The following is a 72089-nucleotide window of genomic DNA, read 5'->3' as shown; positions in this document are numbered from 1 at the left end:
TATATTGTGTTAGGGTTAGAGACCACGAGATGGCGGCACATTTGAGCCGTCTCTCTTCACTGCGTACCGCTTAATTAGTGATAGCCTTGGGCCATCTGTCTCTGATTGGGTACCAGTGGAGATTGAACTGCCCACTCAGTCTCCAAAAGTTAGATAGGGCTAAATGGCCTCGCCTACTCCCGTATATACGGGAATAAAAAGGCGTTAGCTGATTTTTTTTTTTAAAACAAAATCCCCCAAAAAATAAAATAATAATAATAATAATAATAATAATAATAATAATAATAATAATAATATTTTTTTAAACATTTTATTATGTCTCAGTATAAATTACATACAATAATAATATTTACAATAAGGATTATACAGAATTTTTGAATTTAGAATATACATAATTATAATAATAATAATATTTTTTTTTTACATTGCATACATTTGTTACAATTATTATATGCATTACATTCATTTGTTTACATATGATATATACATTACGTACATTGGTTTACATATAATACATACATTGGTTTTCTTGTGATATGTACATTACATGCATTTGGTTACATATGATACATCTTGGATGAGAACTGATTTTTTTTCCTTTCATCCTCGAAGCTTAAATGTAAGCTTATCTGAGGATGACACCAGTTGGTTATTATGTATTGTTTTTTTTTTTTTTGCTGTGTTAGGATGCTACGGAATCTATGATTGAGAAATTCGCGCGCGCGCACTCACACGCACGCACGCTCACACACACACTCCCCCCCACACACAATAAATTTGGAATGTACTGATGCGTCGCTGAACTGGAAGCCTGAGCGAATATATTGTGTTTCATTAAGTTTGTATGGTATTTTGGGTGCGTGTTCCTTGTTCGTAGTATGTCCTTAGAGCTCTTTTCAGGCTATTGTAGTTTGTGAGGTTTCTGTATTCAAAAGGTAATTTGTTTATCATGTCTGGGATGTAGAAGTTTCGCGTGGCCTTTCCGTAGTGATTATTGTATTTATATGTGATATAATTAGTAGTCTGAGGTCTTGTTATATGGTATGTATTTCTAACTGTCCTGTAGTTGGCATCGAAATAATGTTTTAGCAAGGCTGCATAGTGACATAAATGTTTTGCTGTCAGTATTTTGTGTTCTGACATTGCAGTATATATAAAGTCGATATTGTCTCTTTGTTCCCAAAAGATCAGTTTTGTCATTTTGTACTGTAGCGACATTAATCTATTTAATTTGTAGGGTGCACAGAAAGCATACGTTGTTATAGCGTATCTTAGTATATTATGGCATAGTGCTTTGTATATTAGTGTTTTTAGGCGTATGGGAACTATGTCTTTTAATCTGTAGAGTTTTCCACTTATTGTTCGGAGTTTGTTGTGTAGATGTTTTATATGGCTATTCCAGTTCATATCTGCATCGAGGTAAATTCCATGGTATCGTATTGTTTCAACCTGAGTGATTGTAGTGGTTTTGCTGTTATGTGTGTTTTTTGTGTTCGAAAGTGGATGTTGGATGGTTATATATTTGTTATCAACTGGTCGAGTCAGTGGATTTCTGAATATCATTAATTTTGTCTTTTCTGAGTTTAGGTGTATGGAGTTTTTCGTGAGCCAGTCTATGATCAGATTTATGTCATGTTGCATATTTGTTTGGGCTATGCTTCCGTTATTATGGATGGATATTATTGCTGTATCGTCTGCGTATTGGAATATCTTACCTTTGAGTGGTAACTGATTAATATCGTGTAAATGTTGAATAGAGTTGGGGAGAGTACAGCTCCCTGTGGCACTCCACATGTTACTGGTAGCTCTCTGCTTCGGTTTGATCCGATACGTGTGATATGCTTTCTATTTTGGAGGTAGTTTGTAAACCACCTGTGAAGAGGCCCATCTCTTCCAACACGCCTCAGCTTTTCTAACAAGGTTTGATGTGTGAGTGTATCGAATTCTTTTATATTTTCTAAACCTTTTTCTAATAATAAATTAACGGAACTCAAATTATAATACTCACCGGTGTTTTGTTGTCTGTTCAGTTCATCGTCCGATTCTGCCTCCAGCGTAATCAGTTGCGTCGTGGGTGGTGGCGTTTCTTTGCTCTCTCTACAGTTTAGGCACTTCCATTCTTCTCGTTTGGCATTGGATTTGCGTTGCCAGGTTGTTTCAGAAAGTCCGGAACATGTAAAGTGAAGATTCCTATGGGATTTCCTGCAGGTTATGTAACATCCGTCGGACGGCAATTCCTTCTGACACTTGTTGCACTTCATGACTCTCCTTTCTTCCTCTGGACAGCTGCAAAGATGGCGACGTAGTTTGTTCTGTACTCCTTGGCAACCGCGGTGTACTCTTCAATTTTTTTTAGCACACTCAGATTTTGGATTCCACTTGGCCGATTTCGATGAATTATATGTCACTATCTTCAGCGTGACAAGTAGAGTTTCTTTATGGCACTTTTAAATTAAAAACAGGAGTTAGAACCACATTAAAACTATGAAAACGGGACGAGCGATACGACCATGCAACCGTTCGTATGCCTACACAGCGCCCTCCAAATAATAATAATAATAATAATAATAATAATAATAATAATAATAATAATAATAATAATAATAATAATAATAATATTTTTTTTGTTCTTTCAAATGTTTACATATGTACAATGATCATCTATTCAGTATATTATTTTACAAGGTTCAGCACTTTGTGCTACATATAATGAGATTTAAATAGTAATGATGATAACAGTTTTTTTTATATAACAATCATAATAATAATTTACAATTATATTGTTCAAAGTTACATAATTTGTATAATATTACATGTTGTGGTTTACTATTTTTTTTTTTCGTTTGAAAAGGTGTGATTATACAACAGTATTTACAGATATGCAATCTTAATATTATGTGTACTTATTTTCACAAACATACGGTGTAAACTCATGATTTACTTTTAAAAAATATATATTTTTTTACATTGCATACATTTGTTACAGTTATTATATACATTACATACATTTGTTACAATTATTATATACAATACATTCATTTGTTTACATATGATACATTAATTACATTTGTTTACATGTGATATTTACAATACGTACATTGGTTTACATATAATACATACATTGGTTTACATATAATATATATACATTGGTTTTCTTGTGATACGTACATTACATGCATTTGGTTAAAAAATCAAACTCTTTTCAGGCTATTGTAGTTTGTAAGGTGTCTGTATTCAAAATTAATAATAATAATAATAATAATAATAATAATAATAATAATAATAATAATAATAAAACTTTTTTTTAAAAAAAGAGTGGTTTTACTTACTGATTATAATGACAAAAAATCAGAAAACAGAAATGAACTTTACTTAAATGTATTTTAATGATACCTCTGTTTTTGAATACAGTACTCTCTACTAATTTATTTATTCAATTGTGTTACTCAATGCTATTCGCATGCAGGAGTCTATTTGGAATCAATTCTTTGTTACCTTTTAATATTTACCATTTTGAAAAATCCCTTTTCAAACAAATATGTAGAAACTAAACTCAACAAATTTTGAATTGCAATGGTAACAGGTGCATATATTTCCTCCGGATATGTATCCAAAATTGGATAAACTTTTCTCCTTTGAAAAGGGAGATTCAGACTTAAATCTTTTGTCAATTCGAGTAGTGTGTCATCGTTCGTTGGTGATAAATTTGTATTTTCGCAGTTATTATTTGGATCGACTGGCAGTGTTGCCAGCAGCAAAAGTCTTGTGGCGTCTCCACAAAAAAATTACTGTGTTGAACTGCATAATTCAGATTACTAATACAAAACAATACAAGTTTCAAACAAATTTAAATAAAGAGAAAAAAATAATTATTTTAAGCGGTTTGAAATTTTTAAAAACTAGAAACGCTCCATAAGTTTTCCGCGACCACTCGGTTAAGAGTCACTGCACTACACGAGTGCCACTTATTCCTTTGTGTCCGACACTGTTTGCCAGGGAACAGCAAAATACACATAATTTGTCATATCCGCTGTTGTAAGTTTCTTTGTGCAAGTCAGTAACGTTATTCTGCTGTATTTATATTCTTCAAAGTCTGAAAATCACTCTGACTGCTTCAAATCAAATTTTTTATCCCTGAAGATTGATTTTCTGCAATTCAGTTGCCTAAACAATGCGCTTATCTCCCTAGATGACCATAATATCGTCAGTTCTAATTGTGTTCCCTTTCCTTCTGTAGTTCCACCAAGCAGACGGACGGGAAGTGTTGTGTGTGTGTGTGTGTGGGGGGGGATACCTGTTATAAGCGATGCAGAGTCTCTCTGCCATTCTGAATGCTGGTTCGAAGACTCTCCAACGAACAGGAATTGGATTCGAATCCCATGATAGACATAGATATTTTGAATGATTCAGGTTGGAGATGAATTTGATTACCTGACATGAAACTTCTATCTAGATTACTGGAGGCCTGAAGCGGCTTAAAAAAAAGTGTATGTTTGGTCTCCAGAGCATGATTTCGAGATAATGAATGAACAAATAAATAAATGCAAATATAAAACCGTTAGTCCACTAAAAGTGAACTTAGTTATTATTATTATTATTATTATTATTATTATTATTATTATTATTATTATTATTATTATTTACTGCGATGCAGATATGAACCGGAATAGCTACATAAAAAAAAAAATTATTATTATTATTATAACACCACCCCCTCCGAAACCATAAAACACAGCTTCATGAAAGACGCAAAACCTATCCAACAACTGGCAAATGACTTTAACCAATACTTTGCAGACTCCATCCAAGAACTGCACAGAAATATTCCTCCAATCATAAAACGTGATCCTCCACTTGGACCACAATTAAAACAGACATTACATCCCAACTACAAAAGAAGAACTTCTGTCTGTAATACATCAAATCAAACCAAACAGGCCCAGAAATTGATGGTATAAGACCTAAGGATATCAAGCAACACGCAACTAGTTCAGACCTTATCCTACTAAAATTAATAAATAAAATATTTAAAACAGGACAGATACCAAGTATGTTAAAGACGGTCATAATCACACCCATATACAAACATGGAAAAAGAAATTTAATCAGCAATTACAGACCCATAGTAACATTACCAATTATCAATCAAATTATGGAGCGGATCGTACTAAAGAAACTCAGATCATAGACAGTGAACTTTCCTATTATCCCCAAAACACAATACGGTTTTCAGAAACATAAGGGAACAGCATCTCTCTTGGAAGACTTTACAAACGTAATTAATACCACCTTAGACAAAAACAAAATTGCCATGATAGTCTTTATTGATCTAACTAAAGCATTTGATACATACTCACACATCAAACCTTATTAGAAAAGCTGAGGCATGTTGGAATAGATGGACCTCTGCACAGGTGATTTAAAAACTAGTTTCAAAATAGAAATCATACAACACGAATCGGGTCACACCGAAGTAGAGAGCTACCAGTAAATTGTGGAGTGTCACAGTGAGCTGTAACCTCCCCAACTCTATTCAACATTTATACACACGATATTAAACAGCTGCTTCTCAAAGGTAAGATCTTCCAATACGCAGACAATACAGCTATAATATCCATCCATAATAACACTAGCACAACCCTAACAAACATGCAACATGACATAAATTTGCTTATAGACTGGTTCACCAAAAACTCCATACACCTAAACTCAGATAAGACAAAATTAATGATATTCAGATATCCACTGACTCGACCAGTTAATAACAAATATATAACCACCCAACATTCACTTTCCAACATGAAAAACTCACAGATACCCTGGAATTTACTGCGATGCAGATATGAACCGGAATAGCCACATAAAGCATCTATACAACAAACTCTTAAGAATTACGGGCAATCTCTACAGGTTAAAAGTCAGACTTCCCACACGTCTAAAAACACTAATATACAAAGTACTATGAGAAAATATACTAAGATGCGCTAAAACAGCATATGCTTTCTGTGAACCCTAAAAACTAAATAAACTATTGTCATTACAGTACAAAATGATAAAACTGATTTTTTGGGAACAAAGAAACAATATCGACTTTATATACACTGCAATGTCAGAACACAAAATACTGACGGCAAAATAGTTATGTCATTATGCAGCTTTGCTAAAACATTATTTCAATGCCAAATACAGGACAGTCAGAAATACAGACCATGTAACAAGACCTCATACAACTAATTATATCACATATAAATACAATGATCACCACCACAGAAAGGTCACACTAAACTTCTACATCCCAGACGTGATAAACATATTACCTTTTGAATACAGAAACCTGATAAACTACAATAGCCTGAAAAGAGTTCTATGGACATACTATGAACAAGAAATACTCACCCTAAATACCATACAAACTTAATGAAACATAATATGTTCGTTTAGGCTTCTAGTTCAGCGACACATCAAGACATTCCAAGTTATCATGTGTGTGTGTGTGTGTGTGTGTGTGTGTGTGTGTGTGTGTGTGTGTGTGTGTGTGTGTGTGTGTGTGTGTGTGTGTGTGTGTGTGTGTGTGTGTGTGTGTGTGTGTGTGTGTGTGTGTGTGTGATGTGCGAATTTCTCAATAAAAAGTTGCAGTGGATATCAAACCTATTAAATATCAGTGTACTTCCCAACACAGCAAACAAACCAATAAATATAATAACTAACTGATCTCATCCTCAGATTAGCTTAACAAATAAGCTTGGAGGAGGAAAGCTGAGAAATTACATCTTATTCAAGATCAATAAAAAAAAAGTGAAAAAAAAATCCAAATACATATATCACATTTAAGTACTGTATTTATAGCGCTTATATATACTAAAAATCAAAATTGTAAACATATATAACTCACTGCTAAATGAATAAATTCTGTATAATTATTATCGATACATTATACAGGTAAAAAAAAAAGAAAAAATAAATCAACTAACGGCTTTTTATTCCCATATAAGGAGAAAGCGAGGCCATTTTATAGCCCTATTTAACTTTTGGAGACTGAGTGGTCAGTTCAATCTTCACTAGTACCCAATCAGAGATAGCTGGCCGAAGGCTATCACTAATTAAGCGGCATGCAGTGAAGAGAGACGGCTCAACAAGTGCCTTCATCTTGTGACCTCTAACCCTAACACAATATATTTAATGTCTGAAATAATGTGGGTTCTACGGTAGATTTTCTTGAGTTTACGGGACGAAAAACCCGAGTTTCCTGGATAAAAAAACCGCTTGCCTGCGCCAGAGATCCTGTAACTCGGGAGCCAGTCTAAAAATAGCTTAGAAATATTTCCTCTAGTCGCCGACTAGATTCCAAACCAAGAAGTCTTTCTTCGTGCAGTCCAGCGCCGTGGGGAGGAAACGCCACATCCACTGAGCTACAGATACTCTTAAAAGAAAAGAAAAAAAAATCGTACGAATTTCATTGTTACAAAAAAAACAAAACAGAATTATACCTGTTGTAAATGTGTAATCTTATGTGTTGTAAATATGTAATCACAATATGTAATTATAATTTTAATAATAATAAAAAAGATTGAATGTTTTTAAAAGAAAAATATGTAATCAAGAATGTATCATATGTAATCAAATGCATGTAATGTAGGTATTATTTTAATAAAAATATATTATTATTATTATTATTATTATTATTATTATTATTATTATTATTATTATTATTATTATTATTATTATTATTATTAGCTTGGAGGAAGAAATCAGAAATGCCTCCCAAAATGAATCCCAAATTATTATTATTATATTAGTTATTCACTAAAAAAAATTCTGTAGTCATCACTGTTAATATTAGAACATTTTTTAAAAAAATAATTTATTGATTACTAAAATATTTACACATACAATAAACATCTTGAGTGACATTGCAACTTATAATTTTACAGAATTCAGCACTAAGTGCTGCATTTTCTACATTGGATTTCAATTAAAATTTTTAATAATACTTTTTTGCCTTTATATTATGCATTTACAACACATGTTCTTCTAATATTAACAATAAAGATTATACAGAATTTTTTTACAATAATAATAATAATAATAATAATAATAATAATAATAATAATAATAATAATTTATTGATTGCTAAAATATTTACACATAAATGGACATCTTGAGTGACATTGCACCTTATAATTTTACAGAATTCAGCTCTAAGTGCTTTATTTTCTACATTGATTTCAACTAAAATTTTTAATAGTATTTTTTTGCCTCTATATTATGTATTTACAACATATGTTCTTCTAATGTTAACAATGAAGATTATTCAAAATTTTTTGTATAATAATTTTTTTTGTTTATATAATTTTTTAATTATAAGAATAATTTATTACATTATTTTTTCATGTTATATAAGAGTATTATATTAATGATATTATCACATAATAGTCAGTATCTTCATTATTGTTGTATACTTTACTAACTGTTTTATTACATAATCTGCTTCTTTGGTTATAAGGATTAGGTGTGGTTGAGTGAGGCGAGTTAATCCCACGTACTTCGAAGCTTGGGTTAGCTTTTGTGAAGAGAGTGGGATTTAGGCTTCACTATTTATGTTGTTGCTACTGTTTATGTATGGGATGTTGGCATTGGATGCTGGTGATTTGCGCTGTGTATATTATGTTAATGGTATATTAACTTTGTTGGTATATTTTACACAGTTCATGTTTTAACATGTGTTTTAAATGCATAATACAGAGGCATAGAGTGTTATTAAAATTACAAACTGAAATCCAATATAGAAAAAAATTGTAAAATTATACTCATTACACATATATATTGTATATATATGTGTAAATATTTTTGCAATGAATAAAAATATTATTTATTTAAAAAATATTATTATTATTATTATTATTATTATTAGTAGTAGTAGTAGTAGTAGTAGTAGTAGTAGTAGTAGTAGTAGTAGTAGTAGTATTTGCAGCTATTTATCTAAGAATTGCCATAATATACTACATGGAAATTACTATACTACTACTTTTGTGGGTAGGATCCACACACACACACAGGGGAAAAAAAGGAAGAAAGAAAATATTTTTATCACACGAATATTCATAATTTTCCTGTAATAAATGTAAATGTATATGGTCAATTCTAATTCCAAGTTAAATGAATGTTCAACTAACAGTTTCGCATTAAATGAATTCGGCGAGAGTGCAGATTTTACATAATGTTAAAATTATTTCACTCATAATCATTGCAACATACCTCATTTTTAGATTTCGGTATTCTAATCACCTTCCAGAGAAACATTGTGAGGCCTTTTTTTCATTCACTTCCATAATTAGTTGACTCTTATGATAGAGGTAATCAGTGCTATTTTTTTAATCTCCCAGAAAAAAAAGAAAGAATTTTAATCCTGAAACTTGGCAAAATCAAACATAGAATGGAATCTTCTAAAAAAAACCAATGAAAAAGGTGGGTTGCCAATGAGTTAAAACTTTATTTACCGCATTATGTTTAATATTTCTTGAGTGAATACTTTACAGTGAAAATAAAATACAAATGAGAACAAACATTTGCCATAGGACGTTCGCTGTGCTACGAATAATGCTAATTTTTGCTAAGCATGGATTTTGAACATTTCATGAAACGAATAAGATGTCAAAATATCAAGCATCGCTCTGACAATGCAAGTCAAGAAGAGAAACCAGTGCATTATAGTAATAAGGAAGAAAAAATTCCTTTGTTTAGAAAGGATTATGTTAAACCCGTTTTACTGCTTAGCAGTAACATGAAAACTCGCCGCATTACCAATTACTACATGGTCATTTAAATAGTTTGACTATTTCTCCAAGTCATGGATAAATCCATCAGCAGCAAAGTTTAGTGCTACTTAGAGATCTCTTACTTTAGTTAGGCAGTTTCTCATCCAGAAACTGCCTGACTCTATAAACCTGAAATCTGTACTGAAATAGAATAATTTTTGTTTGAATGGACATTCCCATGTACATTTCGTTAATTCGAAATCTTGACGAACAACGATCGATTACTGATATTATTTTACTCCATTTCCTACAGTTCAAAGACGGTGTTTGTTCTATGCCTCTTCTACTGATACTTTCGTATGATTTGAATTTGCTGATATCATCTTGCATCTATAATTCCACAATCAACTAACATGAACATTCGTGTCAACATCAATATTCATTTCGGTACACTAACATTCATCCAGTCCCATTATCATTAATTCCCCTTTTATTTCGGCCTGCAGGCAGAACTTTTCAAAATTTGCAATCTGCGAACATTAGAATGACTGTAATTTTCTTTTTTTCCAAACGACTTTATTTACTATCGGCACTTTGCTCTCACACACTCCTAATCTTTTGTGAATGAGACTTCTATTAATAAAAAGATCAATAAAAGTATTGACTATTCTATTTATATTATATCATTAAATAGCTACTGTCCTTCAATTTTAATTTCTTAAATACCAAACAGCAAGCGCCTCTTGTTTCGTTGAACAGTAGGTATTTGCTGTCCAATTAATTTAAAACAAATACATACCCTGCATTCTTCATTTTGCGCTGCTTCTTCAGGGGTGAATGCAGCCTGTAAAACGAGATGAAATTGTTATATTGAAATATAATTATCAAAAATAAAAAATCAGCTAATGCCTTTTTATTCCCGTATATACAGGGAGTAGATGAGGCCGTTTTTAGCCCTATCTAACTTTTTGGAGACTGAGTGGGCAGTTCAATCTCCACTGGTACCCAATCAGAGATAGCTGGCCCAAGGCTATCACTAAGTGAAGGGAGACGGCTCTGCAGGTGCCGCCATCTTTATGATCTCTAACCCTAAAACAATATATTTAATGTCTGAAATAATGTGGGTTCTACGGTCGCTTTCCCGTGCCAGAGATTTACTAACTCGTGAAATATATTTAATAAATGTTTAAATAAATTTTTATTTCTACTTCTGTCAGATGTATTTTTTTATATAGTGACTCTTAATTTATGTGCATCTAAATTATGCAAATTTCCAATAACGTCCGGCAACCTTATTTAAAGAAAGCTCCACTAGAGCTCAGCGCAATAAACGGCAATTTCATCTTTTCTTTTGTTGAAGATTGTTGATTAGCTATCCATTGCAGTGTCTCCCAAACTGTGGTAGACGTATCCCTAGGGGTAAGCTAAAGGTCAGTAACTTAGTATAGTTAGCTTACTGGCGCCTGTGGAAAATTCTGGCTGTGTGCCTTCTTTCAGTGTGACAATTTCTGCAACTTTGAATATATCATGACATTGGCGCCCCTCTGACATCTGCACCCTTGGCAACTGTACAAATGCCATAGCATTCTTATGCCGCTGGGTAAAGGCATCTTTTTTTTTGCTAATATTGATTACTTATTTTTTACTTTTATATTTTTGTCACCGTATTGTCGCAAGTGTACGTGTCTTTTATAATTACCTTTCAACAACTAAAAAAATCTAAATGAATTTTCTAAACAAATTATTCCTCTTGGTACGTATAGACTAATCTTCTTTAGTGCTGCGTCTGGCTAACACCGAGATCGTTTTCAAACCGTGTAGTTCGACTGCTTGCATAAAAGGTTCAAATTCAAATAATGCGATCTATGGGGCCTAAATTTCCAACTAAATTTTCATTTTTTAAAATAACAACTATAGAGCCGGATTTTACAAAACTAACTTCTTCCCAAGAGAAACATTTTCATTCCTCTCGTTAAACTTTTTTTTTATTATTAGAAATTTAAATTTCAAAACTATACATTTTCAATAATAATAAAAAAAATCACATAACTAGGGCAGGCTAGCATTGTGAAAGTGACGTTTGCATCAATAGCGTTAGACCGCCGGAAGAAAGTCATTCTCAGTTCGATAGTCACCTAGTAGAGGAACGTTTTCTAACCCTTTCTTCAACCTTTCCCGAGTTAGTCGATCGCAGGCACGGACAACAGAGTTTTTTCTGCCAGAAACTCGTTCAGTAAATTCAAGAAAAATGGAGCATAGAACCCACACTCTTTCAGACAAATAATATACTGTGTTAGGGTTAAGGACCTCGAGATTGCAGCAGTTGTCAGTAATGCCACGTGTAGTTAGTGATAGTCTTGGGCAGCAATCTCTAATTGGCTACGAGAGGATATTAAACTGCCACATCAGTCTCCAAAAGTTATATGGTGCTTGAATGGCGTTTCAACTATATAATAATACAAATGATCAAAAAATAAATACCTTTATATTTAAGTGTTTAAATGAAATATTGTTATAACTTCTCTGAAAGAGGATACACCTGTTTTATTAAAATTGTAAAAGGGTACACATCTCAATGGAAAGAGTGTGTGTGTGTGTGTGTGTGTGTGTGTGTGTGTGTGTGTGTGTGTGTGTGTGTGTGTGTGTGTGTGTGTGTGTGTGTGTGTGTGCGTGCGCGTCCGTCCGTCCGTCCATCCATCCCTCCATTTCGGTTTGTGTTGTCTGTCCATGCAGACGTCAATTTGGCAGTCTGCATTGGCATTCACAGAAAATTTTCTGGGGGGGGGGGGGGGGGGGGAAGCTTGGAGACAACTAATTACATCAATAAATTTTTATAATTATTAATGTAATTAAATAATTACATCAATAAACGTCTTTTTGCATTTTTTGATGTAATTATTTGTCGATGTAAACTATAAATACATTATTTTCATTTTACATCGATTTTAATGATCTTTAATTCTTGGAAAAAAAAGTATTCGGAAATAATTTTTAGCACAATATATAAAAAAATTGACCAGCATATTTTATTAAAAATCGACTAATTAATTAATTAATCCCAAAACCCTAAATTAAATTATTTCAGCTTAAAAGCAAAAAAAATCATAAAACTAACAAGTAAAATATTATTAAATTACATACACTTGCCTTTTAAAAATGTATTGTCTGTTTAAATCTGTTTCACTATAAATTTGCAATTCACACTTCACTCAGTGATTCAGATACAGAGGGAAAATGAATACTCTTCGCTGCTCACAACAGTAATGAACATTTCTTTCACAAATCAGAAAAAGATGAACCAAAAACAGGGGCAAATGCTTTATTGCTGTAATAAAACGCATGCTCTACGGCTACCCTGCCACAGGCCAACCCATAATAAAATTTTAAGACAGAAAAAGCATCCTATAGTGGAGGGTGTGAGGTTACATATCTCAATCACTTTTACAATTATAATTTGTGGAATTTTTTACTCAATCTCATGGGGGAGTTCCCCGATTTCCCCCCTCTGCAGACATACATGACTGTATGATTGCATTTTATCGGTGAATGAAAGTTTGAGAGTGCATAGTGCATCAGCGCTCATCTTAATTGGTTCAATGCAATTAATTGCAGGATAATTTTGAATATTTCTGGAGTGATGGAACAATCGGTTTGGCTTAGGATTTATTAGAAAACAACAATGAAGGAGAATTCTATATTTGGTTGGTATATATTTGAAATACTCAAAGATGAAAATATGTGAACCATCATTTATATGACATGTGAGAATAGGAAATAAAAGGAAAGAATAAGTGTGAGTAGAAATACTTTCATTAATGCTAAACGAATTATTAATAATTAATATTTGTGATAGGTGTGTCCTATAAGTTGCTGAGTAGAGCAAATAGCACGAGCCTACAAAGTCTAGATATGAACAAGTGAATTTATGATGGCATAATTAAAAAAAAAACTTACGAGGAGACAGAGAGTGTAGCTGAATAAATATGGTTTGATGGAGCAGCCAATCATTTCGTAAAATTTGGTGCCCATGTTATGTATATTTCTTTGGTTTGTGTATATTTCACTCCGTTTTCCAAGAATTTTCTTTTGTTTACTGAGATTCAGTGTACATAACATCTGATCATTATTGGAATTATCCACACTTTTGGGAATCCTACATTCATTAGTTTTTGTTGTTGTTGTTGTTATTGTTGTTTTTTAGTATCAGCAGTTCATCTGTCTTATCAATTTCATATATGCCAGTATTTTTTTTGTAGATCAAAACATCTTATAATACACAGAATATTTATTTTTATTCAGGAATAGATATTTTTTACTGTCTGTTGCTTCCAAAGACTAGAATAAAAATGTCTGTATACCGTTAAAAAACTTTGCAACCTCAACAGATGGTACACTGCATAACAAGAAAAACATTTATGTTTTTTCTCCTAACATGCACCTTCAAATTTTCATTTCCAGAAAACATGTGTAACAGCTGTTTGTAATACAGCCATCAGATACAGAAAGCGCTCAAGTCATGACAAGTGACAACGTTCAATTGGATTGGTTGACACAATAACCAATCACAGCTGCTAGATGCTAGGTGAGCTCTCAATGTGAGCTCACGCAGCCTTACCTTCTCGGCAGTTGAAAAATACTAGAACGCTAAGAATTTGGCCCCCTTTACATCTTTTCAAAGGGTGTAAAGATGTATGTATTTTGATAGAACACCCAGGCTATTAACTCAAATGTGCTTCAATGTTTAGGCATCGAAAAGTGCCTCTTCATGAAACACCAATGCTTCATTATCCTCATTTTTAGGAATTTTAGGAATCATGCAAAGTCTGCAAAAAATTAGGGCAGTCTTTAACGGGAATAAATGCAAAAATATAGTATCGATGATACTGATATTTCGTGTATGAGCACTGCACACCTGGAATATTCTCCCGTGATATATATATATATATATATATATATATATATAGAAATCTGTGTTGCTTCAAATGAAACTGGAGATATTCTTAAGCGCAACGAATGAAGCGAGATCATGGCAAACATTAAACATGCTCTAAGTCTGAGTGAGAGTACATTACATACTATTTGAGATGATGACAATAATATCGAATAAAATGTTATTGGTGTGCCCTTAACTGCTCAAAAGTAAAATTGTAAATTGTAAGTAAATTTTATGCTCGGTGAAGTTTTGATGGAATGCATGGAAACAATACTTATATGTGAATAGGGCGACCATTTTATACTCACGCAAATTCGAGACAAAAATTCGGAAAGTTCAGAATGGTTGGTTGCAGCAGGGAAAATATCCTCAAACCATTTCATGTCAGTTTCCACTTTCTTCTGTTTCAATTCTTAATTTTTTTTCAGCTGATACATTTCTTCCAGTAACTCATTGTCTGACAACTCCATTTTGTAAATATATATATATATATATATATATATTTCCAGTCAATGTTATAATGTAACTGCAGTTTTAATGCATTTGAAGTGTTTCAGCTAACCGAATTAATTTCTTCATACTTCCAACATGAATTATTTCATGTCATGTCCTAAATTTTACTTCACATTTTAAGTAAAATTTTTACTAAATTTTACTTCAAATTTTACTCCACTAGTAAGAAATCAGGTATTGCCTTAAAAGTGACAAACGATTCAAAAATTTATAAAATTTCATGAAATCAACTTTGCAAATATATTGCAAATGTATTGGCTGGAGGTCATTTAAAAAAAAAAAAAAACAGTATCTATGTGCATTTTAGGAAAAGCATTATTCCAGGAGATTATTGTTTTTTCTATGGATGACTATGCTATAGAATTATTTGGGTGCACTAGTGGAGCAGTTTTGGAAAAAAGGTATGGTCATTTACTTCAGCAAGAGACCAAAAGGCACAACGATTTGGAAACCAATTTTTCAATGCATTTGTGACTTTTGTGGCGTTGTTTCTGGCTTTGGAGTAAGCAGTGAGGAAGGTGAAGTTCTTGATAATGATCAGGTAATATCTTCAATTCTTCATTGTATGTACATCCTTGGTTTTCCGAAGGAAAACCAAGGCTTACTTATATCATGGAAATTTAGCAGAATGGAAATTATTTGCTTCTATAACAGTGAAGATTCCTTCACTAAGATGTTTGGTGCATATGCTTGGGTCAGAAGACCGATGACAATAATACCTCGAAGCGTATGAGGTCTAGAAATCACGGAGGTCATCTCATTGGGCTTTCTTACAATGCCAAACGACTATTGTTATGACTATGAGGGTGTTGCTCAATAGGAGAGGAGCTAAATGATAAGAATATATAAAGGCCTGTTCCACATTCTAAAGTCATGGTTAAAGCTCGGAAGAACATCAAGCAAGAATACTGTTTCAGTAAAGAAGGCATCTTATGGTTGTAAAACCTAAATAGGGATATGAGGATGGCTATGTGCAATATTGGAGCCATGAATGGAATTGGGTTGGGTTGTTGGAATTGTGGCCAAAGTAGCTCTAGCTACGGATTGAGTGTATTATATCTGCATGTTTTGGTCTAACTTACATTCAGTTGAAAATAAAGGTTTTTTGCCACCTAAAACAGGAGTGGAAAAAAATTAAAGAATAAGGATTGCCACTCAGAATTTGAGAATACATATAGTTGTGTCCAATAAACTGAATTTATTTATTCTTATGGCAAAAAGAATACAAAGCAGCTATAGGTCAATGTCTAGTCCAGAAAGCCAACAAGGCCCTCATCTGTCACTTTGTTGATGTTTTGGAGGTTACCATGAAATTGATGCCTTGGGAAGTCGTTCACAATATGAGCGGTCGTCTAGACTATGGTGGAACTGTAACAATAAGGGTGGTCTGACAGTTTCCATTTGTGTAGTAGGTAGTCACATCTACCCTGGTTAATTCTTATTCTATTGACAGATGACCAAATCTTCCTAGGAAGAGAAAAACCAGGCTGCAGAGCACAGGAATTTTCAACCATGAAGCCATTTATTGTGAGATTGTTGGACCAGTGTTCTCTCCAAGTGTCAGATGTTGATGGTAAGGCAGCTGAGGAGAGTTCTTCCGTGGACCAGAAAGGGTTTCTTGATTTTAGGCGAAAGCCAGGTGGATGTTTGAGAGCCTGGTGGAGGGGGTTATTACTTTATTAAATTCTTGAATCGAAGCTTGTCTTTTCTGTATATTTGATGGAGCAATGTTGGATAGGACAGGAAGCCAGAGGAGAGAAGTGCTTCTCAGTGTCCCACTAATTGTGCTCATGGTAGAGATTAGCTGGGTGTCTATGTATGTGCACTTCTTTCCCATATGGCAGCACACTATTCTGCTGCAGAGAATGTGAGAGCTAGTGGAGACGACTTTAGGACTTCTGTCCCACAAACCCAGGTTGTTCCAGCAAGCTTTGAAATATTATTTCTCGTTTTAATTTTGGTCGACAGATTGGTGATGTGCCATTTATAAGTTAGGATTCTGTCCAGGCTCATCCCAAGGCATTTCAGGTGAGGCTCATGTTCTACAATGTTTCCACAGAAAGAGAGGTTGAAGTGTCGATTTTCCTCTGCATTTTGAAATGGAATGCTATGAAAACATTTTTGTTGGATTTGACATCAGGTATCACTGCTTGAAGTACTCTTCCAGGATGTTTAGGGTTGTGTCACAGTTGATTCCAGGTTGACAAAGGAGGTAAACTGTTGTAGGATCGCTAGGTCATCGCATACATATGTTTGCTTGAGCTGGTATGTTGAGCATGTAAATGTTGAAGAGTAAAGGAGTTAACACAGACCCTTGTGGGAGGCAATTGTTGACGAATCTGGGCCTGCTCTTTTTTCCACTAATATGGACAGATATTTCTGATGGGGAGAATGGATTCGATTAGCTGGAAAGTTTTTTGCACCATGTAATATTTACTAGCTTTAGGAGGAGACCTGATCCAGACTGCATCATAAGCTGAAGTTAAGTCAACAAAAGTGACCCCAGATTTAAGTTTCTTCTTTATGCCTTCAGTCTGTGTTGTAAGGGCCAGGACCTGATCACAGCAACTTCTTCCGGGCATGAAGCCAGCTTGTTCAATCGGGAGTGCTCTTTCAATTAGTGGTGAAATTCTTTTAAGGAGAATTCTTTCCAAGAGCTTAAAGGAAGAGCAAAGCAAAGAGATAAGTCTTAGAATCTTGATCCAAGATTCTACGACTTATCTCTTTGATCCAAGAGATAAGTTGTAGAGCAAAGAGATAAGTCGTAGATCCAAGTAATGGATCTTTCCCAAAACCAGGGAAAGATCCATTACTTGGATCTTTCCCTGGTTTTGGCACAGTAATTATTTTGAATTCCTGTCATAATTTTGATAGTTCTCCAGTTGTTATAATTTTTGAGAACAGGGCAACTAGTCATGTTTGACCTATTTTGCCGAAATGTTTGAGAAACTCGGGGAGGAGATCATTCACTCCTGCAGCCTTACCATTCTTGGTGAGTTTTAAAGCCTCCTTTATCTTTTACAGATATACAGGGCATGCAAGTTCAGGAAGCTCAGGGCCCGTCTTCAGGTTTTTTTCTGATTGTAGACTACATGGTTATTTTCTTGGTAGAGCTGGGACATATCTTGGAGGTTTTCAGTAAATTATTAACTATTTGGTCTAGAGTTACCTCTGGTATTTTGTATGTTGTTAGTTCTGCTGATCACTTCTGAAAAGATTAGGTGGTGGCAGAACTGGCAACATACAGTTTTGGTGAAGTTAAGTTAATGGATGGTTGAGATCCATCTATCCTTTCTGTTTTTGCCAAGCGTTGCTCTGAGCTCCTTAGGAACAGACGGTTTTCAGTTTCTTTATATTTGGATAACGTTCTTAGTTTCCTTGCTCCAGCATGGAATGTACTGTTTTCTGTGGTCTCTGAGAGGCTTTGGCTGCAGATTTGATTAGTTTAACGAATCTGGGGTAGCTATTAGGGGTGGGTGGTAACTGCTGAAATGATTTGTTCAATTTGATTCTCAAATACATTCCAGTTGGATCTGCAAAGTTTCCATCTAGCAATTGCTGTACCACTGATGATTAGCATTGATATGCCTATCTTATTAATGTAGGACAGTGCTGGCTGTTAGGGAATTTGTTGAGGATGGTCCTAATTTTTGACAGAGGGTGGTCTTCAGAGTCTTTATAGACTATGCACAGATCTGGGGTGTAGGTTCCATTCCATCTGGCTGAGTGAGACGTGCCTTCTTGTTTGGCGTTGTAGATCAAATATAGGTTGTATGTATCCATCAAGTAAACCAAATTATCACCATCTTAGTTATTAGAGTAATGGCCCAACATGGTGTGATGAGAGGTAAAGCCACCAACACAGGTAGCAAGGTGAGGTGGCGGCCAGTCCATCTGGTCAGGCAAGGATTGTAATGGTGGTTTGTAGACGTTGTTGTTGTTATGTTCCATCCAGCCGTTTTCGACTCCTAATGATTCTATGAACATATGTTCTCCATTCAGATCTGTCCCTAGCCATATCTTTCAGAATATCCAGGCTCACTCCAATTGCTTCTTTAACTTCATCCACACATCTAATTCTTGGTCTTCCTCTTCTCCTGCTTCCATCGACTTTAGCAAGCATCATTCTTCTCCAGGCTGTCATTTTCTCACATAATATATCCAAAGTATGACAATTTTTGCTTGATAATCATAGCTTCGAGGGAGTCATCTGGCTTTATTATGTCTATCACTGATTTATTGGTTTGCTTTGCAGTAGACGTTGTAGGTGGTGATATTTTGAATTTTAATGCCTATGGAGTATTCTGTTTCAGACACACGTTGGGTTATGTCTTTGAGTTCGGGCTGGATGTAGGTTGCGAGGCCATGTTTGGGATTGCAAGAATAAGACACGAGAATTTGGCCTGAGATCTTTAGTCTGTTGAGAGCTGTGTTAGGCACATGGGTTTCCTGGAGAGCCAGGACGTCGATCGCTTTGGCTATTTTGTCGATGACTTCGGCTTTCGATTTAGATAGTCCTTCTATGTTTAAGGAACAGATCTTGAGAGAGTGTTGTTTAGGGGATTATAGCTTATTTTTCGTAGCTTACCCTCCTCCCAAACGAGAAACGCGAACCTCGTTATACCGGGCGACGATCAAGCTGGCATGAAGTTTTTTGGGTTATGTATTTTTCATAGTTGCTGTATGTGGTCCAGGAGGCTTGGTATCTTTGTACGCCTGGTTAGAGACATTACATTTATGCTACCAGGATGACTTCTCCAGGGTTTCTTGTGTCTGAAACCACCAGGCTACAAATAAGTAAGTAAGGTAATCTAGAGATTCTCGTATAAATACGTTATGGTAGGAATATGCAAAAAAGTGGAATTACAAAGAGGAACATGTATTGAAGACCTGCAAAGTACAATATTTAGACAATAAGCAAGAAGAATTAAAAAATCGTTCCGTAAGCTTGAAATTGAACTCAAATCAATTCTTCCTTTCCTGTCCGACGAATACTGGAAACATGCATGTGACTAAACACAGATATCGCCAATTTCTAGACGTTCAGAAAAAAAGTTTTACAAATATCTATATCAGAATAGTAATCGAACTCCCTGGCTGTTGGTTTTAAAATGCATGTTTCTCTTGAAAAGTTGTTGAAGTCGATAAAGATTTTTTTTTTTTTACCATTGACAGTAATTTCATCTTCAAACGTAAATTCTTATTCTACATCCCTGACCTGCTTGGTAAAATTTACAAACGCTTGTATTATTCTGAAATAAATTTTCGAGGCAGAAGGTTTGCATACTAGGTTTTCATGCATTTTTGCTACCTTAATTAAGACATGCCCATCGCACTGTTAGCATAGCATCCATTTCTTCGCATTGTACGACGTTATTGGCATTCTTAAGTGTTATGCATTTCGAAGCCTCCACCATCAGAGAGTATCATCATTTATTCTTCGAAAATATCAAAGATGGAAAATGTGTTACACAATATTGAGAGAAGTTACTTATTCCGTATTCTTCCGTTAAATGACAATTCACTTGCGCTATTTAGTGTTTCCACTTGAGAAGTTATTTAAATTATTTGAATTCCTTCTCCCTCGACCGTTTTCTACAGACAATCTGCATTTCATAATTACATCATCATCATTGTACACTCGCCGCTGTACAGGATGCTATGAGCACTATATGATTACTCTTGGATTATTATTTATTTCCTATCAACATTTTTAAATTAATCTATTATTTGGAAGGACCAATACGGGCTGTTCTTACATTTAGGTGGTTTTTAACACTGCTAAGCGCATCAATCCAGATAGTTCTTCCTCTGAAGTATCTTCCTGCTGTCTTGGCACGAAGACGCCCTAATTTTATACGTCGGGGTGTCTTCGTGCCAAGAAGACTCCCCGACTGATCATGCACTTAGAATGGCTCTGCGTGCATATGCTTGAGGAACTTGCGAAAATATTAGGAACAGTGACACGTTCCTAATATGAAGTTTCTAAATAATTCAGGTTTAACTATACCATTTTAAATATGATGCCATCTATTCACTCCTTAATTTTTTTTTCTCAGAATCCTCATTATCTAAGGTCTCTAGTAATTTGATCAGATTTTCCACTTTAATGCCCGAGTGTTCCATAGGGATGTACCGTTGCTCGTACTTCTTTCTATATATTAATGAACTTCTGTCATTAGCCTTAGAACTTATCCGTAGTTTGGCAGATAACAGTATTTTTGTGTGTCTTTTATTTCTAACACAACTCTCATATCCATAAGCTATTTGCACACAGTCTAATATACCGCTTGTTAGTGTTATGGCTAATTTCTCCCTTATTGCATATATATTTATTCAACTGGCTTCCTGAAATATTAGTTTTGCTTATTTTATTATCTATTTCCAAGTTTAAGTTTACTAAAATTGTACCTAAATAGCAGGTACAATTTTACAATTTACTTGTTATGCAGGTTCTCCATTGAGAGTGCACTGATGTTTTATCCCATGTACTTTATTATTTTCATAGTGTTTGTCTTTTTATTGTTGATTTTCACAGTGAATTCATTACAGCACTAATTCAATTTAGTTAACAAGTCTCTAAGTCTTGCCCTGATTTTATTTAGTTGTATATAATATAGTCTGCATGAAGTAAATAGCTGAGATTAACATATCCAAGGTTGATATCAGATGTAATGGCTGATATGTATGTAAAAATGTTTGAGGTATCATATAAGCTTTCTAATAATTAAAAAAATATATATATTCGAAAGGAGAACGGTAGGTGAAATTCCGTGAAGAGGTTGAGATCCCAATTTCGAAACTGCATGACGACACTTATACATGCCTACCTGTTCGCATAATGTGAAGAACATGAAGAATGCAACTTGATGGATTAAATATCACACAAGTAGTATCGAAAATTCTTAGAGCTGATATCAGCAAATGGCCGGATGTTCATCCTCATTTAGAACCATTATAGATGTTTATGCTTTTTTTAATGCAAGTATTCTAACACCATTAGATTGAAAAGTAGATTGTTATGTCTTCTCTTTCTTGTTGTAAGAGGGTATTCGCGTAAGAAAGAGTACGAGCTTAAATGGGTTGGAATCCTCAGTTTCAGATTTTTTATATGAATAATGGAGAAATCAGAGCATGAATAGTGCTTCCTGTGTGTGTGTGTGTGTGTGTGTGTGTGTGTGTGTGTGTGTGTGTGTGTGTGTGTGTGTGTGTGTGTGTGTGTGTGTGTGTGTGTGTGTGTGTGTGTGTGTGTGTGTGTGTGTGTTCTTCTGATAGGACAGAGAAATCCTTCATAAGGGTTTCTTCATATAAAGAAGAGAAATTCTTATAAAGAAGAGTTAGCCAGTTTCAAATGGATGTGGTAGGTTTTTTTCCCCTTCCGGAATTCGCGTTTATTATCACGCAAAATAGGCAAACTTTCCCAAAGAACACGAACACACACACACACACACACACACACACACACACACACACACACACACACACACACACACACACACACACACACACACACACACACACACACACACACACACACACACACACACACACACACACCAAAAGACTGCGGGTTCGAATCCTGCCGTGGGCATGGATGTTTGTGATTGTCTGTGAAAATACTAGTAGTGGTTGTGAGCGGTAGATGGCGTTGGTGTAGATGATGATAGTAGTGTTTTGTTGGATGAAGTGGTGGAGACGGAGAGCTGTAGAGAAAGTGCTCTCTCTCGATGAGTCTCTGGACTCCCTGGAGGTGTCATAATAATAATAATAATAATAATAATAATAATAATAATAATAATAATAATAACAATAAAGTGTAAACTTCATCCTACAATGCATGGCGTCCATTTTGTTCATAAATTTTTGAGATTCGTTAATTCTGCATTATGACATGTTCATGAACTTGACCGGCGTTGCAAAATATCATCCAGAAATCTATATTATATCGAAGGCTTAGAAGATGGTGAAAAAATAATCACAATTCTCCATGAAATAGTTAGCCATTGAATGCAAAAGAACTATCCGTCTGACTCTTTGATTTGTGTGTAGTTTATTTTTTTGATGACTAAAATAACCAAAGTTAATTACAAAATCAAAGATTGATAATACTGGTTGGGAAACAATTTTAAAAAAATTTAGTTATTAAGATAGGATGGCGAAAAATGAAGCAATAACTAGATTATTTGAATCTTCAAGAAATTAACATTAAGGGCTGTGGTGTTAGTAATGGTGTTACTAACACCACAGCCTCTCAAAAGCAATGGAGGTCATTAACACCAACTTGTTCACCGTTTATTTGGAGAAGGATCACTAATCAAATGGTTATCACTGATACTGATCCCACTACTGTCGCGTTATAGGGGATCTACTCATACAACATTTACCCGCATTTAGACTAATGCAATGGAAATGTCAGACTCGTGCGCTCATTTACAGGACATTTCATCAGTATTAAACATAAATGCCGAATTATTAAGCCACTATATATTATTGTTTGCGTTCGTCCTTTAAAAATTTAGTCTTTAGCTGCCTATTTGGTCATATTTTGCGGTTAACAATTTTTTCTCTTCAGATTTTCCACTCTAATGCCCGAGTGTTCCATAAGGATTTACCGTTGATCACTCTTCTTTTTATATATTAATGAACCTCTCTCATTAGCCTTATATCTTATCCGTAGTTTGGCAGATAACAGTACATTCCTCTTCTTTATTTGATACACCTTGTTGTACGCGATGTTTCAATCTTGTAGATCTTACAAAATGAGTGGCCTAAACCTGAGATAAATTAATGATCTTCAATGCTACTGAAACAATTTCTGTAATGTTTCACACAAGAAAGATCTTACTTCGGATTCCATTTCTTCGCCTTTAATAATATTCAGATTTCTAACAAAAGTCATTATGGGTTGAATAATTCCTCTTGCCTTTACTGATAAACAATAACATCACAGCTTTTTCACTCCCCCAAGAAAGTAACAATATATAACTCATGACACTAAATAAATTCATATTACATAAAACTAACTCACATTTAAGATAATTCCAAAAATTTCGCTAAAATGTTCCTGTTATGTAAGAGAGAACTACTCCTGTATAGATATAGAGTTACACACTTTCTTATAGGCGAAGTCAGGCTGCCTATATAGTATTTTTTGTCAGAGATATTACACCAAAATTTTCACAATTATTTCTCCACTTTCCTCTAAATACAAACTCAAACTATTTCAGACAGTAATATACTAATTTGGGTTTAGGATCGTGTGGTAAAAACTGACAGCCGTATTCTCTTCCCGAAGTCTTCAAAATCGTCGGTAGCTGTGAACTCAGTTCCACCTAAATGCTGTACGAGGGTGGTCTGAAAGGTTCTCAGCCTAACAATGAAAAAACGAATTTATAATTTCAGAATTATTTTTATTTTTCAACATTATCTTCCTGAAGACTAATACATTTATTCCAGCGATGCTCCAGCACCATTATCCGGTCCCTGTAGTGGTTCTCAGTAAGATCTGCAAAATACCCCTCTACAGCTGCAATCATCTCTTGATTCGAAGAAAAACACTGACCAGCGAGGAAGAGTTTTAGTTTTGGGAAGCGATAGAAGTCAGAGGGAGCCAAATCTGGGGAATAGGGTGGATATTTTAACAATCCATAATGCATATCCCTTAATTTTCCCATTGCCAAAAGAGCTTCGTGGGCAGGTGCATTGTCCTGATGAAAGATGATTTTTTTCTTCTGCAAACCGGGTCATTTCTCATGAATGTTTTTCTCTAGTCTGGTCTGGTTAGAAGATCGGAATAATATTCCCCAGTTATTGTTTTACTCTTTTCAAGGTAATTAATAAACAAAATGCCTTTACCATTCCAAAACACCAATGCCCTGACATTTCTTGCTGATGGAACCGACTTTGTCTTCTTTGGGCTGAAACAGTGGCTTCTGTCCACTGTTTTGACTGCTGTTTGGATTCTGATGTGTAATGGTGAATCCAAGTCTCATCCATAGTAATAAATAGACGCACAAAATCAGTTTTGTTCTTGTTAAAACGCTCCAAGCACTGTTCAGAGATTTTCATGCAAGTGCGTTTTTGATCTGCTGTGAGCAAGTGCGGCAACCATCTTGCGCAAAACGTTTTCATTTGCAGTTCTTCGTGCAAAATATATCATACACGTTCTTTTGAAATGCCTACAATCTCAGCAATTTCACGCACTTTGACTCGCCGGTCATCCATTACCATACTGCGCTTGATCAACGATTTCTGCTGTTGCTACACGTTTTGAATGTCCTTCACGTGGATCATCTTCAAGGCTGGTACGGCCACGTTTAAACTCGGCAGTCCCCTTTCTTAATTGTCGAAAACGAAGGAGACGATTGCCCATAAACTTTTATGAACTTCGAATGAATTTCTTTTTGCGTTAAACCTTCTTTTACGAAGAGTTTTCGAACCTCACCATACTCAATTTTATCCATTTCTAGGGATACAGACAACACTTTTGCTTCAGACAGCTATATAAAACAAACTAATTGATAGAATGGCTTGCAATTTCACACGGAAGCTTATGACAGATATATCTACTTAGAAAAAAAATATTCCCGATAGTGTTGCCATCTATGGTCGAGTCAGAGAACTTTTCAGACCTTCCTCCTATGTGTGTTCTTATAGAAACAACGTGAGCATGGCAGGATCGAAATAGCAAGCCGTAAATTACATTACCCGAGCCAACATGCATATATATATATATATAAAAGTCAACAGACACCCCCATGGGCAAGGTGAAGTGTGCCATATAATGAGTCATATTTATAGCCGGTATATATTGGAGGAATATGATGATCCCAAGACATTGCAACGCTGTCCGGGTGAAATGGCTGTGAAAAGGGAACTTGCGGAGTTTGAAAAAGGATGATAGGATGATATGTTGCAGACCTATCTGTTTGGCAACCTGTTGAAAAGCTGGGCAATCCCAGTCCAACATCAGTGATGCACAGAGAGTCAACTGCAAGTGTAGCCCCAGTGGACTATTCCCCACGCTCACCGAACGTGACCGTAGGGTGCTACGAAGAATAATATGTATAAACCGCATTCGTCGGCGACACGTTGAATGCGGAGTTCCGAGCATCGACTGGAACACTAATCTGCACAAAAACATTCAGAACCGAGACTCACAAGATGGATTTCCATGGCAGGATCGTAATATGCAAACCCCATATTACCTATGCAAACATGCAGCGTCGTCTTCAGTGATGTAAAGAGGGTGTACAGTGGGATGTGGAAACTTGTGTTATGGAGCAACGAATTATGCTACACCCTATACAGAGCAGATGGACGGGTGGGAGTGTGTCAAATGCTCGGTGAACATCTCTTACCAGAGTGCGAAACTATGAAATTCGCAGGTGGCGGTGTGATTGTATGGTCCTGCTTTTCCTAGCTTGGTCTTGGACCAAACCAGGTCAATGTTTGTGGCACACAAACATTGAAATCCGAGAGGTATCTGAACAATCTGGACAATGCAATGCTTCCTACTTTGTGGCTTTTCTACGGAACTTTCAGCAAGACAATACACTGTCATATGTTTACTGCTCTGTAACTGCGTGGTTTGTGAACGTGAACGTCACCACACTTAACTGGCCTCCACAGATCCGTAGCTCGATCCTACTGAGCAACTTTGGGATGAACTACAGCGTTGGGTGAGGTCAAGGGAAGACCGCTTCACATCAGTTCTTAAAATACTTTAAGATATGAAATTACATCATATGCACTCTGCGCAGACTAAACCTTAACAGATTCTAATTGTTGCAAAATAAAATGGCAAAACTAATAAGTGTGTAATGTTTCTGTCGGTCATTTTTTGTATATATCTCTGTACTTTGATGCCTGAAGCAGTTGGCTTACCAACGAAACTAGTTGTGTCCCAGTATTAAACTTTTATTCTTAATTATCCCGGTAGTTGTAGTCATTAAAATTACTAAACATGTTTATAAACCGAGTCAATTTGTATACAAATTATAATATTCCTTATGACGAGAAGACCCAACATCTCATCAAAGACTACCAAAGGACACGCAGGAACATTGGACTTTTCATCAACAGACTGGATTTCTTAAAAAAGATGTAAGTGCTATTCTATTATACCTCGTTTTCTTGATTTCAAAGAATCCATCAAAACAGCTCGGACGCATAGAATTTACCACAAGGCAAAACTAGATCTTCTATCAGAACGAATTGTAAATATTAAACGCAGTCTAGTTCCTTTTTTCACCAAGAAAAATTCAAAAAAAAAATCGCTTTGAGGCTTCCTTAGACAATATGTCATGGAACAACACAAAAGAAATCAGCGCACTTTTGGCTTCCGGATCCCAAGCCATAAACATATTTAAACTTATCAAATGGCTCGATTCTCTTAGACATACACAGGAACGTTCCTCCTCTTCTTATGCTTCCTCTTTTGTTAAAAAAGTAGTTGTAAATAAATCTTCACATATCCTCACAACGGCGGAAGAAAGTGTTCTTGCAAATGGACACAATTTTTTCCTCGCTCCTAAATCCATTCCCAAAGAGCTTTTTCTTACTAAGATAGAAACTGTTGCCTCCTTACTTCCAACCTAAGACGCAAACCTACTTCGGATGGAAGCTATTTTCACAATAAATAATGCAAAACCACCTTCTTACAACGTTTCTCCTAGTGAAAGAGTGGCCATTAAAAAACTGAGAAAGAATAAAGATATTATCGTCTTTCCAGCTGACAAAGGAAATGCCACAGTGATTCTTAATAAAACAGACTATCGCAACAAAATTCCGGATTTATTAGAGGCAGATACTTATTCTGAACTTAATATGGACCCCACAAGAGAGTTACATAATAGGACCAACAATCTTCTAAAATCAAGTTCGGAATTACTTAGGAATATCCGCCTTTCGCTCAGATCCGTTCATCCTCTTATCCCACGTTTATATGGCCTTACTAAGATTCACAAAATAAATACTCCCTTAAGACCTATAGTTGAAGGCATCGACTCGCCCACATACAACTTATCTAAATATCTCGCCTCATCCTTAAGACATCTCATAGGTAAATCCTCTTCTTACGACAAAAATTCAGCTGATTTTGTGTCCAAGATCGGGAATTTAAAACTGGACAAATCAGACATGATGGCAAGCTTCGACATAGTTTCGCTTTTCACCAATGTACCAACTCAGGAAGTTCTCACTCTTTTTGTGTATATATATACACAGAAAGAGTGAGAACTGTATACAGTATATATACAGTTGGCCCTTGAAGAATGCGGATTTAAATATCGCGGATCCACTTATTCGCACTTTTTTATGAATAAATATATTAGAAAATTTTTTGAAGATTTTTGACAATTTAAAAAATCTCGCAGACTAACCGCGTAGCCTAGAAATATCGACAAAATTAAGTAAAAGGTAGGTATGTTATGAATGCATAAAATATATGTAGATACTAGTCTATTTTATCATTTATTATCATAAAATATACACAAATTCATTATAAAAAGTTAAAATTTATCAAACCTTTATCATACAAACACTCTCAGACCCCATTTGCAGTCAAGAGAAATGTAAACAAACGTAAAGAAGATGCAGTATTAAATCACAACTGCATAAAATTAGCTGTTATTAATTAGTTAAATTAATTCATTCGCATAAAAACAAACATTTTATAACGATTCATTCATTAGTGTATTACGTATCGATTACACTAGGGCTACCATAAAGCAATCATATCGCTGCTTCTCCGTTCTCAATGCATGAATCGTTATACCTGTAAATAATATGAATAATTTCTTTTTCACGTTATCTTTTCATTTTTGATGTCTAGTGTTAGTAATATGTATAACATCTACAGTATTTTGCATCATATAAGAAAATATTGATGTAAGTATTGACAGACACACGATTCATCTTTTGAACAGACGACGGAAACTTACGGTATGGATAAATACAGGACAGTACTGTAAATGTATTTTCACTTCCTTATGATTTTCTTTAATAACATTTTCTTTTCTCTAGCTTACTTTATATTCCCATTATTAATATTGAATTGCGTACTGAATTGGGTGCTGTAAGAATATAGTATATATACATGCCTACCTACAAAATCTGTGTTAATCGGTAAGGCTTCTGGTCAACAGTAGCCTATTAGTGGTTAAGTGTTTGGGGAGTCAAAAGTTATACGCGGACTTTCGAATATATATATATATATATATATATTCGAAAGTCCGCGTATAACGCGTATATATATATATATAAATTTTGTGTGTGTGTGTGTGTGTGTGTGTGTGTGTGTGTGTGTGTGTGTGTGTGTGTGTGTGTGTGTGTGTGTGTGTGTGTGTGTGTGTGTGTGTGTGTGTGTGTGTGTGTGTGTATTCTCATATATATGTTTCCAAGAAGATGCATATAAACAGATAAATCTACACCTGATTCCCGATAGGTACAGAAAAAAACAAAACAAAACAGGAAACAACCGCCATTTTTATCTCCCTCAGATAAACTCAGCTTATCTGAGGAAGACAGCACAAACGCCACCCGAACAAACAAACAAGTCTATCATAAACAAACATACTCAGCAATCTGTAAACTGAATGTTTGCTGTGATAAAAATCTAACAAAAATATTTTAATAGTACATATGTAGATACGCTGTATATTAAAAAACTCTGATATTCGCATGGAATTATTATTACGAAATTATATGTTGTAAAATATCTGTACAGAATACATCATATACTATTGAAATATAAATACAAATGGCAATATGCAGAAAAAATTATGAATATTTATATAAAATTATTCCCATTATTAATATTGAATTGCGTACTGAATTGGGTGCTGTATTATTGTATTGTAATAGTGTGTACAATATGTAAATATTTAGCTATTGAAAAATGTATATTAATATTTATAAAAAATTAGTGTTCTCTGAATTTTTGTACTGTACATAAAATAACTTTCTCTCTTTGGAGACATTGTAGCTAAAACCAATAAATGGAATGAGACCAAATTTTATATCGAGACTTTTGAAGGCATGGGAAGATGATTTCCGCGAAAAAAAAACATTTAGTACCAAAAGTCGCCGATATGGGAAATTTTGGCGCTGGCGGAGCCGAAAACAAGCGGATAATTACATCAAAGTCAGATAAAATGGAATAATAACATTTCGACGGTGTAAGCGACAGCCGCGTCACTCATTCCAGCTGGATATGTGGCGCGTTAAAAATGATAATAAGAAAAATAATAATTAAACTAAAACAACCAGTTGCCAGAGACACAGAAATCAATGTAGTGATTGAACTGACAGGAAATAATGTTTTATTCATCAGAATCAGGGTCCCCTGGACGACATACACGATTTTCAATGTGCTCACCTTTCTTGTGTACAACAAATTGCATCTGGTGTGCGACATGCTCTACAGCTGAGCGTAAGGAGTCGGATTACATATTCATAACAGCCCATTTTATGTTCTCTTTCGGGACATGCAAGTTGGGAACGCCACCAACATACACAACGGATTTCAAATACCCCACAGCCAAAAGTCACATGGAGTGATATCCGGGGATCGAAGCCGCCATGTTGTCGGAATGAACTGACTGATAACCCTCTCATTACTGAAATGCTGGCGTAAAAGGCGCTGTACTGAACTTTCAATTTGTGGCCATGATCCATCCTGCATTGAAATTATGGAGTCAAAACATTGTCTTTGCTGCAATGCAGGAATGACAAAATTTTCCAGCATTCGTCGATAAATCTCTCCAGTAATGGAGCAGGTTACAGGACCTGTAGGGGGTAATACGCTCAAAAAAGTATGGTTCTATTATGAAATCGGCTGTGAAGCCACACCACACGGTTACTTTTGGAGAATGCAGTGGTACTTGCTGGATCGCTTGGGGTTGTTCAGATGCCCAAATTCTGCAGTTGTGAGTGTTGACTGACCCATTCAGATAAAAATGAGCCTCATCACCCCACAATATTCTCCAAGGCCAGTCATTTTCGACCTCCATTCGGGCAAGAAACGTTAGCGCGCTTATCATAATCTGTGGTAGTTAGTGCTTGCGCACGACTAAACTTATACGGATAGAAGTGAAGTATTTTCCGTAAGATTTTCGAGACTGTACCATAAGCCATATCAAGTTTGCGAGCTATGGCACGAGCGCTTGAACCAGTACTTGTCCCTGTGTCGTCAAACACCGCAGTAGCAACGTCTGTTGCTGTCTCTTCTTGCACTACTTTCCGTCCTCTGCCAGGTCTAACTCCTGGTGATTCAGTTTCTTCAAACTTCTTAATCATTGCTCTCAGTGCTACAGCTGACATAGGACCTGTACGCAGGTTATGAAACTTTCTAAATTCCCGAAGGGCAGCTACGGCATTGCACTGTTTAAAATAAAATAACTTAACAAGTAAAGCACGCTGAGGCAAGGTAGGACGCATATTGAGCACGATTCGTCAGTCATTCGAATAACTGCTGAACGTTCCCAATCCCTTTATAAATGGAATTGGTGGCGCTGCTGTAACGTACGCACAGTAAAATTTGCATAATCCTTTTTACCTGCGTTTACTACAAATATTTAACTGCTCGGCTCCGCTAGCGCCAACATTTCCCCTATCGGCGACTTTTGTTACTAAATCTTTTTTTTTCTTGGAATTCATCTCCCCATGCCTTCGAAAGTCTCAATATAAAATGCGGTCCCATTACGTGTATTAGTTTTAGATACAGTGGCCGTAAATTAACTTTCCCAAAGAGGGAAAGTTAATTTACGGTCACCCTGTATAATGATATGTTTCCTGGTATATATGTAATTACTCTTTGTGATAATAAACCTTGTCATTGTAATTATAAAAATTATTTTTATTTGAATTCCAGACACTTCCTAGAGTCAAATAAAGATAGATCGGCGTATAACTTGAAATCAGAATTGCATTTGAGATTTTCTATATGATTAAAACATTTCAAAAAATAATAACTTCACAAATAAAATTTAATCGGAAACATTAAAACTAGTATGCCGTACACCGAAAACATAAAAATGCTCTACGTGGAAGGGACATAATATGTCGTCAAGCAAATTCCCTCGTGCGGAAGCACCATACCATCCTTTACCAAATCACTAATGCACTGTGAACTAATTCACAGTGCCGAGTGTTGCATTATAATTTCAAATGATGCACGCGACTTCATAACAAAGCGTGAACCATATACCATATATCCGTACTGTCAGAGTAGTTCAAGCCACAATTAAATAAGCGTCTGTTGATTACTTATAAATGTCCACTTCGTTATAGAGTGAATAAACATTTTATATAAAAAAAAATTATCCTTCAACGTTGACTGTGGATAATATTTCGGCTCCCCCAGCGTGAGCAAAACTGAAAGTGGCAATGATATAAAGACGCAAAAAGTTATTACATCATCTTAATTGAATTCATTAAAAGATTTGAGTATGTGGTGATAATAAAGAAAAATTGCATGTGATTTTCGACTGAATGAGCCAACTGTTCAAACTCTTGCCTATATATTTAGTAAATATTCAAGGATTATTAAACTAGCATTCAGAAGAAATGCGTGATAATAACCTCATTAATATCGATGAACAAGGTGAGTATAAAGATGTGAAGATGATTGCGATGAGGAAGAATGCACCAACGAAGGACATAACTTTAAAAGCATAATTATTGTTTCGAGCTATTGAAACTTTAAAACAACAAATCATGGATATGGACCCTAAGCTCGATCACTGTATGCACGTTCGAATGAATGTAGAGAAAGCTATGAGCTGTTACTGCGAGATGTACACACAGAAAAAAGTCAGTGCGAAGTATCTTGTTAAAATAGTTCTCATAATTTTCTTTTAAATACATTTTTATTTTTAAATCTTTTAACAGCATTTAAAAAGATTTTCAAGTCATGGATGAACTTACGTTTGCATCCATAGCATTAGACCGCTCAAAGAAAGTCATTCTCAGTTTGAATCCAGTCGCCGACTAGAGGAACCTTTTTCTAACCCTTTCTTTAACCGTTTTCTGAGTTAGTTCGATCAAACACGGAAAGCGATTTTTTTTCTCCTGGAAACTCGGATTTTTCATCCTATAAACTCAAGAAAATATACCATACAACCCACACTATCAATAAATGCTAGGATTAGGGACCACAAGATGGCGGCAGTTGTCATCTGTCTCTCTTCACTTGATGCCATTTATAATTAGTGTTAGTCTTGGACCACTTATCTCTGATTTGCTACCGGTGGAGACTACACTACATCTCAGTCTCCAAAAGTTAGATAAGGCTAAACTGCCTCGTCTACTCCCGATAAGGTGAATTAAAGGCGTTAGCGGAATTTTTTCTTATTATGTGAGATTAAGACGTTCCACTTAGTATTGTGTTTTCATGGGAAACCGTTTTACCCGTGTAATGCGAGGGATCCCTTTATACATTAGAAGTAGCATAGGAATGCCATGGGAAAGTTGTTAAAGGTTCCAGTGTCAGCATAGCTACTAAATTGCTATGGAATTGCGCTATAATCCTAGCCATGCTTCAGTACATTGCTATCCTCTTTTAACTCCAGTAGACGAATATGAAATTATTACTTTCAGTTTGGTGGCTTCTGAGTTTCTGATGCATTAAATATTTCAGACTGAACAGTTATGTCCGACTTATTTTTTACGTAAAGGAGAAAGATTATCAAACATAAATGGCATCTTCTTCATTATCCCTTTATAAATTATACTTTTAATGAGTGGCTTAGCTCAGCTTAATACTGGTAGTTTTTAAAGAATTTAAATTGTTACATACCTTATATTTCTCAAGACCATCCAGAAGACAGTTTATCCACTATAAAAAAATAAGTGCTTTAGTATGCCGAAAGTGTTTTAATCTCTCATTTCCATTTTCACAAAAAATCACACAATTTACATTTTTATTATAATCTCTCTGAAAATATTGCAAAAGCAGTGCAAAACTATCTTTGGCAATTTGTACTCGTCTGTCCTGTTGTGGGCAACTATGTGTTGGACAGTGCAACAAATATTCGAAAGATTACTGCTTTTGCAATGACTTAAAATGGCATATAATGCATACCTGTAATTTGCTAGCCTGGAAGGAAAAGTAAATAGCATTGCTGCTCTTTAACCGACAGTTTTTTGTTTTTTTTTAAATATGAATGCATCCACAAATGATAGCAAACCTATGGCACATTAGTTCGTATACAGAAAGATCAAATAATCCAGAAACACTGCTCTAAGGACCACACGTGAACCGTTTTCAAGACGGTTCACGTGTGAGACTACCTACAGAATGGTAGTCTCGCAACATGCAATGAAATTCTTTTGCAACCTAAATTTGAATGTTTGCATCCCACTGTGGCATGGATGTTCATGTCTTTTTAGAAGTGCGAAGTGATTTGAAAAAATTCTCTATTATCCAACTACAACCACAGCACTAAATCTGCTAAACGGTTAACACATTTTTTATAGATGAGGTTATCAGAAAATAAAAATAAAAAAATAAAAACCACAACATAGCTTAACATTCTGCTGAAATGAGACTTCTGTTTACTGCAAAGAAGAGATTCTTTGCAGTAAATAACAGTCCAATTGAGTTTAGAATTTTGTTCCCATTCATTTAATTTAAAGTTATAAGATTAAAAGTAAACTGGAGAGATTTTTAGGATTTGAACCAAACACATATGATTAGACTAGCAGGGTGATTGATTCATTGCAAATATTTCAAGATGAGTTGATGATGTAAATAGATTGATGGAATTAATCCTGTTTTGCAGGTATTAAGAGAAGGGAATGCGTCTATAAAATTGTAATGAGATGATAATTTTATTAACGTAAACAAAGTTAATCAAATTATATTAAATGCTAATCGAATCAAATTAAATATATAAAAAATATATTTATAGAAGACTTTTAATCAAATAGAACTAAATTATTAGAATTTTTATTAATAGAATCACTTCACAGTCAGTACAAGATTAAACTAAAGACTTTTCTTCTGAGATGGCAGGAAAAATATTCTAAAGAAAAAGCCAAAGATGAAAGTTATCTTAGATAAAACTCAAAATGAGTTAAATACAATTCAAAGTCTGTATTGGACTGAAATCGAAACAGTTTCAATCCTAATAAATGGAAACGATCTGAATCTAACCAACAAAACAAATTATTGTAATAATGAAACAGAAAGGTTTCAATGTAAACAGCATAGAGAGGATATAATGATTATTAACTATAAAAGATCAGCAAAATACAATACCAGTATTAAAGATGTAAATTATAATATTTTCTATTCTTGTTATATCTCTCCAGAAATACAAATCACCAGACAATTAGAGATGATTGTGTAACATCAATAAATAAAGGAAATCTTTATAAACAGAATTTATACTGGCAAACGTTTACTCGAAGAAATTGAATTACGTTCACTAGTTTAATACATTAATAATGTTATGAATTTCGCTAAAGTTTACTCAACATCAGAAGCTACCAATACGTTATTCTACACAGACACATCAAAGTAAACAGATAAAACAGTTTTAATATTTAATGGAGCAGAAGAGCAAACAGCAGGAATTGTAGAAAGAGAGAGAGAGAGACATTTTCATTTGAATTGAACCAAAATGCATCATATAATGATAGATTCACTAAAATATTGATATTAACATCTGATGATCATACAATAGCATTGAGGATAATACAGCCCCATCTAATGAAACCGATATAAAGATATTCATTGTACTGTATTTTTGTCTATAAACTGCGGGTGTTCTCCGTGCCAGTTTGTCTAGCTGCGGGAACACGAGTCGCAGATAGGAAAAACCTTTCCTCTTCCTTATGAGACCGGCTAACTCACCTTCCATTGAAAAGTCATGATAAAAAAGGCCTTCGCGTTCTAAACAGGATTCTAACGCAGATCTTTCCATCTAAAGGGCATTGCCGAAAACGACTGACCTATGGAGGCTCTTGTAGATTATATTAAGACAGTAATTTAGATTCCTTTCCAATTTCAGAAAAATGTTGATTAGAAAAGGCCTCAGTCCAATTCTCCTCATGGTGAGAAGAATCTTTAAATGGACTTTTCAATTGACGATGAGCTTGTTGATATCGTATGAATTGGCAGGATCTTTTCTCTGGAAAACTATGGTTTTTCATCCAGCATAAAGGAAAACTAGCCAAGAGAATACACAGACAAAACAAACTCTTGGTAGGGGATAAATGACACTGTATGTAGACAGTGGATAGTGCTCATGTGTAAAGATGGAGAATTACTCAGTGGAGACTGGATTATGTGGAGAGGACAGCAGTCCTCCAACAATGCGTTCTTGAACTTCTAAGAGTTGTATAATATTTTTTTAATCACTCAAACTTTATTATTATTTATATATAATATTACAATATAGTAGCCTGTGTAGCTGTGGTAGAAGTGGCGTTTGCAGTGGTAGAAGTGGCGTTTGCACTCTACAGCGCTTGACCGACGACAAAAGGCGTTCGAATCTAATCACCGACAAGAGGAACTTTTTCCTAAGACTTTTCTCGACCGGTTCCAGAGTTAGTCGATCTCTGGCACGGGCTAGCTGGTTTTTCCTCCCGGAAACTCGAGTTTTTCGTCCCGTAAACTCAAGAAAATCGGCCGTCGAACCTACACTAATTTCAGACATTAAATATATTGTGTTAGGGTTAGGGACCACGAGATGGCAGCACTTACTAGCTGCCTTCTTCACTGTGTGCCGATTAATTAGTGATAGCCTTGGGCTAACTATCTCTGATTGGCTACCGGTGGAGATTGAACTCCCCACTCAGTCTCCAAAAGTTAGATAGGGCTTAAAAACGGCCTCGCCTACTCTTATATACGGGAACAAAAAGGCGTTAGCTGATTTTCTTTCTCTTATTTACAATATATACTTGCACACAGCTAGTTACACGTAACATGCATATAATAATAATATTTTTACAACGTTTATTATTCTCTTCATAAATATACTATATTATTATTATTGTTATTGTTATTATTATTAAGAGAGACCTCCAGGGAGTCAGAGACTCAACGAGGGAGGCCACATACTACACACATCAGCTATCATACTTATTCTTGAATTCATTCATACTGCTTGCACTCACAACATCCAATGGCAATTCATTACAATCACGCACCACCCTCTAAGAGAAAAATCTAGCTCTTACACCCTTCATTCTCAGCTTCCAACGATGCCCTCCCAGTCCTTTCCCCCACCCTCCATAAATTGAAAAATCCCATCAATTGAAATCCTGTATGACCCTTTCAGCAGTTTGTAAGTCTCAATCATATCACCCCTCTTTCTCCTGTTTGCTAGTGTCTGCAATCTACAAATTCTCAACCTGTCTTCATAATCAGTATTCCACAATCCTGATATCATTTTTAACACTCGACTTTGTACTCTCTCCAATATATCAGAATCACATCGGAAACCAGACCTGTGCACAATAGTCCAAGTGGGGGGTCTTATCAAGACCTTGTAAAGAGGCAAAATAACATCCTTATCTTTACAAGTTCGTTTGAGCATTGCAATTATCTTTTGAGTTATATTTGCCATCTTTACCACATGGCCCCTGAACTTCAACTTCCTATCTATTAACACTCCAAGATCCCTAGCCTCATCAGTTTCTTCTACCCTAATCCCACCAATATGATGCGACATTGGATAGGTAATCATGCTGAAGTGAATGACTTTACATTTACTGACATTGAACTGACACCCATTTTCCCATGCCCACAATTCCAGCTGATTCAAATCATTCTGCAAGGACTGCACATCAGCAGCATTCATGATTACCCTGCCTATCTTTGCAATCATCAGCAAATAACTGTATATCGCTTGTCAGATCCTTCCCAATATCATTAATGTATAGATTGAATAACAGTGGACCAAGCACTGATCCTTGTGGTACACCACTTATATAAATAATAAAATAATAAAAAAATAAACAAATAATAAATAAAAAAAAAAATAAACAAATAATAAAAAAAGAGGATGGCTGACCTTTCAGTCAGCCATCCTCTTATCCATGCTAATGTTCTATAACCAAAACCCATTTTCTTCAATTTATGCAGCAATCTGTCAGGTTGTATTCTGTCAAAAGCCGTAGCAAAATCCAAAAGTATCATGGTGTATCCATTCCCCTTGTCTAGTTCAATGATAACATTGTTATAGAATGAGAGCAAGTTGCTAAAACATGACCTTCCCTTAGTAAACCCATGTTGTTCATTGCAAAGTAGAGATTCACTGTCAACCCATTTCTGAATGCGGGCCCTAACTAATATTTCTAAAATCTTCACCACCACTCCTGAGATACTAATTGGTCGATAGTTGGATACATCGGTCTTTGTACCACTCTTATGCAATGGAATTACCATACATTCCTGCGGAATCTTCCCTATTCTGAGACTCATATTAAACATCCTGGTCAAAGGAATGATCAATTCAGCTGAACACTCTTTTAGCACACATGCTGATATTCCATCAGTCCGTATTGCTGAATTCTTATTCTGTTTGTGCTCTAATATCTCTGCCTCACACACATGCATTTCTTCATCTAGTGAAGAGGTAACAGTGAGCTCAATATTACATTCACTAGGTTGATAGCTTTTAACGAAATGGGCACTGATTAACTGAACAACCTCTTCTGCATCAGTAACCCTCATTCCATCTGGATTTAGAAGAGTTATTCTTTCATATTCGTTCTTTCTTTTACTTGCATATCGATAGAATTCTTATGGGTTGTCTTTAGCATGCAGAGCCAGTTTCTTTTCATAATCAGACTTTGCTTTCCGTACAACAGTTGTGACTATTCTAGCCTGCTGCTTATAACGTTCATAACGGACGTCATCTTTATGCAAAAGGTATTCCTTTCACATCATCCTTTTCTTACGAATCTCTTGCTTAATAAGATTACACATCCATTTGACTCCTACTCTATTTATTCTTCGAACTATCGGGACACATTCTGATATCGCATTATTTAAATATTGTTTAAATGCTTCCCATGCACTGTCGATATTCTTTCCATCCAGCAACCGATCCCATTCCACTGTGTGTTCTGTTTTGGCAGTATACTTCTCAGTTGGTCATAATTTCCTGCTTTGTAGTTCAACATGTAACCTTTTCTGACATTCATAAATTAGTCACTTCCCAAGTGAGTACCGCATGATCACTGTCACCAACTGGAGACAGAATAGTTACGTCTTTAACTGAAATGCCCTCTAACACTATAATCAAATCTAGCACTCTTTGTCCTCGAGTTCCTTTATGTCACATGCGGGACAACTTCCTCACATGCTGCGTGAGGAAGTTGTCCCGCAACAGCTCAATAAATGCATTTTCATTCTTCTCATGAGATTCTACTGCTACCCAATCAATATTTGTATAATTAAAGTCTCCCATTATGATTACTGTTTTCTCGCTCAACTTTTCTATTTGGTGATGCATTTCTTCATCACCAGCAACTGATCCACCAGGTCTGTAACAACACCACACTGTGTAATTTGTCTTATTAGATTCCTCTTCACACCAGATGGCTTCAAACTCACTGCGACGTGAAATATTGTTAGTAGTAATACTATTCATAAGTCTTAACTCTAACTGGATTTAAGTCATCCAATATCATTAGCAGCAGGCCCCCTCCTCTCCTATCCACCCTATCCTTCCTAAAAATACCGTACCTATGACACTCGATACCAATTATTAGGTCTGATTCTGATAGCCAGGTCTCACTAATTTCTACAATCTCAGGTCGCAACATATTGACTCTACCCCTTTGTTTCTGATACTCCTAGCATTCGTGTACAGACATAATAATCTACCTGCATATTCTTTAGTATACCCTTGTTTTCAGTCTGCCTGACCCAATTGGACAACTTGCAGATCTCTACTCTTCTCTAATGCTTTACACATGTAGACATCTTTGCACACATATGATGGGTCCGAATCGGACGAACACAAACCCGAAATCGTTCTCACTTCGTCAACATTCCCATTCCCATCATTAACACAGTTATATACCATTTTCGCTCTTACACTCACATTCACATCATTCCTCCCTTTATAATTTAGTTTCTCTGACTCTCTGTGTTAGGTCTCATACCAGTTATTAGTTTTTCCAGACTCCTGATACCAAACGAATTCAGATGTAGGCCATCCCACTTATGCAAATCCAATCTTCGCTCAAACTCACTTCACACATCCAAAAACTCGCATCCATTCCTTCTTCATAGGCAACATTGAATTGTTTGCCATCATAGCCCTTCTTTTTGATTCATTTTTGTCATAGCGTGGTAAAATACTAACGATTTTCACTTTCTCACTCTTCACTCTCGCCTCTTCCAGCAACCCTTTCATATCCTCTCTCATACTGAACTTATCACCAATTAAATCGTTCGTACCTACTACAACTACCATTTCATTTACTTTCCTTTTCTGTTTTTGAATTACTTGAGTTATATTTTTAATTTTCGCTCCAGGAAAACTCGATGTTATAACTCTCTCATCTATAGCATGTTTTTTTATTGAGTCACCATACCAAATAATTTCTTTCTTTTTACTGACAACGTCACTTACCTGATTTTCATTATTTTTTGACTTACCTGTTTCCTTGCTTTGTTGTTTCTTATTTTCCTGTTCATTTTTCTTTTTCTCCCTGTGCTCATTTAAATGTCTCTCAACTTTTTGCAATTCCCGCGTTGTCTCTCTGATGATCTGCTTCAATCCTCCGTGTGCACAATAACCTCGTTAGCAGGGCTAACCTTCTTGTTCTCGCCTGCGGTGCTTTTCTTAGCATTACCGTTCTTGCCCTTTTTGGTGCCATTTTGAACGTATACTAAATATTAAAATGTCTTAATAAAAATATATGATACAATAGTAAATACACCATAAAATACTAGACGCTACCCTAGTATACTACAAAACACTAATTTTCTAAGGAAAAACACAATAAAAACAGACAAAAATCAACTTTACAGGCGCACTCCTATAAATTTGGTGATATATATATATTTATATATATATATACACGGTCTATATATAAATGCTTTTTTCCGGTTGACGTGTAGATTATATAATACACATGCCCACGGACTACTACTGCTTGGGCATGGTTTAACTTTTTTGCAAAGGGGTTGGTTTTGGATATGGTGTGTTTGTGTCCTTGTAATGGTGATTGAGAGGGGTATGTTATAGGTGTGTGTGTGTGTGTGTGTGTGTGTGTGTGTGTGTGTGTGTGTGTGTGTGTGTGTGTGTGTGTGTGTGTGTGTGTGTGTGTGTGTGTGTGTGTGTGTGTGTGTGTGTGTGTGTGTGTGTGTGTGTGTGTGAGAGAGAGAGAGAGAGAGAGAGAGAAATTTCTCTAATTTTTATTATCACTATAATATTTATACATATGGCCTTTTTCAGCACTCGGTAGGAACCTAGGTTTCTTTCGTCAAACGGCAGTTTGTTTATCATGCCAGGTATGTAAAAATTTCGGGTGGCTTTGCTATCGTGATTATTATACCTATATGTTTGTTCACTGTGGTCTTGTAATCTGATATGTTGTTCTGGTTACTCTGCAGGTTGGACGGAAGTAATGTTTTAACATGACTGTCGAGGTGCATAAGCGTTTCACTTCAAATATCTTGTGTTCTGTCCTTGCTGCCCGTATAAGTGTGGACTGTTCGCTTTGTTCCCAGAATATCAGTTTTACCATTTTATTTTGCAACCATTGTAATCTTTTGAGTTTGTAGTCTGCGTACGATGCAATTGCGTATATTAAAATGTTTTCACATAATGCTTTATAGATTAGTATTTTTGTGTGTGTCGGAGCAGTCTCTTTTAATCGATATAGTTTGCTTGCTATTACACAGTCCAATACAATTTTTGCTGACTTTTATGAGACTTGTTTTTTACTAATTTGGGTGCTGATTTCAAATATCAAAAGGAAAATGCCATGGAGGAAAAACCTGACCTGACGTGATAGAGAAAAATGGGTCAGGTTTTTCCTCTATGGCATTTTTCTTTTTGCTAATTTGTAAGTTTTTGATATTTTTAAGGAGGCAGTACTATTTAGAGGATCAAAAAAATCGATTTTTTAATATTATTTTCTGAAAGTACGCACTTTTAAAAATCTATTCCTAACTTTTTATCAAGAAATTCGAAAAATTCCCGAAGATATAGCCTATTATTCAAAGCGGTGCGCAGATCAGAATCGGAGCGCTCACCGCTCTCGCTTGTTAGTAAACGAATAAATGCGTAAGAACCTGCAACGGCACGTACTGGCGCTTTGAATGCGAGAGAGGCCGATAATTAGATACATAACTACTTAACAATATTCATTAAAAATTAGAAGAATATTTATAAAAAAAAACAATTTTACTTACACATGAGTTTCAGGGAATAAATTTTTGTTTATAGCAATTTCTGCTGTGTGTTCTGTTTTGGCAATCCCTTTGAATACACCAACAGTAGTCGGCCATCATGTGAGAATCCCATCTTCCTTGCTACCGATCTTCCATAGTTTTTAAGTCTTGACAAGCGAGAGCGGTGAGCGCTCCGATTCTGATCTGCGCACCGCTTTGAATAACAGGCTATATCTTCGGGAATTTTTCGAATGTCTTGATAAACAGTTAGGAACAGATTTTTAAAAGTACATACTTTTAGAAAATAATATTAAAAAATCGATTTTTTTGATCCTCTAAATAGTACTGCCTCATAAAAACTATCAAAAACTTACAAATTAGCAAAAAGAAAATGCCATAGAGGAAAAACTGACGTGATAGAGAAAAATGGGTTTGATATTTGAAATCACCGCACCCAAATTAGAAAAAAAAAAAAAACAAGTATCAGATCATAATCAGCAGAAAATTTTTTTTTTTTTGTTGGCCAGTGTTATCCTTAGTTTGTGTGTAGGTAGTTTATATGGCTATTCAAACTTTGATCAGTTTGATGTAGTTTAAGGATGAGTGCTTTATGTATAGGAGGATGGATGGCGAATAGTGAGATATTTAGTTTTATGGGTTGGGTTTGGGGTTTTATGAATGTCATTAGCTTTGTTTTTTCAAGGTTTATATATATGTGTGTGTGTGTGTGTGTGTGTGTGTGTGTGTGTGTGTGTGTGTGTGTGTGTGTGTGTGTGTGTGTGTGTGTGTGTGTGTGTGTGTGTGTGTGTGTGTGTGTGTGTGTGTGTGTGTGTGTGTGTGTGTGTGTGTGTGTGTGTGTGTGTCGTCGTTTTTGGTTAGCTAGCTAGTGATTTGACTAATGTCGTGTTGCATATTTGTGTAAGCGATATTTGCACTGTTGTGAATGGATACTATGACCATGTCGTCTGCGTATTGGAAGATTTTATTTTTTAGGGGAAGATGGATAATATTATGTGTGTGTATATGTTAAACAGAATGGGAAGTAGAACAGCTCCTTGTGATACCCCACAGGTTACCGGTACCTCTTTGCTGTGCGCTGATCTTATACGTGTGATGAGTTCTGTTTTTCATGTATGCTTTAAACCACTGGAGTAGACGACCTCCGATTCCGATATATGGAAGTTTGTTCAAACAAGGTTTTGTGTGTTACTGTATCAAACGCTTTTGTTAGGTCAATGGAAACGACTAATATTATTCTATTTTTATCCAATGCTGTGTTTATTAGGTCTGTGAAATCTTCCAGGAGTGTTGCGGTTTCTTTATTTTTTGAAAGCCATATTGTGTTTGTGGGATGATTTGGAATATTTCAGTGATGTGGAGAGTTTGCAATACACAATGCGCTCCACGATTACAGACAATGTGGAGATGGGTCTGTAATTACTTATATGGCTTCTTTTTTCATGTTTATGTAAGGGAGTGATTAATGCAGTCTTTAGTGTTTCAGGTATGTGCCCCGTTTCGAAGACTTTATTTAACGGTTTTAGTATAATTGAACATAGGTTGGTTGAGTGTTTTTTTTAAAAAAATCTTTTGGTCTGATTCCGCCTATCCCTGGTGCTTAGGGTTAATTTATTGAATTGCAAGGGATAGTTCTTCTTTTGTTACTGTGGGGAACCTCATCGATTGGGTTGCTCGTGGACCTAGTGGACAATGTTTCTTTGTCTGAGGATAGATTGTTTCCTGCAGTTTTTGGACAGAGTTCACGTGCTGATTAAAGTTGTTTGCCAACCTACTAAGCAATTTAAAACACATAGACAACTACAGAATATAAAACACGAAATCTGGACGCTATACCAACACAGTTCATATAGTATTAACACTTATATACACATCACAAATCACCAGCGTCCAACGTTCTACATTCAATCCGTAAACAGTGCCAAACAATATAAATAGTGAAGGCTAATCCCATGCTATTCATAAAAGCTAACCTTAGCTTTGAAGTATGTGGGATTAGCTTGTCTCAATCAATTAATCCTCATAATCATAGACTGCAAATTATTATTATTATTATTATTATTATTATTGAAAGAATTTGAAATTTGAATTGAAAAGCAAGCAGTCGCAAGCATGCTATTTCGATGCTCCCATATTTAAAGTTGCAAAGTAGATCTTTTCTTGTGAATTAAAATTTAAAGTACATCAGTGAACTCCGTTCTTCAAGACGAACATATAGATGTAAAAATTGTAAGTATCTGTTAAGTAATAAGTAAAATATAAGTATTCAAAGTTCGAAGTATACGTTGGTCAACTACGCGAGAAGAGAACAAAGGAAGACGCCATATTAGAAAATACAGGAAGATCGTCAAACAAGAAATATGAAGTGCTACAAATGCCAAGAAGACCTAACCGGGGAAGAAAACCACGTAACATGTAGGAACTGCCAAAGAAACATGCATTTTTTATGTTCAGGATTGTCCGAGACTACTTGGAAGCGAAAATCAAACAAGAATCGTGACGAGTATAAGTGTCCCCATTGCAGAGACAACAAAGGAACGTCGCCTTCGACCGCAGGCGGAAAACAGCCAATGCAGAAAACAACTGCAGGCAGTAAACAGCTATCAACAACAGAGGGAATTAAAAACAAAGAAAACAACAACGGAAACCCAGGTGAGCCATCTTTAAATGCATTACTTGAAAATAGATTACAAAACCTAAAAGACTGTTTAATCGATTTTGTTGGAGAACTATTTAAAAAACATTCCGCACAAATTACAGAAAAATTCAACCAATATGAGGAATTTATTAAATTTAATAATAACTCGATAGAAGGTATGTTACAGACCGTTAGAGAAATTAAAAACTGCGTCAAAGAGCTAACTGAGAGACAGCATAATTTAATTAAAGAGACAACGGACCTACGGCAAGAACTAAACTCTCTAAAGCAACAGTACGAGCTCTCAAACCAACAGCAGCACAAAAATGACCTCCTCATAAATGGCCTCCCAGAAATAGCTACGGAACATCTAAGAGACACTGTAATACAACTAAGCCAAAAAATCGGCTCTCCCATTGAATCAAGAGACATCCAGTCAGTGCATCGGTTACCACAAAAAAGGAAAAGAGAAAATAATACCCGTCCTTCTCCCGTCGTAGAGCGACTCACCAACAGCCTAACAAAAACTACACTTATAAAAGCTAGCAGGATTAAAAATCCAGTAGTAAAGGATCTGAAAGGAGACCACGACAACACCCCAATATACTTGTCTGAATACCTTACTCCACACTATCAGAAAATATTCTACCAAGCAAGGAAAGTAAAAACAGAAAACAATTACCAGTTTATATGGATAAGATACAGCAGAATATTCCTTAGAAAGACACAAGACGCAAAATCAATCGAAATAAAATCCGTAGATGACCTCAACAGGCTGTCACATTGAAAAGAATATTGACAACTCGTAAAGAAGGACCAGCACCCCAAACAACATGAATGCACACCATCAAGCAGACGTAATCACCCCGGAACATGATAATTGCCACATTCTGAAATCAATATCAGAATGGAAACAACTGATAATCCCCAAAAAAAGACTATCTATTCTCCACATACATCAGAAGCATTCAAAAATACTGGCTGACCCTGCAAGCTTATCTGAAGGAAGATATAGACGAAATACACATTTTAATACTGACTGAAGTATCTACGACATAGGAAAAGGCATCCTCCTACCAAATGCCACACTTCCAACAACACAAACACTGCAGACAAACAAAACGAGGCGGTGGTATCATAATATTTACCAAACATAAACTAGAAGTAACAGAAATAAACTATAAATTAGAATACGCAGAAAACATATGCATCGAAATTAAAAACATCAAACAAGAAAACTCCCTGATATTAAACGCAATATACAGACCACCCAACTTAAGCACCACAAAATTCCTAGAAAAACTAAACAGATGGCTTTCGGCCACGAAAGTAGGCACCTCAAAATACTTGATAATAATAGGAGACATTAATATAAACATTAGGAACATAAATAACAACACAGAACAATACCTAGACCTATTATCGGCATATAATAGGTCATAACCCCATCCATACAGTCGTATACACGAGAAGAGATAGTCGGAAACACAACAACCTCAACCTGCATTGATCATATAAATATAAGGGCCCTCGAAACAGCCACATAGCAGCCGTCATAACATGCAAACTAGCAGACCATTATTTCACAGCATTGCAGTTACACACTGAACCAGAACCCATAACAATCACTGAGACTACAAAACAGTATCATAGCATTGTAAACGAAGCAATAGTGAACGATGAAATCAGAAAAACAGACTGGATGTAGATAGCATCTTTAGACTCTGCTGAAGCTGTATATAATAACCTTAAACTTGCATTTAACAAAATATATAACAAAGCATTAACAAAAATAAAAATACGCCCCCAAACGAAACAAAATCCATTAATAACATACAACATACTAACAGACATACAAAGAAAAGATGCCCTATGGAAACAACTGAAGAAGTCGCCGAACAATATCGCTTTAAAAGCTGAATACAAAAGAAAACGGAATCTCCTAACAACACAGATTCGAACGGCAAAAAAAAGAAACTATCACAGCAGCAAATTAACAACAGCACAGAATGACATAAAGGAAACCTGGCACCTGATTAATGAAATGCTGGACAATATACACAGAACCACTGCCACAGAAACAATAAAACACAGCTTTGCCTGCGACCCCAAATCCCTCAAACAGTTGGCAAACAACTTTAATCAGCACTTCGTGAACTCTCCAAAAGCTACAAGAAACAACCTTTCCTCACACAAAAGAACATTCTCCACTAGGTCCACGAGCAACCCAGTTCGATGTGGTTCCCCACAGTAACAAAAGAACTATCACTGGCAATTCAACAAATTAATCCTAACAAAGGACCTGGGATAGACGGAATCAGACCAAAAGACATCAAGAAACACTCAACCGACCTACTTCCAGTTATACAAAAACTGTTAAATAAAATCTTCGAAACGGGACACATACCTGAAACACTGAAGACTGCATTAATCACACCCATACACAAACAGGGAAAAAGAAACATAATAAGTAATTACAGACCTATCGCCACGCTGCCTGTAATCAACCAAATCATGGAGCGCACTGTACATCAGAAACTCTCCACATACGTTGAAAAAATTCAAATCATACCCAAAACACAATATGGTTTTCAAAAAAATAAAGGAACAGCAACACTCCTGGAAGATTTCACAGATCTAATAAACGCTGCATTGGATAAAAACAGAATAACATTAGTGGTCTTCATTGACCTAACAAAAGCATTTGACACACTAACACATAAAACCTTGTTAACGAAACTTACCCATATCGGAATTGGAGGTCGTCTACTCCAGTGGTTTAAAGCATACACGAAAAACAGAAAGCACATCACGCGTATAGGATCAGCACACAGCAAAGAGGTACATGTAACCTGTGAAGTACCACAAGGAGCTGTCCTATCTCCCATTCTATTTAACATATACACACACGACATAAGCCAACTCCCCCTAAAAAGTAAAATCTTCCAGTATGCAGACGACATGGCCATAGTATCCATTCACAACAATGCAAATATCGCTTACAAAAAAAATATGCAACACGACACCAATCAAATCACTAACTAATTAACCGAAAACGGCATATATATAAACCCAGGAAAAACAAAGCTAATGATATTCAAAACCCCCCAAACCCTGCACATAGAAACTAAATATCTCACTATCAAACATTCATCCTCCTATACACAAAGTGCAGAACCTAAAATCACAACCATCACACAGGTGAAAACAACACGCTACCTTGGACTTCACTTCGATGCTGATCAAAGTTGGAATAGCCATACAAACTACCTACATACCAAACTTAGGATAATAGCAACAAACTATACAGATTAAAAGACATTGCCCCAACCCATATAAAAATACTAATCTATAAAGCATTATGTGAAAACATTTTAAGTTATGCAATCACATCATACGCATTCTGCGCAGACTACAGACTTAACAGGCTACAATGGTTGCAAGATAAAATGATAAAACTGATATTCTGGGAACAACCCACTCTTATGCAGGAAGCACGGACAAAACACAAAATATTTAAGGTGAAACACTTACGCCACTACACAGTCATGTTAAAACACTACTACAGCCCAACATATAGAGTAACCAGAACAACATATCAAATAACAAGACCACAGTCAACAAACTACATAACATATAAGTACAACAATCACCACTGCAAAGCCACCCGAAACTTCTACGTACCAGACATGATAAACAAACTGCCATTCGACAACAGAAACCTAGGAACATACAGAGAGCTGAAACAGGCACTATATAAATATAGCGAGAATGAAAATTAGAGCAATTCCTGTTTCTCTCTCCCCCACCATACATACACACATACAAACCTATGACAACCCCCCCCCCTCTCAAAAACTATCACTACAAGAACACAAAGAAACAAACACACCATGTCTAGATCCAACCCTATTTTCACAAAAAAAAAAAGAAAAAAAAGTTAAACTGTAATAGTAGTCGAAGTCTTTCAAGCACGTACCAACAAACAGTAAAATCAACACCTGGCTTGTGACCAGTATAGGAACACAACCATGAAACCACCACCCTCTGTCATCTATTATCTTCCTCAGATAAGCTCTGCTAAGCTTCGAGGAAGCAAATTACTAACTTGCAAGTATCTGTTATACACACCTGTAATGCGTTATAAATATTATATATATATAATTACTACATCAGCTATGTATGCAATTCATCTGAGACATAAAAAAAAAATATTCTGTATAATCCTTATTGTAAATACTGTAAATATTATTACTGTATGTAACTTATACTGAGACATAATAAAATGTTTAAAAAAAAAAATTATTATTATTATTATAAAAAGACCTCTATGGAATCAAAGACTCATCGTGGGAGGTCCACTGTTGTACATTCACTTTATCACACAGCGTCTTTACTATAATCACTCTCTTTGCGCTCACCACACTCTTGGGAAATGCATTCATTCACTACTCACCACTCTCCATTCAAAAAACCTACTCCTCACTCCCTTATTCATACTCTCCTTATACAGTTTCTAGGGATGACCTCTTGTTCTCTTCTTATCTTCACCCATTCTGTGCAAAACCTCCCCGATATTAATCTGGTAATAACCTCTTAACATCTTATATGTCTCGATCTGGTATATCTGATATTGAAGGTGAATTTTTCGTCTATTGTTACTCCTAGGTATTTTAGCTCATTAGCTACATCGAGAACTTTCCGTTTAGGAAGACTATAACAGGTGGTTTTGATTTTTTGCGTGAGATGTGAAGCACTTTAGACTTGGTGCTATTGAAGGTCACTTTCTTCTCGCGTGCCCACTCAGCAATTTGAAAGAGTTCTTTGGCCGTTACTTCTAACTGTAAGCCGTCGCGTCCCCGAATCATTATCATCGCATCATCGGCGACAGCTATGACTTTTGTTTCAGTAGTGAAAGGAAGTCTTAATAGCGAGTCGTACTGGATGTTCCAGAAACCCGGCCCACAGCAGGAACCTTGCGGACAGCCTAGTTTGACTTTTTTCGTTACAGTTGTGGTTTTTAATGTCATAATTGCTCTTCTGTCTGAAAAAATATTTTTTGTAAGGTAGAGTAAGTTTTTCTGGCATTTTAAATCTCTTAATTGATCGATTATGGCTAGCCACCACGCAACATAGAATGCTCCTTGTGCATCGAGTGAGTTCAGTAGTACGTTTTTTTTTTTTTTCCTGTAGACTGTCTTCTGCGAATTCTTTAACCTCCATAATTGCGTCTACTGTGCTGGACTGAGGTCTGAATGCGTATTGATTGCTGCTTAATAGGTTTCTTGAGTAGAGTGCATTATTCGGTTTATTAGGAGTTTTTCTAGTACCTTACCAGCACCGTTTATGAGCCTGATTGGTCTGTATTTGTTAATTTCGTCGGATGTTTCTTTTCCTGGTTTGATTTTTCCATATTGAAGGAAATCGTCCTCTTTTTTAGGTGTGTGTGTGTGTGTGTGTGTGTGTGTGTGTGTGTGTGTGTGTGTGTGTGTGTGTGTGTGTGTGTGTGTGTGTGTGTGTGTGTGTGTGTGTGTGTGTGTGTGTGTGTGTGTGGTATATTTTTCATGCGCATAAATACAGTAAATAGCAAAAAATAAATTTATTCAGATATGATGAGAAATATTAGTATTACTCTCTGTAATGACACAAAACTATAAGTAAATCATTTTGTTTCTCTTTAAGAGCTAATCACTTAATTCAAGTATATATGAACAAGTCATACCTGACCATTGACCGTTGTGTTCTGGCAGTATAATGATTTTATCTGTTTAAACTGACCCCGTTTTTCAGTTAGGATATTTCCACCATAACCAATATGCATTTTAGCACAATCTCCAATTATCTCAAGTCCCTGAAACAAGTTAAAACTAGATATAATACATGAAGTTTACTGTGAAAATCGCAAATACAACAGAAATCAGAAACAAATATAGCAATAGATTCTATATTCAATATTTGGCAATGTAAAATTCATTTCTGATATTTCTTGATTTTTGAACTTGTGTGAAGGAAACTGTACCTACATAACCTTTATTAGAAACAACTGGGAACAGTCATATCAAAAAAAAAAAAAAAAATATATATATATATATATATATATGGGAATAAATTTTTAACTTGGGTATATTGTATATTAGGATAACCAAGCAATTTTATATGCTTGGTTATTTTAGCTCCTAATCCCAAGTGTGCAAACAATTAAGTTTGCGCCTGAAACAAAGTTCAAGTCTAAAGATGGTACAACACCAGGGCAGCTCATTGTAAAGGTGGTTAAAGCTTTGATCACTATTCTTAGTATTTTCCCATAATGTAAAGCACATCTCACTAGAAGATGTATACTGCAATGCATTATGGGTGGGGTCACTACCCAGACCGGTCTAGCTACTCACTGAGGAGACCTCAAAAAAGGTCGAAACCGGTCTGGGTAGTGACCCCACCCATAATGCATTGCAGTATACATCTTCTAGTGAGATGTGCTTTACATTATGGGAAAATACTAAGAATAGTGATCAAAGCTTTAACCACCTTTACAATGAGCTGCCCTGGTGTTGTACCATCTTTAGACTTGAACTTTGTTTCAGGCGCAAACTTAATTGTTTGCACACTTGGGATTAGGAGCTAAAATAACCAAGCATATAAAATTGCTTGGTTATCCTAATATATATATATATATATATATATATAACATTTCTGGAACAATCACATACTTTTACAGTGTAGTTGGGAAGTTTATTTAATTAATAAAAAGAGTAATTCTGTTTAGCATATCCTGTGTCTCAATGGTCACTTTCATGAAGCTAAGGTGTAGAAGTCCATTACGTGTTTCAGTCACCGGCTAAAGGAAATTTTCTATCCTCTGCTCGCTGATTTAAAATTTGGGGATTTTAATACCAAACGTAGCAAAACTCGTCCGATGCCATACAGATACATTCAGATAAATACTAGTTAGGATTAGTTACACTGACTCACTTCTTTAACACATCATAAATATGCGTTCAATCTAGGGGATGGTGAGAGGTGAAAACTGATTACCTACCGATTTACCAAAGATTAGATAAAACAGGGCCGCTTGCTTCTTTGAGGATTGAAAAGGAATTAGAGGATTTTTATTCATTTATTCTTAAGTGTATAAATGTGTTTAATTGCATTAACGTTTAGTGGTCGTTATTTAATATTTATTATTTTAGAGACAATCCTTAGAAGTTTTGTAGTATGTCATCGTAGTCATCGGCGGTAAAAACGTTGCACTATATTTGGGAAAATTCTGCCTCAGACTTCAACCTTACAGCTGCCAATTCTATACAAATCCTAAATACGTTCAATCATGGGATATTGCTCAGATATACGGAGTGGTGTACCAAAATCCTTTTAAAGATTGCTCGATTCTATCCCGAAGTGGGCAATCTAGTTAATAAATGATCACTTTCTCAGAGATCCAATTCAATCCTCCCTCTCCATTAATATTCAGTTTCCACCTTATGCCTTTTCTACAGATAATTTCATAGAAATTATTCCGCTACTTTCCTCCAAAATCGTAAGAACAACAACTACGACTAACTAGCATCCTTTCAAAGTTCAGCTTGAAACTCACCGAATCAATTTCACTGCCTCCTCTTTCATTCTGTCTACTTATTTTCTTTGGAACAGCCTCACCCCATTTTCTCCTTTCCTCCTCTTCTTCTTATCCAAGAAGATAAAAAGGAAGTTCCTCCTTCCTTTGTATCCTCTTGCCCTAACACACAGCACTGATTTAATGTAGGTCTTATGACATTTCGTATGGGGGTCAGATATATATTTTGTTTTGTCAGATGTATACACTGCTTGTAAAAAACTCAAAGGACACTACAGTTTGAGGAGCAAACAACTATGGTGCCCTCCTTAATAAGATGTAGGCCTTCCTTTCGATGAGATCACTGCAGCAATCATACGGGGAATACTTTCGACAAGTGTGCGTTAGCGATCAATGGGAATTTTGGATCATTCTTCCTGTTTCCATGTGATGAGGTCCTGGACACTTGTGCGGCGGAGCTTCTTCGTCCGACGCTCCAGTTCATCCCTAATATGTTCAGTAAAGTTCAGATCAGGGCTCTTTGTAGAGCAGCCAAGTGTGGTGACATTCATGTCCACAAACCACACAGTTACAGCAGCAGCGTTATGACACGGTACATTGTCTTGCTGAAAGAGACAATAGTCAGCTCTTTCGAAATGCAATGTCCAGAATGTTCAGATACCTCTCAGAGTTCAATGATGGCAGCACCACATAGAGGTCTGAGGCCCAACCAGGAAAAACAGGACCATATCATCACACCATCATCTACAAATTTCATAGTTGGGGCTATGCACTCTGGTAAAAGACTTTTACCGGGCATGCGCCATTCCTACACCCGTCCATCTGCTCGATAGAGGGTGTAGTGTGGTTCGTGACTCCATAATACAGCTTTCCAAGCTTTCAAGTCACACTGTTCACTACCCTTGCACCACCGAAAAAACGACGGTGCATGTTGGTTTAGGTAATATGGGGCTTGCATACTCTGGTCCTACCAAGGAAATCATTGTGAGTCCCGGTTCTGAACGTTCTTGTGCAGATTCGTGTTCCAGAATGCTCGGAACCGCGCAACGTGTCGGCAGACGAATGGAGGTTTTTACATATTATTCTTCATAACACCCTACGGCCACTTTCGGTGTGTGGTAGGTCGTCCACTGCAGGTAGCACTTGCAGTTGATTCTCTGCGTAATCATCTCAGTGTGGTATCACTGATGTTGACCTAGGATTGCCTAATTTTTCAACAATTTGCCAAACAGATAGGCCTGCAATATGGCATCCTATCAGAACATCTCTTTCAAACTCCGTCAGTTCTCTTCTCGCAGCCATTTTACCCAGACGTCATTGCACTGATTTGGGAGAATCATATCCTCCAGATTCATACCGGGTACAAAACATGACTCATTACATGGCACAATGCACCTTGTCCGTGAGGGGGGGGTGATACATTGACTTCTTTCCATGCAGTGTACACACACCTAATGGCCACTGAATTAGAAACCTTTATGCTGATGTACGTAAAAGTCACTTACTCAGCGTATATACAAAATACTTGGTCATGCATGTCACCATGTGTTCTGGGAAACTATTTCAGAATGCTACTGGTCAGTAATTGTCAGCAGTGTTGATAATAAAGGGTAAAACGAAAGGTCTTTCGGAGTTCGATAAAGGACTTATTGTGGATGCCCATCTGGATGGAGCCACGATTTGGAAACAGCAGAGCTGACTGGTTTCTCAAAAGGTGAGATATTCCGGTTGTTTAATTCGTGGAGGAATAACCCAGATTGTTTGTCTAAGAAGCGTAACTGTGGTGCTAAGACAGCCTGATGGTATGGTCAGGAACGAGATCGGCGTCGTCTGAGAAGGCTTGTACGGACAAATAGAACTTCATATGTGCAGCAATTGACCGATTTATTTAATGAACACTGTCCCGACCTATATCTCACCGAACTATGAGCAAGGAGTTGAAGAAGGTCGGTATTGTCGCTCGTATGCCTATACGAAAACTAATGATTTGTGCGAAACCGGAAAGTTCGTCTACAGTGGTGTCAGGAACACCGTGACTGGAACACAGGAAGACTGGAAAAAAGTCATGTGGTCCAACGAGTCACGGTACAGTTTGTTCTCTACCGACGGAAGGCAAAGAGTTTGGTGGAACTACATGAAGCAATGAACCCTGTTTGTCTTGTAAACACAATGCAAGAATCTGGAAGTGGTTTCATCATGTAGGCCATGTTCTTTTAGTACGGAAATGGGTCCCCTGATATTGCCGGTAGGTTGGGTGTCCTCCAAGAAATATCTGAACATTGTTACCAACGAAGTCCAAATCCCTGTAAATTCGACGTTTTTATCCAGCAGGTGATGGTTGTTTCATGGACGACAATGCAATTGCCCATCACGCAAGAATTGTTCAGTAGTGGTTCAGCGAGCATGACAGCGACTTCCACCATCTTCTATAACTACCACAAAACCGGGATATCAGTCCCATTCAGAATGTATGGAACATGTCAGAAAAAGAGATCCTGAAGCAAAGTCCTCCTCTGTCAGATCTAAGCCAGTTACCAATTATAGGACTGTCTGGTGAATGTCTGGTATGCTGTAGACGTAGATGCAATCGAACACCTTGTGGTAACTATGCCAAACCGCATATGTGCTGCAATTCAGGCTAAAGAAAGTCCAAAACGGTATAAAGTAAAAGTTTTGTGACATTCTTATTTATATATAGCAAAGTGCCAATGAAAATATCTTTAGAAAAAGCATAAGGCCAAAACAGAATGTATGGTAGAAAATATATTGGGTGTTTCTGTGAATATAGAAAGAGACAGAGAAACAAGACAGAATATATTTGACTACTAGTATAGGATAAGAGATGAATAAGAAACTGAAATGGATAAATTAAGATGAAAATGAAATCTGCTCAACTATAGAAAATTATAGACTAGAAGAGGAACATGAGAAAAAGGAAGGAAGTTTTATGAAGTTCTTTCCTTATTCTCATGAGAAAATATCTCAAATACGAAGTTATGTAATTGACCTGGGATTGAAGAGCATTTCATTTGGTTAGAAAAACAGAGGATTTACTTATTTAGCCTCCACGTGAAGTGGGTTTATAGTTTTCATGGGAGTATGCCAGACATATAACATTATAAATCGCCTCCTCTGTCAAAGTGCCTATTCATTTGTCTGTTTGTCTACCTTCTGGGATACATAACCGAGCTTCCTAGGACAGATATCATCACAAGAGTGTAATCAGGCTTCGGGAGAAAATTCGGTATAAATGGGTTTTTCGCAACGCGTGTTGGCTGGTCTGGTTGGTCAGCGAATGTACCCGGTTAATGTATCCGCTCGACGACCAACAGGCTGGTGGTTCGAATACCTAAATGAGCATGGATATTTGTGATTGTCTTTAGTGGAAGATGAAATTTTCATCCCCGGGTAACCACCCCATTTACTAGAGTGGCGTTTTCAGGCCACTTCAATGGTTTTAAAAAGTTCCATGTTTGTTCTACAGAACAGAGTGTCTGGATTACTCAAAAAATAAATTAAAAAAATATTTTAGCTCACTCACGATACTAATGTTCTATACATTTACAACCTTGTTGTAGAAGAAAGTAACATAAAAAATTAAGGCATCTGAATCCACAACTTCTTAATCAAAGAACATCGTAAATAGCCACTGATCCGCTAAGTCATGTGGAAATTCTGAGCTGGTGATTAATGATGAACCTGGAAGTAGTGGATGGGAAATTATTTAGATTGGAGAAGATAAACACGGTACAAGTTAAATGGTATATAAAACATCTGGCAGGAGTCAAATTAAAAGACATTCTGAAAGGAACATAAGATTAAATGCGGTTCATATGCTCATACTGGGATGGCAACGCACGCAAAATGAGATCATAATTCGATTTTGTTTGATTGACCATGCCTGTAAATTGAAGAATGACAGTGGAAGGCTAACTTAAATGAACACGAAGAGTATGAAGGTGAAAACAATAAAAAAATATTCGAATTAACGAGTGATAATTTTTTCCCCAAAATCTTCCGTCTGTTGCTGAAACTTTGTTTCATATTGCTCGTAATTTAAAACAATATCTAAATTGTATTAGTCAGATATAATTTAACCATACGAAAAATTAGATCTGAATGATATATGAGAGTAATTAAAACGTATTTATTGTTGCGTATTTTTGAAGATATAGATGACAAGATGTTCGGAGCCAAACTCGATTGAGCAGAAACCTATGGTAAGGGATGTCTTTAGAATGAACTTCAATTATGTCAACTCAAATACGCATATTCAATAGTGAAGAGAAATATGAAAAAAAAATGATCAACAAAGGAGATAATGAATCACATACCCTATAGATAGATTTTGAGGAATTAAGAATTAAAATTAGGAACACTAATGTATTTTGAAAACTTAAAATTAAAGAAAAAAAAGGAACAAAAACTACATATTAAAGTATAAACACGGCGGTATCTTTGTGGATAATGATAAACCTATCAGAAGAAAGACCGTGATAGTTTCGATTCTAGTCGCCAACTAAATTAACTTTTCCTAGCCTTTCTTCATCTGGTTCTCAGGTTAGTCGGACTTTGTCACAGGCTATTAGTATTTATTCGCTCTCGAAAGTTGACTCATAACTACACAATCCAGAAAATCGACCATAGAACTCGTTCTTTTTCAAACAATAATACCAGTTATTTGCCATGCAGTTGCACGTTGTAGTTTGCACATTAACAATTCTATTTATAGGTGCAACAAAGTTGCACCTATAAATAGAATTACCTGAAACAACTACGAAAAAAAAAAAAACAGTTAGGGCTAATGAAGTTCTTCCTAATCGGAGTCCCGCAAGGGTCGGTACTAGGATCCGTCCTATTTTTAATATGTATATCTTAATGATTTATGTAAATACAAACTTTTTGGCAAAATGACATCCTTCGCCGACGACCCGACATTAATATATACCGAAACGGCCCTTGAAGATCTAAAAAATCGGATTAATCGTGATATGTTAAAACAAAGTACAGTAATTGGTTTAGTGTATTTATTGAATTTCATATGTAGGAAATTCAGTAAAAATGCAATATGCTTTCTTCATCATGCTTATATTTCAGTTTTAGTTATACTGTTTTTTGTAAGACATCAACATTTGTCAGCCAGCCTGTTGGACTGAAGGATACTGTCTCTGTCCTCGAATCAATACTTGGTGAGTTTGTTTGGTATGCCAGATCAGCACCTTAGTTATTGGAGAATTGAAGTGACTTGTAAAAATGATTCTATATTTGAACCCTAGAACAACGTTTCGCACTATTTAACCTATAAACCATGCACAGCATTTACGTACAACAGGTTTCAAATCTCACAAGAAACTAAACTCAAGTTAATGCTGTCAAGAGACAAATTGTATTGTAATACATTTTGCCAGGGTATAAATAAATTTACTCCACTCAATGCGGGTGAATCAATTTTTTGACTATTGATAACATCGATTGGTATTAAAGCTCTAGAGCCAATGATTTCAATAGTCAAATCAATCTCTGATCAATGAAAAATAAGCAATACTTGAAAAACGCAATTTTTCTGAATAAAGACAAGCAGGAACTATGTTTTATTTATTTTATAAAGGAAATTTTGACATGAAGGCCTACATATCCCTTGGAGAACAGGAAACACATCCAAAAATAATTATTTAGCCTATGCTACTCAGACAACACAAACAGACAAATAAAAACAGAAATAAATCTGTTAAAAAATAAAAGAAGTAAAAACACGAGGAAATAGAAAACAAAAGATTCACGTCCTGGTTGTTTGAAAGAAGTAGCAACGAAAAAAGAAGGATAAATACACTTATTATGAAGGAGAACCACTACAAGAAGACGCAGAATAAACTGATGGCTCCATAAATGAAAATCTCGCGCAACAGATGTCCTGACAAGGTGAAGTTTACAATAGGTAGAGCATTCTTAAAGTTCATTTAGTATTCCAGAAATTGTCATGTTAGCTGACTTTTGGGGAATCTTTTTAGAAGTATGCACACACTCTCTCTCACTCACACACAAACATAAGAAGCAGGATACTGAATCGCTTTTCTTCCATATATATAGTCACACCTGTATGTCCAAATGGTATAATAATTACGACTGTTCGTATCTTAACTTACTCTCATTTTCTCATTTAACCAAAAGAGTACGTTTTTGTTTATTATTGGAACCAGTGACATCCACTGTTTCACAACGCTGAAAATTTAGTATACTGTTTCTGGTTCTTTACAAAAGTGACAGGTTGCAGCAGCATCCAACGATATGACTTTTGTCACAACCCACATTTTGGTCGGCAAACATGCATGATGCACTTTTAAGAAAAATGTTTAGTATAATGAGCTTACTAGAAGTTGGAATACATTGTCTAAAACAGGGCTTAGTATGATCTCTGTTTTGTTCTCGGTGCTAAGGTAGGGAAAATGAAACTGGAAAGTTTTACGTATATACTCATAATTTGGCATGCAGTACTGTACTTCGTACTGTAATTTTCTGCTATTAACCCTCATTCCTCGGCCATTTCAGTAAAGATTCTAGGCGGTCTTTGTTGAATGGCAGAGCTGATGACTTTGCCAGGAAAAAGGATTGTCATTTTTTTTTTCAGTTATGGCTTTGGTTATCAATATTTTTGTTGTATTTCTAGGCCTACGCACCTCCAACTCCTATTTCGTGGAAAAGTGTTGTGCTGCGCATTAATTCATATTACAAAAACCCATATGCAGGTTGCAAAGAGCCTAAGATTTATTCACCCGTTGTCCGTGGTATGGGATGTTGTGTATTTTGTACCATAGTCGAGAGCATAGGCACATGTTTCAAATCCTGGCTTTCCCTCTCACAGAAAGTTGTCTTCTACGCCTATTGCTTACTATTGCTTCATACAGTTCTTTCCACTGATCTTCATAAACGTCGAGGCTTCTAATTTTAAATCCTAACACTGGTTTCTCTAGGAATTTTTCACTCTCTAAAATAAATCCAACATCATCGGCGTAAGCTAGCAGTTTTGTTTCCCTTTCTCCGTGAATATTAGTTTCTTAAATTGCTTTATTTGTGTTTATTACTCTAGTTTGTGGTTCAAGGATCAATACGAAGAGGGACATGAAGAGAGGATCGTCTTAAGTAGCAGTTGATTTGGAAAGCATGGAGAATATTTTCTTTTTATGATTACACGGCTTTCTATATTCTTATAAAACCGCTTCAACCAGCTCGTGAATTTGGCCGCAAAACGTATTTCTTTTACAACATCAAAGATGTATTCATGGATCACAGTGTCAAATGTTCTTTCGATGTCTAGACTTAGTAAGATGCAAGGCCTATCAGTTGGTCAACTGATAGTATTCACATGTACAGCTCAGATGTATTATGGAATATGTTATATTTCTTCCTTTTACTGCGCACGTCAAAGTAGGTGACACAATCTTTTGTACATATTTCTGTATTCTCTCTGTGAAACATTTGGAAATAATCTTATAATCTGTATTTAACAGTGTTATATCTCTCAATTTTTATATCCTTCCGTTTCTCTAGTTCGGAATCTTTTGATATTCAGGCGATGTATCCGGTGTTGAAATTTTCTGGAAGTTGCATGTAAACGTTTTCAAACTTTTAAAAATACAGTAAATAGTTTTTGGTTTCTATTCATTCAAATGTATATTTTTAACAAGTTAAATATTAAAAATAAAACTGTCTATATGGAAGATCACAATGAAACACCCCTACATACCTTGAAGTATTATGAAATATATACAAAACTAGAGAAAACATCCATCCATGAAATCACTCAAATCCTTTTTGATGTGAAAAGATTCTCATCCGCGATGTAGCATCAAACAGAGGTCATGTTACATCGTGCTACACGATTTGACAAAAGCCAGAACTTCTCTACGAAAAGAGAAGTCTCCTGGAAAAGATGGGCGTACTACTGAATTTTATCAATCTTTGTGGGAATAGCATCGACACTTGAAAAGGATCAATACCTGATTAAGCAGGGAAACGACATCAAAATACTCTTTTAAGTCTAATAGCAAAATTGCACGCAAAAAAGAAAAGAAAAAAATATTTTTCCAATAAATATAAAGTACTAGAACGATGTCAAAATGAAAGGTGATCCCAAAATTATTTCTGATTTTTTTCTTCAACTTAGTAACTCTTACACCATGTAATCAGTCTCCATGTAAACTCTCTACCGGATAGAAGAAAAATGCCTGTAAATCAAAGTACCCATTGATATTTTGTACATAAGGCTGTTATTTTTAATAATTAGTTTTATTAATATGCATTGTTGTATACAGAGATCATCGGCTTAATTGTTATAATTTCTGAACTTCTATGAAGAGTGTTCATTAAATGAATTTCATGGTCAAATTATCAGATAAGTGGGAAATGGGAAAATGAGAAAGAAAGTAGGAGAAGAGAACACACACACACACACACACACACACACACACACACACACACACACACACACACACACACAGGACAGTATATACGTGGCATATGGGAGAAAAACCGACAGTCGTTTTGCATGAGGACCGATCTTTACTGGTGTGGCTACCGCTAATTTAGGAAGTGAATGATAATATAGTTCGCCCACCGATTAGAGGGCTAATCACTCTGTCTTCTGGGATGTGTTTGTTTATTAATACAGGTCGGAAAATTTAGCTTTTCTTTTACGAACATTGCTGTTTTCAAAGTGTAACTGTTTTGCTTGTATAACAGTTGGAAAAATGTACGTAGAGTATTGACAAAATTAAAAAAGTATAGCATAAAATAAAAATTTAACTAAGTTTATTTTTAAGAAAGTTTTCTATAAAATAAAAATAATTATACAGAAAAACAGAAATTTTTTCAAATGAACTTAGATATTCTAAACTTACAGTTGAGAGAACTGAGACACTTTAATGTCCTAAACCGATTAATTATTTATGACTTGTGACTCTTTTAACAAACCCATGCAAAAAAAGGTTGGAAAAAAATACCATTATCAAATGCTTTTAATCTTCATAGTCATCTGAATCAGTGTCCGAATCGCCATCACTTTCTTAAACTGATCACCAAAGGTTCGCATAATTCTTCGATAATTCCGTCTCTGTCCCAATACATATTTTCCAATGAGGTGACATGAAAGCAATATTTTCCCCACTTTTGAACTGTAATACTTTCAATCGCCTGTTCTGAAAGCTTAAAAAGTTTCGACATGTCAGTATCTCCAGTTAAGTTGCGATGGCGAATGAAACTTTTCAATTCTGCCCAAACATACTCAATAGTATTAATATCGCAATAAAATCCATGCTCTTTGAGCATCGCGTCGAATTTAAATAGTTTAGTTGTGGCCGAGTTTCTTTTGACCAAATTAAGCAATTCAATTTTTCGCATATCTGGGGAATGAGAAATGTTATTTGCAGAGAGCCAATCCATAAGAACTTGCTTCTTATTAGACCAATTTGGAACTTTGTTTGATCGAATAGAGTGATATGAAGCGTTATCAATTATAACAACAGCATTTTTAGGAAGGTTTGGAATCAGTTTTTCTTCTGCCCACTTTTCGAAGATCGTAGAATTCATTTGCCTATGGTAATTAGTCACCTATTAGTATTAGTCACCTAGTCACTTATAGTCACCTATAGTAATTAGTCACCTATGGTAATTTGTCACCTATACAAATTGGCTTTGTATAGTAAGTTTGAATTCGGTAAAAAAAACCAATTTCTCCGCCGGCACACAAAATTATTATGCGCCGCGAGGCATTTCCGGTTTGTAGCACTCCACATTCTTCTTTAGACTGCCAACATTTTCCATAATTTAAATTAGTATCAATCCAAGTTTCATCTAGATACACAATCGGTTTTTTCTCCTCCCTGAAACGTCTTATTGCTTCAAATACTGCGTTCTAGATAAAACAATGTCACTTCGCTCCATGATAAATTTCCTTTTATTCTGGGACTTTTTAAAACAAAATCCGATTTCCGGAAGTATTTTCCTTAAAGTTTCTCTTTTCCAAGGAAAATTATTTTTTTCTTTAAGCACAGGAATCAATTTCGGAACAGTTGGCACTCTTTTCTCGACCACGTAAAAATCGTGAATAGTTGTTCTTATAACGTCTACATCAAAATCATTCAAAGCTACGGTTTCGATGGTTTTCTTTACTCTGGCGTCTTTTTTAGGAGATTTAAAATTTGGCTTACCTTCACCTTTTGATTCCCTACGAATTCTTTTAACAGTCGACCCCGATACGCTCGCAATTGCACTTGCACGTTTTATGACTTGAGAAAGGGGAACAAGGAGACGATTCTTTTTCGCAGAATATCAGCACATTATTCAATATTCTTTTGCAAGAGCTACTGAAACGTTTAACAACAGAACTTGTTGACTGTGCTGGATCCATCCTACAAATTAATAATAAAAAAATAATGCAAAAAAGCGACAACAAAAATCAAGCTAGTACTAGTACAGCGACAGACAAGAAAGCACGTGATTTCGCATGTTGGCAACCAATTCGTACATCCTTCATTTCTTTCTCCCCTTCAGCATGAATCGACTATTCTTGGCAAAATGCCAAGGAGAGATCTACAAACGGTGGGCGAACTTACCAGTTTACTCCGGAGATAGTACTGATTACCCTCTGGTGACGATTCTCTTGCTGGAGAAGACTTCTCATCTTCTGCCTGACTGCTGAAAGTAAAAATCAACTACGTTTTGTGGTATGCGTTTCGTGCTATCATGTTTTGTATATTTAAGCTAAAAATTGTGCATCCTTCCCTGCCTTGGCTGCAAATAAGGGTTGCATATTCGATGTTGTTTTGTTAATTGGCTGTATCTGGATGAGTGGAAATATTAACCTTCTATATTACGATAGCCACAGGCAAGACTAGCAATTTCCAGAGATGAACGGATCATTGAAAATTATCCATTTCTGTAATATTTAATGGATATACAAAGCGGTCCCAGCAGAAAGATATTTATTGGGATGATGACGGATTATCTAATGAAGTGTTTCGCTGGGCATGTTGTATGAACGTCATACAAACCTTGTTCAAATTGCAGGCTGTAAGTTCCATCATTCAGGTGTTTATATGGAAACCGGTAGGCATTCTGAGTCTTCTACCTTGGGAATTCGGTGTCTCCCTTCGGTTTTACCATCACCTGAAATGAAGATTTCACGCTGTCCATTTGTTCAACCTGATCCCCAAATCCCATGTGGATGAGCAATTTTGTAAAGTGGATTACTCTCAGGCAAGGAATTCACTCCCTGACTTGCTGCAGGAAAGAAGATCTATCTCTTTGTGATGATGCTTCTTTCCATCGTATTATAGAAGAGCGATCCCAAAAGGATCTCAGAAACGGACGCTCGCTTCCCTATGCGCTGGAATTTTAAGTTCTTCCTTCTTCGAAAAACATCTCTGTAGATATTAATTATATTTATTGACATTCTTAAATTTTTGGAGTGAGAGAAAGGGAGACAGACGTCGAGTGGCAGAGGTGAAGTTATATTCAGTAATACATTTATGTGCCGTTCGTGCGGTTGGGAGTTCAGGAAGAAAGGAGTACGAAGGGTTGTTATTCTGTAGTCAATGAATATTAAATGTTGACCTACTTCTCAAAGAGAACGGCTTAGCTTAGAAGAAGAAAGCCGGTTTGTTTGGTTTCATATGAGTACACAGATGGTTGACTGTATTTGTGCTAGTAAGTGAAAATAGTTTGACTAATAATTCTTATTCTCCCTTTTTTCAAAATGCAGAGGCTCACACTAGAGACTTTCATAGCACATGCTTAATGTGTTCAATTAGAATATCCCAGTTCGTATTCACATAAAGAGAATCTGTTTCCTAGGTGAGTTTTCAAGTAAATGTTTACCTCGGTATACCGATGTCTAAACATGGGGGCATTGGTTTAGCCTGTGTTTTATGCGCGTTTAGTTTACGTAACTGCTGAAAGTACTTGATATTCTTGCTCTATTGTTTTTATTTTGGAGAAATCTTCCTCTTGGTGAACTATAACAGTAATGTCATCAGCATACGCTATCAAGATTATAACCTAAGGAAAAGTAGAATGGGTTTCCCTGAGCATCTTTTACTCGACAAAGAAAGGGTTCTATGGCAATTGTGTAAAGGGGACAAGAAAGCGAAGAGCCTCGTTTTATATTTCAACTCTGTAGTAAATATATGGCAAGCCTGTTTACCGTCACATAAAAATGAGCCTAGAGTATACATGTTAATAGGTTGAATGACGTCATGGCCAAAACCAAAGACTTTGGCCATGATATCATCAACAGCAGTGCTTCGAGGTGCATTCTCTAGAGGACACTGTACCAGAGAACACTAGAAGCTTGAATGATAATTATTATTCTCCATTTTTTTTACTGCAGAGGCTGCTACAAGGAAGACTGGTAAAAATTCAGGTAGTAAACTCGTTTATTCCAGGATACATGTCTTTTGGCAGAATAGCGCAGGATTTTCAAATCGTGTAAAATGATAAGAAGCTCAGTTCATGCTGCATTGAATTGATAACCTTTTTACATCAGAGGGTTTTATTATTGACATCGATGGATGTTGCATTAGCTTTGAATATATATTTTTGTAGTACTACAAGGTAAGTAGGACAATTTCAATTTGATCTTCCATAATATTTCCACGATATAGTTATTAGCAGAAATATTGGTGGATTCGTGTTGACATTTTTAATGCAAAGAAATATGGTAATGATATTCACTTCAAGTGAATCTTTGCGTGTGCATCTTTGAAGATTATGCAGGCCCCGTCCTCTTATTACGGCTCCTCTTATCGGGTGCTCCAAAGGTGAAAGTATAGTGGTTTCTAGGAAGTGGTATTCTTGACTTGGACGCTGTTTATGCAGCAGTTGGTGTGAGAATGAATGCCCTTTCAGTTACCTCTATTTTGTTGTACTTGAAGTGAATATCATAACTTCAGATTTGAAGTGTGAATAGCAGTCAGTGATTACTTGTGAACTGGTATCCGTCATAACATTGGCAAATATGATTTGGAACTATTAAAATAATCTGTGTCCTTTAGCAGCAAGCTATTGTTTAAAAATCCAGTATGCTCCACCTTTATGTTTAGTGTGCCCAAAAATACGAAAAAGGAGGATGGAATCATGGTCCGGTAGAAAATGGAAAATCTGCCATGTCTTTTCTTATGAAGGTATCTTAGGCAAGGCTGCAGAATACCTATCGAGACATGCCTGGTGAAGGTGGCCCTACCAGGATCACCCCAGGTCATACTGAAGAACATTTTTTTTGTGTATGTGTGAATGAAGGTGTCTGAAGATGTCTATCAACTCGTAATTGTTGTTACATCCTAGAAGAGTCGAGAAAAAGCTAGATGTTCATGGCGTTGGTGGCTAGGGAGAGATAAAATCCCCTACCATATGAGGTAATCCTCGTTAACATTGTCAAGGTGTCATTGGAATGAACTCTAGTACTTGCACTGTGAGCTGTTCATCCTGTGGTATGGAAACATTAATTACATGTATTTTCTTCCTGGTGGAAGTTTTAATGAATGCATAAATTGCACAACCCGGAAAGGTTTGGTTGATTTTCAGTTTTAGTAAGCTATTATGGGATCAATGCAGTTGTATGGCAGATTTTCCTTAAAAGTTAATTAAAGATTTTCTCTCCTTTTTTTTTCCGCGAGAAATTTTCTTAGTTCTAGCTAAGTGATCAGACCACTATTGTCGATTCGTGTAGTGCTAAGTGATCAGACCACTAATGTCGATTCGTGTAGTGAAGACCGTCGCCAGATTAGATCACGCCCTGAGGCAAACAATGAAATATCGCCTCTGATGGATTATAAGACAAAAATATAAGAAAATCTCCAATTGCTCTTTTGTTTTTATTACAAGAGAAACATTAATGCAACACAATTACATAGTAATATTAATTGAACGTTTGAGCTACGGGGATATCGCACAATAAAATTTAGAAGAGCTTATAAATAAATTTATAAGCTCTTCTAAATTTAAATTATAAGCTATGTCCTCGTTTATCGATATAGTTGCTAGACCAACCAATCTTTCTTGTCATTACTCTTCGCAAATAATTTTTAATCAGTTTAAGCTTGGAAAAACTTCTTTCCACACTTGCTACGCTAACAGGAATTGTTAACAATATCCTTAGGATGGTGGTTACGTTGGGATAAATTTCTACAAGATTTTGGTTATATATATATATATGATAAAATTTGGTGGGGACCACTTTTCTCTTGTGTTATTTTGAGAGAATGTTTTAATTCTTCAAATAAATCTATAAGGCCTGTGTTGCTCAGTGAATGTGGCGCTTGCATCCTCTGCGCTTGGTCACTCGAAATTAGACTTAGGTTCAAGTCTAGTCGCCGACTGGAGGAACTTTTTCTAAGCCTATAATAAATTTAGTTTAATCCTTTGGTAGCTTGCTCCACCTTTGCAATGAGTTGGCCTGGTGTTGTACCACCTTACCCCAGTCCTGAAGATACTTTCAGGCGCAAACTTTGTTTGCTCACACTTGGATAAAGGATTAAACTAAATTTAGTATACTCTAACCAAGTGAAAAATAAAATTACAACATTTTTGTAAGCCTATTTTCAACCGGTTCCCGAGTTAGTCGATCTCTGTCACGGGCAAGCGGGTTTTTTCTCACAGAAACTCGGGTTTTTCGTTCCATGAACTCAAGAAAATCGACCGTAATACCCACATTATTTCAGACAGTAACATATGCTGTTAGAGTTAAGTACCAAGAGATGACAGTACTTGTTTGCTAGCCTCTTCATCGGTAGCTTCCTATAATTAGTGATAGACATGGGCCAGCTATCTCTGATTGGTGGAGATTGAACTGCCCACTCAGTCTCCAAAAGCTAGATAGGGTATAAAGGCCTCGCCTACTCCCTTAAGGGAATAAAAAACGTTAGCTGATTTATTTATTTAATAAATCTATTGCATCTACATCAGATGTTTTTCCACTGGTCAAAGCAATTTCCAAGTCTTTAATGTTTTAATATTTCGTCCTAACTCCAGTTTTGTAAATTATTTATAGTATAAAAAAATCCAAATAGATCATTGTGTGATCTCAGCTGTTCAAATCTATTTTGTAAGTTATTTATAGCTGCATCAATTAAGACCTTATAAACATTAACTTCAAAAAGTTTTTCTGTGGTCGCTTGGGTACATCATCGCTCTCACAGGAAAACATTTTTCTTTTTCTTATTATTCTTGCAATAGGAATTTCCAGTGGTACATCAAGTTTTCCTTCAAGTTCAGCTGCAGTTGTTTTAATTTGTTGAAATTAGTTTTTCCTATAATCGGTTAAAATTTTGAGGATGGTGTCAAACTGCTCTATGGCAGGGCTAATATTTAAATTTACATTTTGCAGCATTTTACTCACTGAGTTTATTATTGATAGAATGTCATACCAAATAATCATGTTGCAAATATTTTTGAAGTGATTTTTTCAACAAGGTCATGAGCAGTGCAATTTTGTATCATTGCCAGTTGAACCTGTCATTGAGGATTTTTGTATATTTCCACGAGTGTGCATAATAAATTTCGCAGAATTGAAATCGGATTGGTTTCATTTCTGCAATTCGAGCTTCCCATCGAGTATCAGACACAACTTTTATTGTCATGTTTGGTGGGTGTTTCAAAAGAACTTCCCACCTATTCGACGATCCAAAAAAAATTGATATTCAGAAAGTTAACAATGTCGCTTTCGGGTGGATGACCGAAGCTATCGAAAAAATCGTCGCGTTTGTCTTTGATATAGATAGCTTGCCAATGTTGTCCTGGCAACTAGGTTAGATCTGTGTTCCCAACGAACATTGACTGTTGTTTTCTGATCAGATGAGGTGGAAATTCGTCATGAGCACAAACTCCTAAACCCACTTTTCTTGCGGTCGGTTCTAACTCTAGTATGCTTACTAATTGTTCAGTGTTCATAGTCCAGTAACACAGAACGATCCTTTGTTATGGATAACGTGCACTCAAATTCTGCATAAAGAACCACTTCGAGCAAATTTAACTTCGATGCACACACTTCCTCTTCTTAACAGTCTGACATGGGGGGCAACGGTAATTTGATCTGCCGATAATTCAAATACATAGAGAATGTTTCCTTTTACGTATTCCTCATAAGAAATGTCATTACCACACTCTCTGTTCCACTTGCAAAACAAACAATGTGAACAGTGGCATGTAGCATCTGCTATAATGCCCTTCTTTGTAGTTCGGAGTCAAAAGTTGCGAGGGATATTGAATATCATCAACTGTCACCACAAGAAAATTCAGGTTGAAATGGTGAAAATTAAATGGATTTCACCATTTAATTTTCACCAGTCTAATAATTCATCTAGATGGTATTTCACCTAGATACAGGTTGTCTCATGTGGTATCTGACATGGCCTTTGGAATCGAAAAATAAGACACTTGCACTCGATTGATGGGCTATACCATGTTTCACTTGTCTAACACAGAGAGGTGATCCAGTTGAATCTTTGAGTTTATTTTGACTTTGCGGGGCAAAACGTATAGCCTCTTCAATTTACACTTTAGCCTTAGCATCAGCACTTGCAGTCTGTAAACAAAATTCGGGAGAACTACGATCCAAACGAACACGAACAGAAACGATGTTGATCAAGTACCGGTCTTGATGCATGATGTCAATGTGTATTCGCTCAAACATCTCAAAGCTTTTCGATTGGTTAATTCGGGCTTTTTTTTTAAACATATCACTAACATCAGCCACGTCATCTTTAACAAAGAGTTTGCTTGTCAGTTGACTGCATTTATCATCTCTGTCATAATTCATTAGGTTTTCAATATACCCTATAAGGATACGTGTTTGATGCCACATTCACTATTTTGTCTTAGAGGAAAAATTCAATTTGACTATACACGGAATGGAGAAAATTGTTCCCGACACTAACTGAAGAATCTTCGATAGGTTTACCATCATTCAGTGATGCGCACACTTATGCTTAGGTATGATTTTCGAAAATCCAAGTATTCTTCAGCCGTACCTGGTATGCAAAATTCCACGGGATCTCCACTGTCAGTACTGAATATTGGTTGGTAGGTGATATAAGAACTTCTTTCCGCACAGAAGTTGATACGAGGGCAGGAAAAAAGATTTAACTCTGGCATCATATCCTCAGCAAAAGATGTCATTTCGTTTTCGCTTTTTAATATTCGTTTCCTTCATCTTGCTTCCTTGACATCTCTGAAGTAATCGGCTCTGAGCTTTATCAGCAATGGTTTTCCCAGCTTTCGAAGGCCCTATTTATACAGGCGCGACATACAGGTACCCCTTCCAATACATCTCTTATCATTTGCTGACCGGCTTGGCAACCGACAAATTGAGCTGCCGGTTTTAAAAGTGGACTTAAAAATGAGAAGGCACTTCCGAAAATGCTACCTAATCTGTACCCACCTTGTATTGGTGGCACTGAAAACACTTGAGCCCCACCTGCCTGCAGTGTGTAGTATCTGAGATAATCAGTCATCCTTCATTGGCGGAAGTGTAATTTAACTATTGTCTTGCCGCCACAAAAGTGAAACAGTTGGCCAATGTCAGAATCAGTTTCAATGCTGATTGACTGAACTGTTTGAAAATGTTTGAAAATTTGACTGAAACGGATAATAATCAGGGTGAGCAAAAATGACGGAACACTTGGTGCTGCACTGAACAACTCGTAACAATGGTGCACATGTATCACCAACTATCTGCTCTTGGATTAAATCAGAATAAACAAAATATGCGGCTACACTCCTCTATATCAATCGGATATTTCCCAGTGATTGTGCCTTTCAGTCTTACACCAATCTGATTAAATCCAGTAGAAGGCCCAATCCTGGGGACTCCTTGAGAAACAACAGGTTATAATCCTTTGGAACTGTCACAGAAATGGTGTTGTTTGGGATTGATTTTTTTCCAGTAATCACAGAACTCACATCAAACACTGCTTGAAGACGTTCAGAGGGTGAATTTGTAACTGGCATGGGTAATCTTGTACACTTTGTGAAATCCTTCTTTAGACTTTTCGAAAACATTATTTCCTGTGATATTGACTCCTCTTCCAACCCCACGTATCACATGAAACTCATCGTAACCGTAATCGATGTTATTAAATTCTCCCGGATGATGAATTTCGGCAAGAACAACTTCCCATTTACCTTTAAGTCTGATCTTGTGTGGTAATTCCACTTGAAATTTCGTTTGCGTGTTAGTAGGAAACATTTTCATACTGGCGTTACTGGGAAGGGTTAAGTAAAACATCTTTGCTACGAACTCAAGAATTATACGATGAGGGATAACCGAGCCACTTAGCAAAATACTGAAGCTTTCTGCTTTCGCTGCTTCAGTACTCGTTCGATTAGATACACGTCTTCAGGAAGTTTATTGGATACATCAGCATTTTGCAGTTGGGGTTCATAGAAAGTTCCCTCCACTATCTCTTCTTCCCGACTGCGAACTCTATATACTACAGTTTCTATTAATAATCTGTGCAACAGTGAATAGTTCTCATGTCTAGTTACCCCAAAATCCTTTTCTAAATTTGTGAGTATCATCGCTTAAAACCACAGTATCGCCTAAGTGAAATTTTCTTTTGGCAGTCTCCTCTTGGGTTCCGTACAAATATTTCCAAACACTGTCCTCTTTGTGAACGTTAACTTTCGTATAACTTTTACTTTTAGTATATGTCATCTATTTGTAGATCTTGGTTTTCAATGTTCTGATAATCTTTCTGCAACGAGTGCTTTCATTTTGCTCCTGGTCGTGTAGAAATGAATATTATGGTTCTTAAATAATGCACGAACTTTCGTGTTGTAAAACTCCTTTTCTTGATCTGTGTTTATGTAACAGGGCACTTCTTTAAAAATTGACTCGACTGCATTAACAACAGCATCTGCTGATTTCTTCTTCAGTGTTCGAACCCACGCAACTCGGGAAGAACAATCAATGCAAACACGAAGGAAACAGACGCTCCCGTTCTCTTTTCCATGGGAATAAGATATGTGCCAAATCGTATTGAAAAGTGTGTGAAAAGTCGGCGTAAGTTCCTGTGGTTTAGCAGTTCAAAAGAAAGATTCCGGTATTGCGACCACATGTTTATTAAGATAAATATAAATAAACAAACCCGACAAGTTGAGTATGTCGTTTGACTTACATCTTCAGGGGTTAAAGATAACTAAACGTTTAAACACAAGAAGTGAGAAATTACTCAAAATAGTCCACTCTATGATTTTATGGCCGTCTAACTGTTCATTAAATTAAAAAATCCGAATGTAGATTCAGT

This window comes from Typopeltis vanoorti, chromosome 5 (genome assembly GCF_054136105.1).
Source record: "Typopeltis vanoorti isolate ZY-2024b chromosome 5, IOZ_Tvanoo_1.0, whole genome shotgun sequence".
In the NCBI taxonomy this organism is placed as follows: Eukaryota; Metazoa; Arthropoda; class Arachnida; order Uropygi; family Thelyphonidae; genus Typopeltis; species Typopeltis vanoorti.
Note: the sequence above shows the minus strand (reverse complement) of the source record.